General features: G+C 33.6%; 4 protein-coding genes across 10 annotated transcripts in view; all 4 read left to right on the forward strand.

Annotated features, from left to right (window-relative positions):
• Positions 1 to 27,318: 27,318 nt before the first annotated feature.
• On the forward strand, positions 27,319 to 41,838 carry LOC142631094 (uncharacterized). Of its 3 annotated transcripts, none has more exons than XM_075805170.1 (13): positions 27,319 to 27,488; positions 27,591 to 27,642; positions 27,844 to 28,063; positions 30,821 to 30,900; positions 34,117 to 34,164; positions 37,898 to 38,016; positions 38,115 to 38,347; positions 38,424 to 38,627; positions 38,723 to 38,815; positions 39,251 to 39,352; positions 39,430 to 39,868; positions 40,983 to 41,050; positions 41,615 to 41,838. In XM_075805170.1, exons 6-11 carry the CDS (start codon positions 37,941 to 37,943, stop codon positions 39,865 to 39,867), a joined length of 1,146 nt encoding a protein of 381 aa, XP_075661285.1. In that variant the 5' UTR covers positions 27,319 to 27,488; positions 27,591 to 27,642; positions 27,844 to 28,063; positions 30,821 to 30,900; positions 34,117 to 34,164; positions 37,898 to 37,940; the 3' UTR covers position 39,868; positions 40,983 to 41,050; positions 41,615 to 41,838. The 3 variants fall into 3 exon arrangements, with proteins under 3 accessions (XP_075661285.1, XP_075661284.1, XP_075661286.1); XM_075805169.1 differs by having other exon boundaries at positions 37,925 to 38,016; XM_075805171.1 differs by having other exon boundaries at positions 37,925 to 38,016; positions 40,983 to 41,037.
• Positions 34,767 to 37,845, forward strand: LOC142631093 (uncharacterized). The gene is made up of 3 exons (XM_075805168.1): positions 34,767 to 36,778; positions 36,877 to 36,964; positions 37,061 to 37,845. The coding sequence occupies exons 1-3, from the start codon at positions 35,049 to 35,051 to the stop codon at positions 37,721 to 37,723; spliced, it is 2,481 nt and encodes an 826-aa protein (XP_075661283.1). The 5' UTR covers positions 34,767 to 35,048; the 3' UTR covers positions 37,724 to 37,845.
• Positions 41,839 to 54,041: 12,203 nt separating the features above from the next.
• Positions 54,042 to 59,011, forward strand: LOC142632431 (uncharacterized). Its single transcript, XM_075806834.1, has 2 exons — positions 54,042 to 54,132; positions 57,015 to 59,011. The coding sequence occupies exons 1-2, from the start codon at positions 54,042 to 54,044 to the stop codon at positions 59,009 to 59,011; spliced, it is 2,088 nt and encodes a 695-aa protein (XP_075662949.1).
• Positions 59,012 to 68,676: 9,665 nt separating this feature from the next.
• The window catches only part of LOC142630723 (uncharacterized), a 5,298-nt gene continuing 2,068 nt past the window's right edge, over positions 68,677 to 71,906 (forward strand). For 2 of the 5 annotated variants that reach the window (XM_075804756.1, XM_075804758.1), the window contains exons 1-4: positions 68,677 to 68,843; positions 70,423 to 70,533; positions 71,485 to 71,528; positions 71,641 to 71,906. The exon at positions 71,641 to 71,906 is cut by the window's right edge. Coding sequence is in view for 3 of the 5 variants with exons in the window: in XM_075804758.1 (XP_075660873.1) it covers positions 71,510 to 71,528; positions 71,641 to 71,906 (285 nt within the window). In the remaining 2 variants the exon portion in view is untranslated. Of the gene's footprint in view, positions 68,844 to 70,422; positions 70,534 to 71,484 lie in introns of all 5 variants that reach the window. The other 3 variants (XM_075804757.1, XM_075804759.1, XM_075804755.1) reach the window with 2 other exon arrangements.

Consider the following 71,906-nt stretch of genomic DNA (forward strand, 5'->3'; position numbering starts at 1 on the left):
GATATTTTTAATGCAAGAATAGATTCTCAATTATAGGAACTAAATCATCGGTTTAGTGAGCATGCCATGGAGTTACTTACGCTTAGCTCAGCTCTAGACCTTCGAGAGGCATATGAATCTTTTCGAGTCAATGATATTTGTTCATTGGTAGATAATTTTTATCCAATAGACTTCACAGATGATGAAAAGAATGATTTGAAAAAGGAACTTGATCTTTATATGTATGATGTAGTTCAGCATTCAGGGCTCAAGAACTAGAAAATCATAATACTATCTGCTTATTTATAGATTGGTCAAGCTTGTGCTTACTCTTTCCGTTTCTACTGCAACTACAGAGGGAGCATTTTTAGCTATGAATGTCATCATAATTGACCTTCGCAATAAATGGAAGATGAGTTTTTGTCAGAAGCTATAATGTTATTCATTGAAAGGGACATTGCTGCGGCAATTAGTATGAATTCAATCATAGATAATTTTGAAGATTTAAAAAGACGGCGAGTTCCATTTTCATAAATAATTGCATTGTAATATCTTAAAAAACAATAATTTTGTGTATTTTTCTTTGTTGATGGTTTATTAAATGAATGTTTATTTGGAGTTTCAATTTTTTTTTTTATACTTCTGCCCCCCCTAACTCTAAGTCTTGACTCCGTCCCTGCTCTAAAGCAAATACTAAGATATTGATTTTCTTGTCAAAATGCTTGAACGATAAGGTATGATTAATTTATTCCGTTGTGTATACTCCATATGGATTTTTTAATATGGACTAATAATTTTGATTTGTGTAGCCAAGATTTATATGATATTGTGACACTGTTCAACTACGTCCTCAAGGGAATCATCCCTCACTTGTTAAAAAGAGAGGAAAAAGGCTGCCTTGGTGTCTATGTGTTGAGCGTGAAAGTTAAGTTAGAAAGATGCATGTGACAATGTGAACATCAGAAATTTGGTTTATCACTCGGATAAATTTGCAATGTACGATTCTGCTGATTGCATTTACATGAACGAAGACCTTGTCAGAACTTAATAATAAGAGACTTTGAAGACTCAAGACATCAAGTTTCAGCGTCTGTAATGGTTCATTGTCTGGAATCTTGACTAAATTAATGAAGCTCTTCAATTTTTTTGGGAATCTCGACTAAATTTGTTACGTTGGTGTTGGCTTGCTTCTTGCTGTCTTCCCATTAATGGCGGTCTGGGTCTTCCCATTAAGAGCTATGTTGGTGCCACAACTCGAGTTGTGGCACTAGCATTAGTCTCCCATAAATGACGGTCTTGCTTCTTAGGTTGGTGTTAGCTTGCCTCTTGCTTAAAACTTTTTGTTAAAAATATTATAGTTAAAAATAAAAAGTAACTGAAATAGTACAGTGGAACCTATAAATAATATAAAAAAGTATAGTGAGACTTATGAATAATAATAAAAATAAGCTAAATAGTAATAAAAATAAATTAAATAGTAAAATAAACTAACTTTAAACTCACTTCCCAAATTATGCCATATTTAAAAGTGTGTTGGGAGACCTGGTTTTTGTAGGAAGAACTTGGTAGAATTTATTTACAGATGACCATGTTCGAAATTCATTTCACGAGTATTATGCACTAATTGTTCTTATCTAATATAACAATATAAAATGATAAACCAGTTGATCCTCAGAAGCACTGATGATGGTGCTATTGATACTGAGTGATGTCAGTATTGGGTGAGGTATATTGTGTGGGGGCGGATAAAGGAGTTAGAATTTTTAGCTTTTAGAAACTAAAATACAGTTATTTTATCTATTTTAGTACTTTATTTTATAATACATTCTATATTAAAATTTTTATTTGATCCTCAGAAGCACTGATGATGGTGCTGCTGATACTGAGTGGTGTCAGTATTGGGTGAGGTATATTGTGTGGGGGCGGATAAACGAGTTAAAATATTTAGCTCTTAGAAACTTAAAAATAGTTATTATACCTATTTTAACATCTTATTTTACAGTATATTCTATATTAAAATTTTTATTTTTTTCTTATAAAAAAATCTATTTTTTAAACCACTTCATTTAAAATAATGAAAACAACTTATTATAATAATAAAAAAATTTCACAAATATCAAAAGCAATCAGTCACTTCATCTACAGAATATAAAAATATTTTTTGTTATAAGTTTTGAGCTAATTTGCCCAAATTTTTAGGAAGAGAAACGCTGTTGTAGTGTGTGTGTTTTATTTTTTATTTTTGGAATGAGTTGTTAAAGTTGGAGTTTTTAGCTTTTCAGATCTTTATTGTGAATGCCCTTCTTTTTTAGTCATTGGCTTGTATAAGCAGGTTGTACTCTTTTGTTAAGTGCTGTTAATTTTGTTATTAGTTAGTAGTTACAATATTTAGTATTTTATTTTTATAGACAACATATAGAAAATAATAATAGTGTAGTGATATTTTTTTTTTTTAGAATACTAAGTATTTTTAACACACACACACGGAGAGAGGGGAGAAAATTTTTATAAAAAAAAAAAACTTATAGTGGTGTATATCCAAAAGGACCTAATTTTTGGATACATAGCACGGACTTTAAACCTCTTAAACTCACACTAAGTGAGCGTTTGGATTTAGATTATTTGAGCTGCGTTTGCAGTTTTTTTTTTTTTTTTTTTTTTAACCAACGCCTATTGCACTATTCATGGGACATGAACAGTGCAAATAGGCAAATGAACAGTAATCAGCGCATGAACAGTAACTTTATTATTGTTATTTTTTATTGTTTTCAGTTTTTAGTTTTCAGCAAAATAAGCGATATTCAATTGCATCCTAATTTTCCAATGTGGGATTAACCCACTGTTTTTTCTTTTGAGAATAGTCAGTATTTTTAAAATACATACACGGAGAGAGGGGAGAAGGTTTTTTAAAGAAACTTACAATGGTATATATCCAAAATAGCCTAACTTTTGGATACACATCAGACTTTAAACCTCTTAAACTCACATTCATTATTCTAATGTGTGTAGTGATTTGATCATACTTGCATGATATACTAACTAATATAGATAGACATGTTTCATGCCTACTTAAGAATGTAAATATCGTTTTAATAAATAAAAATGCAAATATCCTTTAATAATTTTTTTATCCTATTAATGCACCACTTAAAAGTGGAAAAATAGTTAAATAATTATTGCACCACTTAAAATATTTAACATAATAAATAAATGTATTTATCCTATTAGTAATCTTTTTAATTACATAGAATAATATTTTTAATATATAATTGTCATTTTCCAAATCAACTATTGTTAATACTAGTTTCTCAAAAAAAAAAACTATTGTTATTATTAAGTGGGTCCAGTTATCTCAATTGATAAAGTCTTAGATGGTTGAATAAGAGATCAGGGGTTTAATTTCCGTCTACATTAAAAACTAATTGGATCTTGGTCTGATAATAAAGAACTATCATCAAGAGCAGACACCATAAGTTGAAACTTTCTTTAAAAAAACTATTGTTATTACTAATATTATTATTATTCCAAATAAAAATAGTTTTTTAAATAAAATTTATAAATGTAATAAACATTTGCGAAATTTACTTGGAATTATAGAGCATCCAAATCTTAAGTTTAAATTTCATAATTCATAAATACTTTTCATAAAAAAAGCCACCAGCCCACCACCACCACCACCACCACCACCACTACAACCACCAAGAGGAAAATCTAGAATGTAAAAACATATAGTGCAAGATTTCTTTGAGGAAACGTAAAGATGTTGAGAATGATTAAGTTATTGTTTTGGGTTCGTTTATGAATACCTTTTTTTAAAAGAGGAAACCAATTTCGAAGCACTTAATGCTAACCTAAACACTAATATATAATTATGGTATATATTGATCACAAATTTATAAAATCATAATGCACTGTCAGTTTACATTACAAATCATAAATTGGACACTAAATTTCTAATTAGTATTCAAGCTATTAATGACTTCTTCTTATCAAAAAAAAAAAAAAAAGAAGAAGAAAGAAAAGTTATTAATGACGCCTATTAAAACCCAAAAAAAGTATTCAAATCTTAAAAATATTAAAAAACTTTTAGTACTTTCGCGCACACTTAGTGCGGTGGTCACTCCACAAATATAAGTGTTTGTGAGGTGTGGAGAGTAAGGGTCGGGGTTCAAGTATCTACGAGATAGTTTTACGTATATACACACTTAGATTAAATTAGAATAAAAATTCTATCTTATATTAAAAAATAAAATAAAAAACTTTCGGTTACTGAGAATATATTTTAGCCCCACTAGTCAGTATTGACTTGTCTTCTTACCCTGAGAAAGAAATTGGCCTACTTTTTTTATTTTTGTTTTTCTTGAACGAAAGCAATTGGCGTGATGGTTACTATTTTGTAATGACTAAAAAAAAAATTCATTGCTTGTTTTGTTGACTATATATGCGAAGATGGATTTCTTCATTCTTCACGGAAGATAAACAGAGACTGAGATCTTTTCTATTCTTCAATGATGACACCTATCTTCCTTTTTTCTCTCTCCTCTCAGCCATTTTCACAGTAGGGCAATCCATTGTGAAGCCAGGCTCAATTTTAACACCTACCACCAACTCTTTATAGCTATCACCTTCTGGTCTATACGCCTTTGGATTCTACAAGCAAGGCAATGGCTTTGCTGTAGGAGTTTTTATTGCAGGGATTCCGCAATGGCTTTGACTCCTTATGATGAATTAAGTTGACTAATTAGCCAAGTTATTAATTAATCAAATATCATGCAAAGCACGTGGTAGTACAAACAAATCACTAATTAAACTAAGTATGCAACAGAAATTAAAAGACACGGTGATTTGTTTACGAATGAAGAAAACCTACACAGCAAAAACCCCACCGGGTGATTTTAAGGTCAACACTCCCGAAATTCCACTATTATCACAACAAGCAGTTACAAGTAAAGGAATCCCAAGTGCCATACCAACCTACAATTGAACCCTTACCCCAATACCCAATTGGACTTGTTCTGTAGTGACAATTTCTCATTTCAATGCACGGCTCCTAAGTACGGGACTAACCAATTGCACAGATCCTAGTACATGACTTCAATCACCAATTAATGAAGATTGTTGGCTGCAAAGTTTTTCAATTCATCCACACGATGAAGATCAAGAAGATGCTTAGTTATAAAACCCTACGATGCATATTACACAGCAACTTCTTCACAAGAGAGATGAACTAGGGCAAGAACTTTTTCTCTAGTCACAACTTGCTTGAACAAGGATTTCTTAATGCCTGTGCAACTTGTGTCCACTTTGACGACCCTTAAAATAATCATTTTATATGTCTAGGGTTAGAAGAAAAGAAGGCTCAAAGGCACATCTACGAATTGGAATCAAAACAGAACTCAAAATCTATTTTTCTTAAACCTTGACAGATAGAGGTATCGAGATGCTGTCGAGCAGCTGTCAAGCCACGGGGCTAGAACAGCTCTTTAAATCTCGACAGATGCTAGCTGTCGAGCTTTAATGAACTTGCACTTTTCAGCTTATTTCTTGGTCAAACTTGATGACTTCAACACTTGATCTTGAATCACAGTTTCTTGAAGCATTAAACACATCCTAAATCTACCTAATTACAAGTAAAGTGCGTTTTGTCAAATGATTAGCCAATTACATAAAAGAATGACATATGTTCTTAACAAATGAAACACATATGTCCTAAAAATCTTCCCCTTTAGTAATCCGTGACAAAACCACAGCAAACAAATAAACATATGAGAGAAGTCATAAATCACTCAACTCATATTCACTTGTTGAATACAATAAAATCTACCCTAACACAAACTCTTGAAAAACTTTGCAAGAAAAGAGTTTATGGCAAGTAGACTTTGACAACCTATATTTCTGAAACACTTTAAACAAAACTCATCAAGGCATCTTAGTGTGAAACAGAAATAATAGATTGCATACAAATAATAAGAATCATGTGTATAAATATAGAAAAGAAACAACACATGTAAGGGTAGGTGAAAGAAACATACATCAACATATAAAGAGAATAAGTCCAATGTATGTCATATATGGTCATAAGACCTAGGTACAAGAGGAAAAATGTATCTAAAGTAGAGAAAAGAAAAAGATACAAATAATCCTCACTACATCCCTCAAAACAACAACACTCCCCCTATCAAAAATGTCCTATACAAGCTCTCCCCCTAAGTATAACTACTCTCATAACCCAAAACTACTCTCATAACCCAAAACTACTCTCCCTTCTTGTCACGAGTGACAAAGGATAGCGTATCAAGTAGACATTTCATCGATAGAGCTAGCATCTCCATCATCATCATCCGAAGCATCATCGTCATCACAATCATCATCCTTAGACACAGAAGCCACAGGAGGTGGAGGAGGAGAAACCTCAGGAGCAAAACCACCCATGGTCGCCTGTCGCCGAGCAATGCGACCAACACGAACATTCACCTGATACAACTCTATAGAGAGCGTATCTAGGCAAGCATTCATGCGTTAAAGCTGCGCCATGATATCTCCTAGTGACACATCGCTCGTAGAAAAGGAGGGAGCAGATGAGACTCGAGCAGATCTAGATGGAGTCGGACGGGAGGAAGGAGCTACTGAATCCATCTATTGCGACCTAAACTGTCCCTTACTACGTTTTATGGTAGCGGCATCTATGGCACACATGACATGAAATGGGTCGGACATGGGAAAAGGGACAAAAAAATGGCGTAAAATTCTCGTAATAGCGAAAGGAAAGATGAGTTTATCACGGGTAGCCTTATCCCTATAGACATCTATGATAGAAAGAATAAAATGTGAAGGAAAGTCTATAGTGAGATGCTCAAGAAGAGACAACAAAAACCGAGCACGAGGCTTTGTGATAGAGTTATAGTGAGATAGTGGGTACAACACAAAAGTCATCACAATGTTCAAGAAACAAGGACCTTTAGCAAAAGGCCGACATGGTGTAAACTGATGCTCACCCCAATCAGAAGGGCGCTCATAGAAAGCGGTGATCATCTCATCTTTGGACACAGTTGTCAGACGCTCACTACTTGGGTAGTTAGGATGCTCTATCCTAGGAACCCGAAGCACATCCGCTACAAGTTGCGGTGTGACAAAAAAGCGCATACCTCGAACGCGAGTGAAAAACAGAGGTACAGAAGAATCAAGTCCATGCATGTTGGAGTAAAACTCCTGAATTAGCACGAAAGGACAAGTGACCGGAACGTCACACAGTGACTCCCAACTGGGAAAGACATCGGATAGGTCAGTGTCGGCGAAGTCCGCCAGAATAACTTGGCGTTCCGAATGAACACCTCGTTTAGAAAAGTTCTCCGAGAAGTCCTGACGGGCTTTCTCATCATGGAACCGAACAGAAAGGGGAGTAGGATCAGAAGACGAAGAGGCCCTAGAACGAAGAGGGTTCTGGGACGGAACAGACTTACATTTTGGTGCCATAGACACTACTAACGTAAACAGAAAGAGAGGGGGAAAGAAAGAAACACTCAGAGAAGTCCTAAAGCAAAGCAAATATAACAAGTATAAGAAACGAGAGAACGTATGCATGGAAAATGCATGAACATGTGACATGCAATATAAAAAGCATCATGGGCTCAACCCAATCCAAACCTACCAGCACATAAACAGTTTGCACATATCTAAATGCATGAGGATACTGTTAAAATGCGAATGTGATGCAATGCATGGAGTTTTTAAGATCAAATCAACAAAATCCATCCTAAAGATTGCAACAATGCTCATCAATTTTGAAAAACCCCAAAATTTTTCAAGAACCCCAAAAACTAGGTTTCAAAACATGAAATGCATGTAAATGAAGAAGATTAGACGCTTACCAAGTGAAGAAAAACTTGAACAAGCTTGAGGAAACCTTAGGTAGAGGTTTGGAGTGAGAAAGAGAGGTTTGGGAGGTGAAGAAACAGAGCTATCAAGAGAGAGATCGAGAGAAATGAGAAACCAGATCGCACAGAACCTTTAAATAGAGGTTCAGTAAATCTTGACAGATATAGGTGTCGAGAGGTGTCAAGCCATCTGTCAAGGAAGGTGTCGAGAAAAACATCGTCAATAGATAAAGTTATCAAGAAGGCGTCGAGAACAAAGCACAGACACGAGAACAGAAGCTCGATCGATCCACCAACTGTCAAGAAGCTATCGAGAGGACAGAAGATTTCTCGATCGATCCACCAGGTGTCGAGAAGCTATCGAGATTGTGATAAGAAAAAGCTAGGAAGCTCGACAAACAGCCAGGTATCGAGGAGGTGTCAAGGATGTGTCAAGCCAGCTTTTAAAAGCAGTTTTTCGAGAAGGGAAAAACCCAGACATGAATGCAATCACACATGCAACTCAACCAATGATCCAATCAACATATTAGACTCTCAAAATCATCTCTCAACAATAATTTTAAGCACATGGATCTCAAAACGCACACACACACACTAAACAAGTCTAACCGATTTTATATTTCAAAAGTAAGTTAAGACAGTTTAGTGAGCATACATCAACACATGTAAGCCTTGTGATGGCCAAATCACATTGTACCTGCACATGTATCAAAAGTAGCAAAGAATATTGCGTATTGTGTGTGAAAATATCGCAAGAATGCATAAGTGTCTCTAAGTTATGACGATTTGAGATATGAGAAAGTCACTTTAACTCACACACAATTATAACTATTTGATGGGGACTATCACCTTTAAGGTACATCCTATAACTCCCACATCTCCTAGAAAACACGCTTGCAATCATATTTAAAGCATTTTGTTCTTTTAACTTTTATTTTCTTTGCATATTTTCTTTTATTAAGCAAACCATGCATGGGTATGCAAAGGAGAGAAAAGAAATACCCAATTATGTTAAGCTTTTGACATTGCATTTTTGCTATGCCGAAGCATACAAATGTCATTGACATTGCACTTTTGCTATGCCGAAACATACAGATGTCATATTATGATTGGCGAGTAACAATGGTAAGATGGTTATTTATGCCATTCTCTTAGGATTTTCTAGTCATACCCGTCAAAAAGAGTGATACGAGTGTTAAGTACAGGAGATTTCTTAACCTTACTCATCACAAACAAAGAGCCACAAAGCTCACTTGCTTAGTTGTGCATTAGAATGCTCATCTAAGCTACAAGAGATACAAGATTTAGAAAACTCTGTTTCAAAGGCCATTTTAAGGTTCACAAGAACTGATGTACACAAACACACACTATTTTTGTATTTTTCAATTTTTTTTTAATCTGAAAAACAAAATAAAACAAAAACTGAAAGTAAGCAAACAAAAACATGTTCATCAAAGCAAAATAATGCATAAAACTAGACTGACTCAAAAACAGTAAAGCAAAACACACAAGTAATGCAAAAACAAAAACAAAAACAAGAAGGGGAGAGAGAGAAAAAAAATGAATAAATCACTTGGAACCATTTTCCTTCCACACCTTGGAAGAACCTTTCCTTTTTGCAAACCCTTGAACCGGTGATGAGGGGGAAGGATTGAAACCGTTCAAGTTCGAAAGGAACATGAGGGCTTTGAAAAGATCTTCGAGGGAAGTAAGAGAGGTTTGAAGCTGATTCTGGTTCCCAGATGCTATCATACCATTGCTCTGTTGAGTGGCTAACCACTTATAGCAATTTGGTCGAGTCTGACCGGTAATACCACAATGATGACAGAGATGCTGCTTCCTCTGTTTAGGCTTTTGAGAGTTAGCCTTCTTAGTCCTAGGGATTTTAGTTTCCTTCTTCTCAAGCTTAGGGGGTGCTCCTAAGATGGATTTACCCTTATCTAGGTTCTCACTGGCTAATTCAGTTTTAACATCATTGTTCTCAAAATTAAGGTTATTAGCAGGAGGAACAAAAACAGTAGTACTAGCAGAAGCAATATTAGAGGAAGTGAATTCATACCCCAAACCGGTTCGATCTGAAGCAGATTTTTGAATGTTGAGCATCTTATCCAGCTTCACACTTGATGTCCTCTCCAATTGAGCTCTAACTTGAAACAGGTCCGCTTCAAGCTTCTTGGTCTTCTCAGCCAAGAAATTGTTCTTGAATCTCAGTGCCCTAATAGTCTGATTGGCTTCATCAAACTTAGTGGAAAGCTCCTTACGGTCAAGTTCCACATCACTGAGCTTCTTGGTGGCCAGCCTATAGAGATTCTCATGCTTCTCAAAAAGCTTGTACAGTTTCTCACAGGCTGTATGGATATCATCTTGATCATCCATCTTTTCAACCTTGGATTCCACCAGTTCCTCTTCTTCATTCACATCTTCAACAATCCCTTCAGTAGGATTGACAGTGGCAGTGAAGGCATTCAAAATTCCGTCATCCTCATTGTCGGAATCATCCTCAGGCTCAGTGTCGCTCAAAGTATCAGCTAGTGCCTTGCTCTTCCCAATGCTTTTGAGATATGTGGGACACTCTTGTTTCATGTGACCGAAGCCTTGACACTTGAAGCACTTAGGTCTTGCGGGAACAGTGTATTGACTGTCATCCCTAGCATCCTTCTTCCTTTTATCTTGGCTCTTGAACTAAGAAGAACTGGATTGCCTATGGTCCTTGTCGAAGCCCTTTTCATTGGCATTTTTCATGAATTTCTTGAATTTTCTAGTGATGTAGGACTTCATCTTGGAGTCTTCATTGTCTGATGACCCATCTGTCCCACTGCTCTTGGCCTTCAGTACCATGCTCTTGCCTTTACCCGACTTGCCAATTCTTGTCAACCCTAGCTCGTAGGTTTGCAAATTACCAACCAACTTAGTTAGAGGAATCTTGTCGATATCCTTTGATTCCTTTATCGTCATGATCTTGGCATGGAATCTCTTGGGCAAAGATCTGGACACTTTTCTCACAATCTTGGGTTCAGGAATGGTTTCCCCAAGATTGAAAGCTGAGTTCACTATATCCTTGAGCTTGGCATAGAACTCATTGAACGACTCATCCTCCTCCATCTTAATTTCTTCAAAGCTTGTAGTGAGCCTTTGTAGCTTCGAATCTTTGACAGCCTTTGTTCCCTCATAGGTTTTCTGGAGGATGGTCCATGCTTCCTTAGCAGTTTCAATGGAGAACATCTTTTTGAACTCCTTATTGGTGACCAAATTGAATAAGGCATTCAATACTCTGCTGCTGAAATTTGCCGCCTTGATCTTAGCATCATCCCAATCGGTCGGCGCTTCTTTAGGCTTGGTCTAGCCTATCTCCATAGCTTGCCACACCTTCTCATGTAGAGATTGCAAGAAAGCTCTCATGCGTACTTTCCAGTATGCATAGTTAGTACCATCAAAAAATGGAAGTATAATAAGAAACTGACATTTATCCGTGACAAACAAGGGTCAATGAATCACACACAAAGATTAACCCTAATCAAAGTGTATCTGCTCTGATACCACTTGATAGGCCAAAAACATATTGACCTCTTGTGATGAATTAAGTTGATTAATTAGCCAAGTTATTAATTAATCAAATTATCATGCAAAGCATGTGATGGCACAAACAAATCACCAATTAAACTAAGTATGCAGTGGAAATTAAATGACACGGTGATTTGTTTACGAATGGGGAAAACCTACACGGCAAAAACCCCATCGGGTGATTTTAAGGTCACCACTCCCGAAATTCCACTATTATCACAACAAGCGGTTACAAGTAAAGGAATCTCAAGTACCTTACCAACCTACAGTTGAACCCTTACCCTAATAACCAATTGGACTTATTCTGTAGTGACAATTTTTCAAAGCAATGCACGTCTCCTAAGTACGTGACTAACCAATTGCGCGGATCCCAGTACGTGATTTCAATCACCAACTAGAGAAGATTGTTAGCTGCAAAGTTTTTCAATTCATCCACACGATGAAGATCAAGAAGATGCTTAGTTACAAAACCCTACGATGCATATTACATAGCAACTTCTTCACAAGAGAGATGAACTAGGGCAAGAACTTTTTCTCTGGTCACAACTTGCTTGAACAAGGATTTCTCAATGCTTGTGCAACTTGTGTCCACTTTGACGGCCCTTAAAATAATCCTTTTATATGTCTAAGGTTAGAAGAAAAGAAGGCCCAAAGACACATCCACGGATTGGAATCAAAACAGAACTCAAAATTTGTTTTTCTTAAACCTCGACAGATAGAGGTATCGAGATGCTGTCGAGCAGCTGTCGAGCCACGGGGCTGGAACAACTCTTTAAACCTCGACACATGCTAGCTGTCGAGCTTTAATGAACTTGCACTTTTTAGCTTGTTTCTTGGTTAAACTTGATGACTTCAACACTTGATCCTGAAACACAGTTTCTTGAATCATTAAACACATCCTAAATCTACCCAATGACAAGTAAAGTGTGTTTTGTCAAAGGATTAGCCAATTACATAAAAGAATGACATATATTCTTAACAAGTGAAACACATATGTCCTAACAGAACCAATTTAACAATGAAATATGGCTATTGGTCAACAAGCAGTGGTATACCTAATGGTACTCTAAACCTTGATGATCATGGTTTTCTTTACGTGACCAACAACAGTTTCAATTTAACTATATCTCCATTAAGAAATTCTTCAAAGGGTACTGTACTCTACCTTCTGAGAATGGAGGATGATGGATTCTTACGGCTATACTCACACAATCTGCAGGAACAAAATGGTAGTTGGTCAATTATATGGTCACCTTTAACTGACCTAGGCATTAACATATGTTTTCCTAGGGTTTATGCGGCGTCAATGCATTTTGTGACCCAGGTGGTAATGATATAAATTGCACGTCTTCCTAGTTTTGTATTTATTGATGAGAGCAAAAGAACTTTAGGCTGTGAAAGGAATTCCTCCATAGAAAATTGCAATGAAAAAGGCATGAATACCACCATGGAAGAAGTGTCTGGTATCATATGGGAGAATGTTACTTATTCTCAGTCATTATTGTCAACCAAATAGGATTGCGATGATGCATGTTTGCAGGACTGTAGCTGTGAAGCTGCGCTATTCAATGATAGGGTATGCAGAAAACAAAAGCTTCCTTTGAGATTTGTGAACATCAAAATCCCTGATGACTCAAACGCAACCTTAGCCTTCATCAAAGTACGTACACCTTAGCCTTTTGGTTTTGCGTTCATTGTGTTGGCCAATTCTGGAATTGTTATTTACAGATCCCGTCTTTTTGTTGGAAGTGGTAAACCAAAAGGTGTCTCTTGATATTTTATAACAGTTTGTGTCTTTTGTTTTTTCATAACTGTTTGTGTCTATTGTCATTCCATAACGTTTATGTCTTTGAGTTTTCTACAGTTTAGAATTTTCTGTTATGAAATAAAGAGTAATGACAATAATGACAGCTCTTGTAACTTCACCCTATAAAATGGGATGGATGTATGATGTGAAAGTGTGTGTGAGAGAAAAAGTTGTAGTGAGCTCTCAAGGCAGTAGCCTAGTCTCTTTGATTGTGAGTTTGAAGTACTTTAATAAAATTTTCATTCCTCTCTTTCTTGTGAGTACTTTATTGAATTTTAAGTCTGTTGAAAAATTTAGACATCGGTTGATAGAATTAACAAGTTTTAAACTCAAGTTGTTAATTAGATTTATTATGAATAAACCTTGTTAAAACAAACTAACATCAATATCATGTCAATATCATGCACAACAAAATAGTAAATAAGACAAGATATGATGACCTAGAAAAAACCAATTAAACAAACTAGTTTCGCAGTAAAAAAAAACCTGGGCGAAACCTTCTCGAAAAGAAATCCACTATAATAAAGAGAAGTTTCAGATCTAATATAAAACTTTTGTTCCTAAACTCTACAATCCTTGTAGATGAACTTACAGCAGAAACCTTCTACCGCTTCAGAACCTATGAACTCTTCAATATATGAATGCCACCCTTTTGCACGGATTCCAGTACGTGACTAATCAATGATACATGGCTCCCAGTATGTGACTAACTCCAGCAACTTAAAGATGTTGTTGGCTGCAAAGTTCTTCATTTCGTCAACAATGAAGATCAAGAAGCACTTCGTTACAAAACCCTAAGGCGCAAAAACGCAATAGCTTCTTTTAGAGAGAACAAGGCACTCGGCCACTTTTTGCATGTGTTCCTCTCGTATTCTCTTATGTGACGACCTTTAAAATAAGTCTTTTATATGTCTAGGGTTGTGAGAAAAGAAACCCTACAAAAGCTCGGATTTGTGTCAAACACACAAGAGCTATTCAGACCCCAAATTAAAAGATTACGGCTCGGTTGATTTTACTCTAACTTAACTAAGTAAGGAATAGAGTAAATGCGAGCGAATAAACAATAAAACTACTCTAAGACATATTCATCATATAACAACAGTAAAATGAAAGCTAAAAGAGTAAGGAAGAAATATGCAAACACAAGATAATACGGCGATGTGTTATCGAAGAAGAAACCAAAAAACTGAGTGAAAAACCTCTCTGCCGTCCTCCAAGCGATAAATCGATCCACTAGACATTAAGTTAGGATACACGAATAGCAAGAGACCATCTAAGCCTAATCTACCCAATGCACCTAAGCCCTCCAAGCTCCTATTCCAACAAGGCTTTTCAAAACCGTGTCTTGTCTAGCTTTACAGATCCCGCAATATGCCCGATTGCATTCACCAAAGGTTGGCTTCTTCCAATGCTTCCCAGCAGCACCAAAACCTCATTTGACACTCAGAATGGGTGTGGTAAGTGTTTGGGTTATCAACCTTTCAAGAATATGGATATGGAAAGGTAGGAGTATGAGGAAAACCACAAAGAATTGTGTAAAGGATTGTGAGTATAACTATCTCTAACTCTTAAGTGTGTATGCTAGGGTTTTTTCTCTGACAAGCACTCCTCACAATATGTGAGTATTGTGGGTATATATAGTATAGGTGAAGACATGGTGGAGTAGATAAGCCAAAATAGCAAAATAGAATGTGAAAGTTCAAAATGTGTGTAAAACACCTATGAACGTTTAGACCCACAAATGATAAATTACCAATTCAAGCTTAATATCAAACAAAGTATGTGCGGAAAATGAACATAAGCTTATAACAGAATTGATAAACAATTTAAACCAAATAAAATCACATCCACGGTAGAAATTAAATGGCAAAGATTAAGGGAAGAGAGATGCAAACAAAATGACAACATAACGATGTGTTATCGAAGAGGAAACCGAAGTCCTTAGCGTAAAACCTCTCCGCCGCCCTCCAAGCGGTCAATAATCCACTAAAGAATGTAGTTGGGATACATGGACAATAGAAGACCCTCCAAGCCTAATCTACCCAGTGTACCTAAGTTCTCCAAGCTCCTACTCCAATGAGGTTGCGCCGAACCTATTTCTTCTTTAGCTTACCAGATTCCGCTATAGCCCATAGCATCAACCAATATGAAATTGGTCCCTTCTTAACTGCTTCCCAAAGCACCAAACAGACTTCTCACAGATATGTGTATGGTGAGAAGAGGTTGTGGTAATGTACCTCTCAAGGATGTAACAATGGAGAGGAAGAGAGTAAAGGAATTTGAAGAGTCTCTATGTGAAGATTGTGGATGAGACAATCTTGGTTTTCTCTAGGGTTTTCCTTTCAAAATTCTCTCTAGAAGCTCTCTACATTTCGTGGGTATAAGAAGTATTTATACTGGAGAGAGAAAGGAATGCGAAGAGTCAGTTTTTCAAAACAGAGCTGAGTGGCGACTTGGCCTCGCGATTTGACTGAGTCGCGAGTTCAAGCCGCGAGCAAACAGAATTGCCAAACTGGACTTTTTGTCGTATAGTGCTCCAGCTAGCGTGACTGTTCATCTTCTCTACATGCTTCACTTGTGTGCATCATCTGGCGGCTTGCAAGTCGCGAGCCACCCTCAAGATCCACCCGCGAGTCCCTGCTTCACTGCACAATCTTGAGCATTTCTTCACACTTTCTCACACACTACCCTTACATGAATCCCACCTAAATACATGATTTCTAAGAGCTGAATTACAAGCAAATTGGCACGGAATAAAGCCAACAAAATGGTTGATAAATTTTAACCTTACAGAATGTTTCGCGAGTATTTCGCAAGAAGGCTTTCACCGCGAAGTAGTCGCAAAATACCCGCGAAATCCACTCTTTCTTCAATATAAACTTGAATCTTCATACTCTTTTTCACATACAACCAATACAAAGAAATCCCACGTACAATATAAGGTAAACATGATTGAACAAAATTACAATCAAATTTGGCACAGAATTAAAGCCAACACAAAATAGTTATAAATAACAACTTTACACCCTACACATACATGTCAACATGGGCCAAAAATTAAATCTAAAAATTCTAATTTCTTAGATCTCGATAGATTTTCTGTCAAGCTTGTGTCGAGCTTTAATGAATAGCTTTTCTTCATTTGTTTCTTGGTCCAATTTTCATGGCTTTAATACTTGGCTTGAACAACATGTTTTTTGAAATACTAAACCCATCTTAGATTTACCCAATTACAAGTAAAGTGCATTTTGTCAAAGGATTAGCCAATTTACATAACATATGTCTCTAACACGTCTTACATATGTCTTAACAATCTCTCCCTTTGGTAATCCGTGACAAAACCACAACAAACAAATGAATCATGAGAGAATTCTTAAATCACTAAACTCATAATCACTTGTTAAATACAATAAAATCTAACCCTAGCATAAACCCTAGAAAATCTTTGCAAGAAGATAGTTCATGGCATGATAGATTTTGACAACTTGTTTTTCTGAAACACTTTAAACAAAACTCATCAAGGCATCTTAGTGTGAAACAGAAATATAGATTGCATACATAAAGAAACATGTGTATAAAGAGAGAAGAAACAACACATGTAGAAGTAGGTGAAGAAAACATACATCATATATATATATATATATATATATATATATATATATATATATATATATATATATATCAAAGATAAGCACAATGTATGTAAAAATGATCACAAGACCGATGTACAAGAAGCTAAAAGAAGCTCCTAAATTAACAATGAGGTAAACACTCCCCCTAACAAGATGAAACACAACTCCCCCTTACAGAGACATGTATTTCTCTCCCTAATATATAAAACCTTAAAAAGAAACCACATTTTCTCCCCCTTTTTGTCATGATTGACAAATAGTACAAGAAGCTATAAAACTTCACCCAAGAAACAAGGATGATCAAAGATGATCAAGGGGGTAAAAGAAATCCATATAAATGCATGAATGTAATGAAACAAGATGCTATGGATGACAAGATAATAGAAAGACGGCGAGTTCCATTTTCATAAATAATTGCATTGTAATATCTTAAAAAACAATAATTTTGTGTATTTTCTTTGTTGATAGTTTATTAAATGAATGTTTATTTGAAGTTTCAAAAATTTTTTTTGTTTATACTTTTGCCTTCCCCCCCCCCCCCCTCCTAACTCTAAATCCTGGCTTTGTCCTTGGGCTTGCTCATGGACTTTCACCTTTTAGAAATGTTCCCAACACACTTTGTAAAGCCCAAGTTTAGGTTCATAAATAAGCCCAAATTGACTCACTATCTACCCTCCAAATCACATTCTTTCAATTCCCTAATAAAATACATGGGGCTTAGGCCATGCGTAAAAACAAAACGTCGCAAATAGAGCTATCGAGCACAAAAAGAATTTGGGGTTTGCTTCAAGCAGGCTTGTAGGATTTTTAACAAAAGTATTTATTTGCACTACACGTTTCTTGTCCTACATAGCTAGCAAGTACTTGCAGTGCACGAATTCTAGAACTAACTGGAACTTGGTTTCCTAATACCACAAGAATAAGACAAACCACCGACTTTGGCCCTCCAAAGTTAAGCCTTGTTAACATTTCACCTTGGCTTGAATATGGTCAATCCTCACCAACAAAATTCTTCTAGCGCCTCCACCATAGTCCCTGAGGGCTAACTATCACAAACTTTAAACACCAATCAAGTACATGCAATACTTGAATCTTTTCATAGAAACTGGCTTTGTCATCATATCAGCTGCATTATTTAAAGTGTGAATCTTTTTAAGAACAATCTCTCCTTTTGCAATAAGCTCTCTTGTCTTGCAGGAGAAGATTGTTGGGCACACACATGTGAGTAAAGTCACATATTAAATAATAATAAGAAGAGTTAGTGGCTAATATAACATAATTGAGTTCAAACTCATAGATTTAGCCTTCGCTTGAGAGTTCATAAAGGAATAGAATGGAATGGCATTGAATGATTATAAAGGAATGAAAATAAATGAAATGGAATGTATTTAAATAAGGGAAAGTAATTGAAAAAAATGGAATGGAATTAAATAATTTTGTTTGGATGTTTTAAAATAAAAGAATGGGAAGGAAAGGAAGGTAAGTAACATTGTTTGGAAGTAACATAGAGGGGAATGAATGAAATCGTTTTATGTCAATATTACCATTAAACCTCATTTTTAATATAAAGGGTTGAATATATAGAGGAATTCTAGGGTTTTAATAAAAAAATTATTAAAGTTAATTTCATTACCTCCAATTCTTCCCAATTTTGAGGGGAATGAAAAATTAAGAGAATAATGAGAAATCAGTATTCACTCTTACCCATTCATTCTCTCTCACTTAAACTCCCAAACAAGATAATAGACTTTTCATTTCTTCCATTAAAACTACTAAACAGGAAAATTCTAAAGGAGTTTCCCCAAGGTATTATCTCCCGAGTAAGTGTTATTAAAGCACATGATGGCATGCAGCAAGGTGGCAAGATTTCAGAGTCTCTTTTGCAATTAAAGCAGGGACAAGTAAGGGTGTGCATGGGTCTGGTTGGGTTGGGTTAATGGGTTTTTTCAACCCAACCCAACCCATCACAGCGGTTTAACCTAACCTACATGGATCGGGTTGGACCAATGGGTTGGAAATTTTTTTTTAATTGCTATTATTATTATTATTAAATTGAGTATTAGAATAACCCTACCACAAACAAGAGCAAATTTACAACCAAATAATCCTGAGCATAGCAACAAACCAATAAAAACTATAAGAGGAGTACTTTGGATTTGGTTTTTATTTAGGAAGAGGGGCAAAAAAGTAAATAATAAAATTGCATAATATATTTTTAAAATTTTAAATGTATATTAAATATAAGCATGTTACTCGAGTTAGGTGGATTTGTGAATATTATGACCAAACCCCAACCCGACCCACTGTAAAGAATTAAAAAAAAAAAATTTAAAAAAACTCACAACCCAACCCAACCCACCAACCCCTAAAAACCAATCCAACCTAACTAGTTGAGTTGGATCGGGTTGGTTTTGGCGGATTGGCTACACACCCTTAGGGATGAGGTGCATGTACTTTTGGAGACCACAAAATTACGTATCACACTAGTTAATTACTCCACAAGTATAAGTGCTTGTGTGGTGTGAAGGGGGCAAAGATCGAGATTCAACTCTCCAAGAGGAAGCTTTATGCATATATACACTTAGATTAGGTTAAAGTATGATTTCTATCTTGTAAAAAAAAAAATTATAAAAAAAACCCACATAGGGATGATCTCGAAAAAAAGGCAAACAAAAGAGTATTTTCAATTATGCTGGATCAAGAAGAAACAATGCAATATGAGATTCCCAATGGACATGGAAGTGTGGGTCAATTTCCCATAGATGAGCATGCAAGATTGACACTAGGTTCCGATATATGACGTACGACAGTCCCACGGGTGACACTCTAATGAATGGAAAAATCTATAAGTAAGGGAAAGCTAGTAGAACGTGTTTGTGGCCTATAGAGAGATCCTAAAGTCCACTGAGAGTCAATGACTCATATGTGAAGGGGAAATTATTGGGTATACACATGTGAGTGAAATCCCAAATTAAATAATAATAAGAAGAAGAGTGAGAAGTTAATATAACATAGTTGGGTCTAAACTCGTAAGTTTAATGTTAAGTAGTGTCCCATGTTATATTAACTACTCAATTAGAGTCTCCTTAATGAGTTATCTCCCCAACACAAACAAAGGGTCAAGTGTGTGGAATACACATCAATATATGGTAACAGTTATGTTATCCCTCATCACTCACATAGAAATGGTGTTTAATTTTATAAAAAAAATAATATTAGTGAGACTGAATCGGTTTAGGTAAATGACCATTTTCATATTTTTAATAAAAAAATAGCAACATTGAAGATTATATGAAGTTGTAAACACCCCATTATGTTATGACCTATGCTAGCGGAAATCAATCGTCCCAATGTCGAGAAATATGAATCACTATCAAAATAATCAACACTGTGTGAAGTCTAGCAACTAGGGGTGTACAAAAGCTTACTGTCACTAAGGAAACTGACCGGCACCGATCATTCCAATTCGTGGCTACAACCAACCGACAGTACCGATGCCGGCAAGCAGAGCGCGAAGGGATTTTTTGATGCCGGTGTGGTGCAAACGCCAGAGTAGAATGTTTGAAACTGAGGATGAGCCAAACCAAACCAATACATAGGAATATATTTCAATTGAATTAATACGGCGTCGTTTCACTAAGATTTCTTTAATATATATATATATATATATATAATAATAATAATAAAAAATAAAAACTTCATTGTTTCACTTGTTATTAAAAATAAAAAAGAGTAAAACGGCGTCATTTTATGCTAGGTTTTCTAAGTTCTGCCTAGTATAAATTCATTCTATTCTCTCTCCATTGGCCTGAACTCTCTCTCTCTCTCTCTCTCGGCTTTGCTGGCCCTTACCCTCTCAAGTCTCATCATCAAACGCCTCACTAGTCAAGCAGTTGCCGCTAGTCACTCCGCCCAATCTACAGCAAGCCACCAATAATCCCCTCTCCTCTCTCACCTCTTGCCCTTAAAGCTTAAGTTCTTAAGAATCTCTTTCTCTATCTATCTGATTCCAAACTAAGTTTATAGTGTTACATTGTTAATTCAAGTTCAAGTCCCACTCCCACCTCCATCATGTATTCATGTCTAGTTGCCTGCCAACTAAAATTTAAATAACATCTACAGCAAATTTTTTTTTTTTTGGTGTTACACTGTTGGAATTTTCTTTAAATAACTAAAATTTTAATAGCATCCATAGTTCTGCCTAGTATAAAGTTTATAGTGTTACACTGCTTGAAAGTCCAATTTTTTTTATTAAAAATTTTTTTTTTTAATATTTCAAACCGACCAAACCAATTAAACCAACAACAAAAAATCACACCACTATAGGTCGAAAAACCAACTCTAAGCGGTATGCATTGGCTTTAATTATGAGAAAACTAATACCCATTGGTTCAATGATAAATTTGAGGAAAAATTGAGCCGACCGAACCACGCACACCCCTACAGTAACAACCCAAAAACACAAGCCTGGTTTACACAGCTTACTTGAAAGTGTACACCAGTGTTCGAGGTGCATACTCCACTCTAGGACAGAACCCTAAAATCACTCAATTTTCATTTTGGTAAGATTTTCTAGTCAATCAACTTGATCAACTAGCTGGTCAAAACATATCACCAACCTTAGAGCCTCAAAAACTCTATATATACCCCCCCCCATTCACCACCATTTGAAGGATCTTAAAAGTCACATAAAGAACCTCTACCTAAATTTCACCGGATACAATTTTTCTTCAAATCCTAGCTAATTCATGAGGGAAAATTTTGAGAGAGTTTGATTAAGTTTTTTGGTTTTGAAGTACTAGTAAGCTAATTTCTCACTCACATTCTCCAATTTCAACCCTATCCCTTCATCCATCCCATTAGCTTTTAGGGTTCCAAATAAAAATATAAAATCTCATCCAAAATAGTTTTGTGTTGTTTCATCTAAATACACATACTTGTGGTAGTTGATTTCACCCAAGGAACCAATTTTCTACTTCTCAAAGATGCATATTCTCTCCTTTATGATTTTCAAGATGCTGTTGTGTTCCTTTTAAATTCCTAAGTTGATTTCATGTATAATGTTTGATAACATGCTATTAATATGCTCATTGACAATGCTTTTACTTAATTTTATGGAATTTTAATGAATTTGAGAATTTTCCATAGACTTGCGTGCACCTATCATAGACGTACACATCTCTTTTAGTGGAGTACACCATTCTATACAGTGTCATGTTTTTGAATGTTCTTCATTTGGTGCTTACTGGGAAACTGATTAGAGCTTAGTGGTGTACGTTGCTTCCTAAGTGGCGTATGTCATTCTGAGCAAAAATCAAAAAATTCATTTCTTTACATTTTTAATTCATAATAAATGCTATACAACGAAAAAATGGCTAAAAACCCTAAGGGCTTGTTTAGTTTCAAAAAGTGGTGTATTCATTTTTCATTTTCTTTATTTTTTATTCAAATGTTGAATTTGAATATAGAAAAAAAAACACATATTTTCACATGTAATAGTGTTTGGTAAGTTGTTTTGAATACATAATTTGAGTATTGAATACATCATACCCAGGCTTGGTCAATGTTTTCTATTTGTTTTCTAAAGTAACTTTTTTCACTCACACACATCTCATCACTAAAAAAAAAGAGTAACTTCGTGTTTTCACAATACTTATGAATATGCCATTGTATTGGTAGTTGTTGAAAACAAAAACATTGAAAAGTTGTATTTATTTTTTGTATTCAAATCCAATTTTTAGAATACTAAAAATGAAAACTGAATACAAATACTGAAATCAAGCCAGTTTTTTTAGTAGTGGGACCCACTAAAAACTTATAATGAAAACAAAAAACAGTGCATTTTTCAACTAACCAAACAAGCCCTTAATTTTTAAACCATGTAACCAAACTGCTCTCTTTTTAAACTAACAAAATGCCACTTTTTTGGAACTCGACATTGCTGATGTTGAATTCTATGCATATTTTAGGTAAAACTCAACATTCCTAATGTCGAGTTCTATGCAAAATTTTCACAAAATTTTAAGTGGTAAAATACACATAAAACTCGACATTGCTAATGTCAAATTTTTCTTGGAACTTAACATTAGCAATATTGAGTTCTAAAACAATGGTATTTTGCTACATAGTTTTGTAGGGATAAGATAGATTGACCCTGGTTAATTAATTCAATTACCCAAGTTAATTAATTAAATCAAATTACATGCAAATCGTGGAGACACTCACAAATCACCAAATAAACTAATTGCAATGGAAATTAAATTGACACTGTGATTTGTTGACAAATGAGAAAAATCTCTCGCAATGCAAAAACTCCATCGGATGAATTTAAGGTCACCACTCTCAAGAATCCACTAATCAATAATCAAGCGGATACAAGTATAAGGAATTTTACCACTACCTGGTCTATCCCAAAATACCAACCTACAGATGAACATTCACTTTAATACCCAATTGGACTTGATCTTGCAGTAGTCCTCTTTCCTTTGTTGCACAAATCTCCACTCTGTGACTAACTCCTTTGCACAGATCCTAGTACCTAACTAACTCCAGCAACTTGAATGATTGCTGTTAGCTACAAAGTTCTTCACTTCATAAACGATGAAGATTAAGAAGTACTTGGTTACAAAACCCTATGGCGTACAAAAGCAATAGCTTCTCACAAAGAGAATTAAACTCTAGGTTTCTACATCCTTGTGTAATGGCTCTTAAAATTAGTTTTATATATGTTTAGGGTTGTGAAAAAAGAAACCTTAAACAAATACATCAACCTGGGCCGAATCTCAGATCTGGAATTCTAAAATCGTAATTCTCAATAGATCGAGCTTGTGTCGAGCTTCTTCATTTAACCTCAATAGCAGTATCTATCGAGCTTCTGTCAAAACTAATGAATCAGTTTTTTTCACTTGTTTCTTGAATCGATCTTCATGACTTTAAATATACCACTTGATATATTTAAGCAACATACTTCTCGATATATTAAACCCACCTTCGATCAACCCAGTTGAAAGTAAAGTGCGTTTTGTTAAAAGATTTGCTAATTATATAGAAAATATAACCCTAACAAGTTTGAACAAGTGATTGTTTAGCTACATAGTTAAAAAAACAATTAAACCTATTTAGCCATTTTTGCCCCTATATAGCTTTCTTTCCTTCAATAATTTTTTTAATTTCTGCACTTTTCCTTTGTATATTCATTCGAATTAATAAAACCAAAAAATATCAAAAACATTTTAAGGGCTGATTGATAGGAGGATATTTGTTTTTCTTTTTAAAACAATATAAAAACAATTTCCAAAAAATTGAACTTGACACTAGCTTTCAGATAATAATTTTTATACTTTATGTGTTTGGCTTCCACTTTTAAGAATAAAATTCAATATACTAAAAAGAAAAAAATAATTATTTAGGAGACCATTTCTATTTTTAAGATTTAAAAAATATATATTTACAAAAAGAAATGCGTTGAATCTGTAGACTACTTTTTTTTTTTGTGGATAATGATAAGGGAATAGAGCTCATCATGTACTTTTTTTTAATAATGATAAGTTTTAAATTTGAAGGGTGAGAAATTTTTTTGTGATAAAGATAAGCTCCTTAATTTAAGAAATTAAAAGAGTTTGGATAAATATGTGGAATCCACTATTTTCAATTTATTTACAACTTTGTCATTAAAAACATTTTTTGTATAAACCAAATAACAACTGAACAAATTATTCAAAAAAAAAACTATTCGAAAACAAAAATAAAAATAAAAAATCCTAATTATTCAAATTTGTAACTCGTTCAACTCATTCCATAAAAATAATTTCTAATTTCATTTTTCCTTAAAACAGGTACTAAAAGAAATACTGTAGTCTTGAGTTCTCCTCGTCAGTGTAACTCTCTCTCTCTCTCTCTCTCTCTCTCTCAATTTTTCTCTTCTCTACTATCATTTCAGACTCTTTCTCAATTTATTACTTTTATCTTAACATTCTCACTTCTTACTTTATCTCTTATTAGTCATTTTTTTCTTCTCTTTGTTAGTGGAAAAAAAATTGTAATACTTTATGTGTTTTTATATTAAAGTTATTTCTTTATTAAATTTTGTATTATTTAAATTTCTTAATGATCGCCTTAAAAAAATTCCGAGAGTTGCCACACATGTACTTGAAGAACAAGAAACTTAATTAACATTGGGTTAGTCTAGGGTTAGTCAAGTTATCTATAGTATATAAACTCTACATTGAGTTTATTATAACATAAGTGCTTAGTAGAATATGTAACTGTTTAAGGGTGTTTTCACCATGGATGTAGGCTATGAAGCCACACCTCGTAAACCTTGGTATATGTTCTCTTTTTCATACTTTTGCTCATCATTCAACATTACACATTCACACAATAACTTAATAATTTTGATGCTTCTATTTCAATTGAAGTACCTCATTCATATGAAAAAGATTTAAAAAAAAATTAATAAATATCGATATAGGCTATATTAATGTAATATATATTGTTTGTTTAATTTAGAAACACTTCTTCTATCAAAAACTTTTTATCTTTTCTGTTCTATATTTGGTCTCCTTGATGAATTCTATGCTAACTAAAGCTTAGTTATGTCTTGCCAAAATATAATAATATGTTTTGGTTTAAATCCTGGTGAAGTTTTGAATAGTTGGATTTTCCTGGAAACGGAGCATTTTCAAGTGGTTCCAGAGTTATTGCAGAAAGTGTGGAATAATTGGGAGCTATAAGTGCTGGTCTTTCTCAGTCTCACCTTACAACTGTCTCTCTTTCACTTTGGCAGACAAAGAAGATATAATGTTAAAATGCGGATCCATATCTTTCTCTGGTTTTGCTACCTCATGGCTCATTCAGTGGCAACTGTTGCACTAGGTGTCATCTCCAATAAAAGCAGAAATTTTGGCAATGAGCTCATGGCATTCTGGGCACCATTTATGTTGTTGTACCTTGGCGGTCAGGACACAATCACAGCTTTCGCAATACAAGATAATGAATTGTGGTTAAGGCACTTGCTCGAACTAGTTGTTCAATCATGTGTGACACTCAACATTTTTTACACATCTTTGAAGGCCAACTGGCTTTCACTTCTTACTATTCCAATGATTCTTGCTGGGTTCATCATGTATGTAGAAAGGATATGGGTCATGCGATCAGCAAATAGACCTCCAGTAGACACTGACATACCTCCAGTAGATGCTGGCATCAGCAATGGTAGTACAACAACAGACCCACTTATTACTTTTGCCAAACTCAGAGATCTCTTTCTATATAAGAAGACGCCAATTGTATTCCGACATCCGTGGCCAATTTGAAAGTCATGATTTTCAAACGGCATTCAAAAGGATTGAAATTGAACTCGGACATGCATATGATTATTTTACACCAAGGCTCCTTTATTTTATAGGAATTGGGGTTGCATATTTCGCTGCATCACTTGTTGTTTCATCTTTTCTGTGTTTGTATTCTTCATCGTAAAAGAGAGGCACAAACATCTGCAAGTGGATTTGGTTATTACTTACATATTACTGGGTGGAGCTCTAATTATAGAGATATATGCTGTGATTTTACAGATTTCCTCTAATAAGGGACTTCAATGCCGATGGTTAAAAAAGCTTAATCAGTTTTGCTCATTATTTGTCAGTAGTGATCAATTGTGGTCAAACACAACAGGTCAATTCAATATGCTTAGCTTTTGCTCAAAAAATCCTGGAATTGCCCTACATGGAACCCCAAAATTCTTTGTTGACTTAAGAGTGTTGTTCTTCAGTCATATATTGCCAAGGATAAGTAGGGAACTAGAGATGCTTTTCTATAGGACCAACAAGCAGGTCTCTGATGAGCTGAAAAGCTTGGTCTGGGACAAGATTAAGGAAAACTCAGATTTTTATAGATCAGGGTTTTCCGAAGACTATAATCACCTGTACATAACTCAGGATAGAAGAGTATTTGTAGACCCTGATGAAAGCATTATCATCTGACACCTTGCCACAGAACTCTGCTGATAAAGATAGCAATGCAGGAGTGGATAAACGACGTGCGATTAAGGAGATACCAGATTATATAATGTACACACTTGACTTTTGTCCTTTCATGTTTTCAACGGGCACTACAACAAAGTGTAGTTATTTCAACCCTTTTTTATCGAGGGTTTACTAAAATTTGTCGATACAACCTATAAATAAAAATGTAAAGAGCTTTATTACTAAACTTTATTTCAAATGTTATTTGGTCCCTCAAAATAAGTTAAAGCACCCATGAAATAAATGGGAAAAAAAAAAACTCACCAGTTTTTTCAGCCAACAACCATTGATAAAATATTACAAATTTTTCAGCCCTTGAAAAAAGCCCACAACAAAATTTTCATCCCTTGTAAAAAGTCCACAACTAAATTTAAAACTATAGCCGTATTATATAAATTTAAAACAAATTAACTAACAAAACTATAGCCGTATATATTTTTCAATGTGAAGACCACCTAACAAATATAACTACTCTCACTCTCAGAGCATAGAAATCACAGAGCATGGAGATCTCATAGCTCGTCGATCATGGAGATCTCATAGTTCATCTCCATTTTGTGACTCTTCATCTCTCTGCCGATTTAGACGATCACCGTTTCTCAGCTCCGATTAGGTACGAATCACAAACCCTAATTTCGTCTTTGATTTTTTTGTTTTTTTGGTTTACCCACACTTTTTCATCAATTTCCCCATGATTTCGTTTCACATTTCTCAGAAAACGGAGCTCATCATCGATTTCCCTATAGAAAGCTGTGCAGCACCATCAGGTAATGATATTCCAGCAAACTCACTGTGCACTGTGCACTGTTTCTCACTCTCTGCCGCTTTTGCTTTTCGAAATTCACTTTCCATTTCCAAACAATCCGTGTTTTACTTGTAATGTGATTGGTCTAGGGTTTCATTTCTCACTAAAAATTTTTGTGTGTGATGATGTGTAATGCGTAATCTGTTTAAATAATGGCGTATAGTTCTCGTTGGGGCTAAAACAAAAGGCTGCGGTGCGTTTTTGCTCTTTCCTCATCCGCCTTGATTGTATCGGCCAGTCACGATGGGAGCTGTAAGATTTGGGATTCCTCTAAGGGTACGCTTTTGAAAACGCTTATTGACGATAAGCTTCCTTCTGTTTCCTTTGCTAAGTTCTCTCCAAACGGCAAGTTCATCCTCCTTGCCACGCTAAACGACACCCTCGTAAGTTTCTTTTTCAATTTTACAAGATGTAAGTTCTGCTTTCCTTGATTTGATTTTTTTTTCTTCAAAAAATTGTGCGGTAAGCATTGCAGTTGATTTATTTTGCATAAGACTTAAATTAAGGGGAAACAAAATTGTGGGTCTCCCTTTTTTTGGTTTGTGATTTTTGCTTGATTTTGTATTGTAAGCATCCTGAAATTGCTTTTATTATCCTTTTTTAAGGTGAAATGTTTGGGTTTTTTTTTTTTTGTGGTCATGGCATAGGGCACACTGCAGTGGAATGGGTTTGCATTATTGGATTATATTATATTAGGCACTTTTGTAAGCACGACCATGTAAATTTAAGAGAAATGGATCTGTTATGATTGGTAATTCAACCTTGGTGCCATCAAGTTAGTGTTGTGTTAGAAACATGAGGAGGACACTTTTATGTGTGGCTAAATGTATTAGATTTTTTTTTTTTTTATTGACTTAATAGCTGGTTTTGTAACATTAAGGATAAAGGTAGGTAATCATAAATCCAGTGTGTGCAGAGTATTCACTAGAACTAGATGTTTCTGATAGCACAATGAATAAATAGTGCTGAGATTTCAGTTTTGTATTGATAGAGTTTCAGATTGTAAACAGTAGAGCAGATTTTGTTTGTTTGGTTACTTATCTGTTTCTGGTGTATTCAGTTGAGTGGATTTTGTTTTGAACAGTGTTTCTTCAGGCACTTTAAGGCTGTATAGTGTACATGTTCTGATTGGTTTTTCAGTCAATAAATATCATCTCATTCATCACAAAGAGAGATCCCCAGAAAATCAATCCAAAATATCACTAAGAACTGAACTTTATTTCTGTTTGAACCAGTACAAACCCGATTCACAGAAAGAAAACCCCTGAAACAGATTAACCCCAAAACCAAAACATAACTGCAAGTCAAAGTTTTGGTCTTTGATAGGAGCAGCAGTTAAAACTTCCAAGCACAATATTGAATCCCTAGAAAAATGCATCATAAAAGGCAAAACCCAGAAACAGATCAATGCCCAAAACCAATGCTATACCCCCCCTAAAATCCAATCCACAAAATCCAAAACCCAGAAACACATCAACCTCAAAAACCAAACTTTCAAAATGAGTCAAAACTTTTTTTCCTAAATTGTTGCAGCACCCAACATTTCCAAGCACAATACCAAAACCCCACTAAAATTCAATCCATAAAAAGCAAAACCCAGAAACAGATCAGCCCCAAAACCAAAATTTTAATAAGAGTCAAACTGTTGGTCTTACATTGAGCATGTGTATGTAATTTACTAATTTCTGAATGCAGATATGTATTATTGATTTGAAACTTTATATATGTTCTAGATCAGGTTCCTGAAAGTATATTTTTTTGAAATTTAATGGTCAAGGAGTAAGCTCCAAGGTTGTGAAATGGGTATTTGTTTATTTAATGTGGTGGTTCCATTGTTGGACCAAATGTGGTTGAATCATGAATGGTGTTTTTTTATAGTTATATTTATGCATAGCTGGTCTGTCCACTTTGACTTGCTTGGTTGACTGGGCGACTAATCGATGGAGATGGGGTAATGGGTAGAGTGAGATAAAGGTAAGGAATCATGAAAAATAAAAGTAAAGAGAAAGTCTCAATTATTTTGGCAAGACTCTGGGTGCCACTAATCTGTTGGTTCTTATATGGTAATATAAAACAAATGGTCAGATTCTGTTTCATGGAAAAATCAGCACTCGAATTAGCAATTATGTAATTTGTAGGACTTGAAAAACCTGAAAGGCCAAAGAAACTAAAACGCCGTGGGCTTAAGGGTTTTATTAATGATTTTTTGATTCCCCTTTTTCTCTGAAGAGCAATGGAGCACCAACATCAAGAAATTTTGAGCATAAATATCAGTGGTAGTCTAAACTATGAATGCTTAGTTGGCCTGACTGTCTCCTTTAGCATTTATATAATTGAACAGTTGAACTAAGTGTTTACTTGGTCTGATCAATGTTAGAACTTAGAAATTGCGAGGAGAGATCTCTAGTGCTAATCTAATGTTGTGTCGCCTGAATTGTAAATTAAATGAATGAGCAAAAGTCGAACTGTAAGATTGTTTTACTAAATACCAGTGACCTTCTTAGTGGCCACTTATTGACAGGTATTTCATAAATCAAGCTATTAAATTTATTTACTAAAAGTTAAATGAAACTTTGACAATGTAAAATGTGGTATCTATGAGAATCAGAAATATCAGTTTAAACTTTGACAATGTAAAATGTGGCTAAATTAATGCGTTTGATTTTGCAGTCTGGTGATGGTTGAGCTTGTTTTGTTTACTATAGCTATCATTGTGATATTTTAGATTGTATTGAAACCTTTGATTCCATGCTAGTTGAAATACTATTGGCTACATTTCTCTTCCAATTTGCTGAAACCTTTTATATATTGCTAATTGTTACAAATAGAGTCCAATTTAGTAACGATCGGAAAAATGTGTGTGTGTGTGTATTATTTTCATGGTGAGAACCCTGTTTTCTCTAAGCCTCATGAGCATAGGTCTCTAACACTGTTTTCATTTTTTTGTGTTTTTACTATTCATGGCTTTGAGCTTCGCTAGCTAGCTAAGCTGAGCTAATTCCTCCTGAAAATTAGGGTTCTTAGCTATTCATTTTTTATCTGTACTAGGGTTTTTGTTTCTGAGCTGATTTGTTAGTTTCTTGCACTCTAGTTTTGTTTTTGTTTTTTTTTTTTTGATTCCAATTTGTCTAATTCTGCAGGTCTTCCATTGTTACCTTCTTCTCAGCTCTCAGCTCGATCAGACGCCAAATCTGAGTTTTTCAATCTGTGTCTAATTCAGGTAATTTTTTTTTTTTTCATTTTGATACCCTTTTGGTGGAATTGGATTTGTAAAATGCTAAAATGATATATTGGGCAATTTATATTGAGAGTTTGGATCTTTGAACTTGTTAACTTCTTTGTTTGTATTATATGATCTTATATAAATCAGAGTGCAATTCACTTTTTTCTGACTTCATTTATTGTGTAATTAAAGATGGGAGTTTAGTTTGTTTAATAAAATTGAATTCTAATAAGGAGTATGTTGGTTTTTTTTTCATGATTTTTGAAGATGGGTTTGTTTTTCTTTTGCAGTTTGTGATGCCATCATTGATTCGTATTAGAATTGTTAGCTTAATTACTCATGATGAATGCTTGCTGAGTTGTTAATCTGCATTAGTTTTTAATGTTGCTGTTATGGCCTTCTCTTTGCCAAAGAATGGGAGTTTGGGTTGTTGAACAAAATTGACTTCTACTAAGGGGTATGTTGGTTTTTTTCAATATTTTTGGAGATGGGTTTGTTTTTGTTTTAGGTTTTACAGATTTAAAAAAAAAATTTATTATTATTTTAATTTTTTGTGGTTCATGATGCCATCATTGATTCAATAATAGAATCTTAACTTTAATTACTCAGAATGAATGCTTGTTGAGTTATTACTCTGCATTAGTCTTTAATGTTACTGTTTTGACTTTCTCTTTGCCAAAAAAATGGGAATTTAGGTTGTTGAACAAAATTGACTTCATGCAGATGTTAAAAAATATATAAATATATCTATCAGAAAAAGGAATTTTGCTTTGTGAGAAAAGGGAAAGGTGGCGAAGAGTAAGGCGAAAGTCTGAGTCTAAACTGTAAACTAATGTGCCCTCCCACAATGTCACCAACGAGATTTTTCAAATCTCATTGCAGAGAGAGAGAGAGAGAGAGATGGGTCGGTGACCATAACGTGGGAACGGGACAGTGAAAAATACAGTGGAAGGAGCAAAGAGTAGTGCAGAGGAGAGGCACCTAACCAATTGTTTTTGAACTAATTAACTATTGGGGTACTTGCTATTTGAAATTTGATAGCAATATCTTGAAAAGAAACGAGTTTCATGTCTTTTAGGGAGAAAATTGTGATTTTTTTTTTATTAAAAACTTAATGAAGTAATATCTAAAAACAGGTACTTTTCTTCACTTCTTTTACCTGTGATTTATCAACTTTCTTCCTACCATTATAAATCACTTTTCTTTTCTTTTTTGTGCTGCATATGTAATGCTCTATTTTTTTTTTTGCTAAGCATATGTAATACTCTGTTAAACTTCTACTAATATTCAAATGCATATTGAGTCTGTGGTTCTACTAAGCATATGTAATGCTCTGTTTTTTCTTTTTTCCTTACCGGCATTTGGGTCTGTGATTCTGCTTAAGGACTTATGCAGTGTTAAGATCTAGATATAATTAAAATTTGCCTATAACCTTGGATGTTTTATTTCTGCCCAAAGAACAGGTTGTACTTTAGTAATTGTTGCTTGAAAGTTGTGACTCAACAAAGTTGGTGATCTGAGATAGGTCATGTATTAGCCAATGGCAGAGATAGTCTTATATAATGCTGCTGCTGCTACTGCTTTTGCTATTGGTAGATTTTAAGTTCTATTGATACATGAATTTCAAATGATTAGGTGCATGATACGTGTTTTTGTTAAAATCAAATCCTCAAAACTGAAATCCATGATGTGTATGTATTAATTCATTAAATCCTTTGACTTTAGATTCTTATGTCTAGATACAACCTTTACTAATTCTTGTTTCTTCTCTTATACCATACCAATGTCTATGAACTGATTGTCATGTTTTTTTTTTTGGTATATGAATATTTTCTTGTTTCTCAGCTGTCCATGATTAGAATTTGACCTTCTTTTATGTTTTGTTTTGAAAAATAAACTCCAACCCAACTAAGCCCTCATACAACTAGTTGTGTTACTGTGCGTGTGTGTTACTGTGAGCATATATATGATGATATAGGTTTCGCTCTTACTTTCCTTTCTACCAAAAAATAATAATATTATATTGGTCGTAATGTCAAGACTAAAACATGGTCTCAAGATCGAGTCCAAAAGGTGATCTTAGAAATAAAATCGAGGCCATTAAAAAATAGATGGATGGACAAAAAGGCATATAAAATTGAAAGAAATTGGTGTATGGAGAATTGTGATGAGTGAGATCCACACAGATAGAGAGAGAATAGGACAAATTAAATTGCACAGGATACATAAATTTATTAACCGGTGATGGCTTGGCCAATAGTGGTCATGTGGGATTGGAATAGGAGCAACACTAGGTGGGTGGGTGGGTTGATGGTGTTGTTCAGAGACATATTTACACCTCAATGTGTTTTTTTTTACCCAAATTTCTTGGCAAAATTTTTTTTGTAGATAGAATCAAATGGGATTTTTTTTTTGTGTTGTAGTAACAGAATAGTCCAAGTTTGTAACGAGAAATGTATTCCTAGTTGGTAGGAAAAAACTATGTACACTGGCATTTTAAACCTGCAGCAACAGGGTGTGTTGCAAAGCCCTTTTTGTTCCCAGGGCTATCCTAGGTTCTGTTTGCAACTATGCTGAGATTGCAACTAGAGTACCTGGTTCATGTAGCTGGGTGCATCCAGCATTGGTGTAGGTCTTGCATCCTCCTTTCATTGGTATTAAAAAAAAGAAAAAAAAAAAGGAAGGCCTTTATTTTTTATTTTGGATAATCTTCAATTCTCATTCAACCAAGAAGAGGCAAGATGAAGTCTTGTTCACTTTATGTATGCCTAAAGATAGTCATAAATATTTATATTATTTTAAGAATAGTGCAGAGGAGAGAGAGAGAGTTAATTAGGTTGCTTTCTTTAATTAGCTAAAGGCATTAGTTCATTAAAGTGGAATGTAATGCAAATTATATTGTTTTTCCTTTTCTCAGCTCAAGCTGGATGTGGGAACTGAATCCTGAATTTTGTTAGAGTCCTTCCATAGTATCCCATATGCCTTTTGGGATATGATTTTACAAATTCTCTTTTGTAACACACAACTGAAATTATAACCTTTTTTATTTCAAAATCGTAGAAACAGTCACTTGCACCTTGCTTCATTTATAGTGAGGACATTTTGTTTATACAAATGAATATGAATTGGATGCCTCCTCTAGTTGACAATAATCTTTTATCTATTGTATTATATAATGTCTCAAACTCTACATTGAAATATTCTTTTATGCAGGCTTTTCCATTGGATTTAGTACTCTTTTCCGGTTGAGGACAACTTAAGGTGTGTCTCTCATTGAAGATTTTTAAAAACTTTTAATTCAACTTTAGATGGAACGGAATTGGGTAAAGCTCAGGAATAGAGCTCTTCCCAAGTATAGACAAGGAATTAAAGACTTCCTTGATTTTGCATTTGAGCATACAACAATGGGGGATAAAATTTATTGTCCATGTAAAAAATGCAATAACTACTTTGCAAAGACCAAAGATGATGTTAAGGCTGATTTGCTTACTATTGGTATTCTCCCAAGTTATACTCGTTGGTTTAGACATGGTGAGGAGAGACATTTTCAAACATTTGATAGTTTAGATAGTGATGATGAGTCAGATGGGGATGGCTTGAGTGAGATGGTAGAAGATTATTGTGCAGCCTTTAATGCAGCCAGTAATGTAGTTGGAGATTCTAGTGGCAATGGTACTCCTGAAGAGCCTAATGATGATGCAGCTAAATTTTTTCTAAAACTAGGGGATAACGAGCAGAAACTTTTTCAAGATTGCAAGTATACAAAACTGTCTTTCATTGTGAATTTACTTCATATTAAATGCCTTAGTGGTTGGACAAACAAATCGTTTACTCTATTGCTTCAATTGTTGAATGATGCACTTTCTAAAGTTATTGTAGAGTTGCCAAATTCATTATATGAGGCAAAGAAGATGATTCGGGATTTAGGTCTTGATTATGTGAAGATAGATGCTTGTGAAAGTAATTGTATATTGTATTGGAAGGAAAATTCCAACAGAAGTGAGTGTTAAGTTTGTGGCCTCTCAAGATGGAAATCAAGTGAAGGGAGCATAAGGGGTAAAAAAGTCCCTCACAAGGTATTGCGTTATTTCCCAATAACACCAAGGCTCAAGAGGCTTTTCTTGTCAAAAAAGACAGCCTCCTACATGACTTGGCATCATGATAAGCGTGTTGATGATGGTCTATTAAGACATCCAGCTGACTCTAAGGCATGGAAAAATTTTGATGAGATACACGAGTCATTTTCTTCTGAGAAGCGCAATGTTAGGTTGGGTTTAGCAAGTGATGGGTTTAATCCATATGGAAACATGAGAACCACTCATAGCACATGGCCCATTGTCCTTGTTCCGTATAATTTACCACCATGGATGTGTATGAAGCAATCTTATTTTATGCTAGCATTGCTCATTCCAGGACCGACAGGTCCGGGAATTAAAATTGATATTTATTTGCAACCATTAATTGATGAGCTGAACAAATTATGGGAAGTTGGTGTTACTACTTTTGACTTCTCTAGAAATCAAAATTTCAATATGCGTGCAGCAGTTTTATGGACAATTAATGACTTCCCAGCATATAGGATTCTTTTTGGTTGGAATACAATGGGTGCTTTGGCATGTCCTTCTTGTCATAATGAAACAAGTTCTTCCTATTTGCAAAATGGAAGAAAGTTTTGTTTCATGGGGCATCGACGCTTCTTGCCAATCAAGCATAGATGGAGATTGGAATCTAAGAAATTTTATGGTAAGAAAGAGATTGGTTTATCCCCTAAACAACTATCTGGAGATGATGTGCTTAGTCAATTATGTGATCTTGAATTCTTGATATTTAGGAACGGTGTGAAGAAGAGAAAACATGATGAGTTAAATGAAAAAGATAATTGGTTGAAGAAGAGTATATTTTTCAAATTACCATATTGGAGAACTTTATTATTGAGAAATAATTTAGATGTTATGCACATTGAGAAGAATGTGTGTGATAGTATAATCGGGACATTGATGAGTACTAAGAAAAAAACAAAAGATAACTTGAATTCTCGTCTTGATCTAAAAGCCATGGGCATTAGGGAGGAACTACATCCAATATCGTGTGGGGAATATTTAAAGCTCCCATCTGCATGTTATACTTTATCTGTCGACGAGCAAAGAGATTTTTGTGGATTCTTAAAGGAGGTAAAGTTTCCTGATGGTTATTCCTCAAACATTGCTAGATGTGTGAATCTAAAAGACCGGAAGATATCTGGACTTAAGAGCCAGGATTGCCATATCTTATTAGAGACCTTACTTCCTTTAGCAATTGATGGATTGCTGCCAGAAGAAGTGTCTGTAAAAGTGTCTAAACCACTAATTATGCTGAGTAATTTCTTTAAAGCACTTTGCTCAAAGGTGCTAAGTGTGGATGACTTGGAGAAAATGGAATCTCAAATTTCAATAGCACTTTGTCAGTTGGAAATGATATTCCCACCATCATTTTTTGATGTTATGATGCATTTACCTATTCACCTAGCTGGTGAAGCTATGATTGTTGGACCTGTCCAATATAGGTGGATGTACCCGATAGAAAGATACTTGCAAACACTAAAGAATTATGTTCGTAATCCTGCCTATCCAGAGGGTTCTATTGCAGAAGGGTATTTGATAGATGAATGCTTGACATTTTGCTCAAGATACTTTCATGGTATTGAGACTCAATTTAATCGAGTTGAACGAAATTGGGATGGAAATCGTTTACAGCCATATGAAGGATTGCCCATTTTTTCTCCAAGTGGTCGTGCTTTAGGTAGGGGATATGTCTCACGTCAACTTAGTCAAGAAGAGTGGATGCAAGCACATTTATATGTCTTGAAAAACTACGATGAAGTGCTCCCATATATTGAGTAAGTTGAAATGTAGTTCATATTAATTTCTCATAGAGTTCACTTTCTTCTTAAACTTCTAAGTTGTTTACAATGTAATTCAATCTTTTGTTATCTAGGGAGCACAAGTACATGATTCAACAAGCAAGTGTTAAGAATGTAGAGAATCGACATAAAAAACAGTTTCGAGAGTGGTTTGAAAGTCACGTAAGTTCTATCTATATGGAAATTATTATAATTGGTTTATATGCTTAATTTGAGTCAATTATAATGATGTATTGATTTTGAACTTGTTTTGAATAGATTACTCAATTATATGATGAAAGGAAAGTGAGCAAGCAACTCTTTGATTTGGCTCGTGGACCATTAGAAAAAGCTGTATGTTATAATGGGTATATTGTCAATGGTTTTAGATTTCGAAAAAATGAAGTCGATTGTAGCAGAAGAACTCAAAGTTATGGAGTCTTGGTAAAAGGAGATGCAAGTACGGGCAATCGTGATTATTACGGTGTTTTAATTGATATCATTGAGTTACACTACATGGGAGGCAATAAGATTGCAATGTTTAAATGTGAATGGAGGGATGTTGACCATTGTGGTAGAGGAATTATGGTTGACAAGTATGGCCGAACTCTTATGAATGTAACACGTTCATTAAAGAGTAATGAACCTTTTGTGTTAGCATGCCAAGCCGAGCAAGTATTTTATGTGAAAAGCATAAGGAATCCTCAGTGGCATTTTGTTATAAAAACAGAACCTCGAAATTATTACAATATGCCATCTCCAAAGGAGGAAAATGATGATGATGAAGAAGATGATGATCAAGAGCCATACCAACAGAATGATTCACATGGGCATCAAATGGGTTTCACAAGTACTGATGATCAAGATGATGCTATTATTTCATTAGATAGGGTGGACATACCTAGCAGACTTGTGGATATGGATGATGTTGATATGAATTAATGAGATTAAACATTTCAAAATGATTGTAATTTATTTACTTGAAAGTTATGTTCTTGACTTATATAGATAGCTACATGTTCATTTGTTTTATATCGTGTATTTATATATATGTTTCATTTATATGGTAATATGCGTGTATTGACTAAACTAATTAAATATGCATATGATAAATAGTGCTAACATATATTGGATTGATCAAAGTAAGGGGATTCTATTAATGGCAAATGAAGGTAGCAAAGGAGGAGTTGGCACAAGTGGTGCTAATGGAAGTAGAAATAATCTGACTCATCAAGGTAAGTTTTAAATTATGCTTTCAAGTTCTTTAATACTGTATTGAAGATACTATTCTAGTAAGTTGAGATGATCTTTATTTTTATTTTTCTCCCCATAGGGAAGAAGAAAGGGCGTGGGCCTACTCGAAATCTTAAACTGGCCAAAGAGTTCAAGGGAGGGGAAAGATATGAGATTGGTTGGTTGAATGGAAGACCTGTAGGGCCTCATTCTCATGATTTAATAAATGAATGTACAACACTTGTTAGGGCACAACAAAATGTACCTCTAAAGTTCACAGATTGGAAAAAAGTACCATACATCAACAAGAGGAAGCTTTTTGATAAAGTATTGGTAAGTAGTATAATAAAATCTAGTAGCAGCTTCTATGATTTTTTTATTTGTGTATTTATGTTTAATTCTATTGTAGGAGTATTTCAAAGTTGAGGGTCGAGAGCAAGAGGTTTGGCGACAAATGGGTAGCTCTTACTCAAATTATCGTGACTCCCTAAAAAAAAAGTGGTTTAAGCCATATGGTGAAGCAATTGAAGAGGCACGAGCAAATGTTCCACCCGGACTCGAGAAGGATGATTGGAATTGTCTCGTGGATTTGTGGAACCAGAAAGATTATATGGTACTATTACAAAGAATTTTTTATCGAATTTATTCTTAACTATTGTCTTGTGGATTTGTTGGTTTATGGGACTGACTTATCATTCTTAAATGTAGGACTTGTGTTTGAAAAACAAGGAAAATCGGGACAAAAACGATATTATTCACACTTCTGGTTCAAAAAGTTTCCAACAACGTAGAGCTGAAGAGGTATATCTAAGCAAAATGCTTACTATCCACAATTCAAAATATAATTGTTAGTTTCATATATGGGGTGTGATTGTTGTTACTTTCATTAGTTAGCAAAGCCATTTTTATATAGTTATATTTAGTTTTTCTAGATTCTGTTGCGTTGAATGTGAATGGGTTGTCGGATGGGCGGTACATATAAAAGTATGTTTCATAGGCTCGATCGATTCTTAAAGGGTAAATTTATTTTAGTATCGGATCATGTTTTTGATGTAATGTTTGAGAGTATATTTTTCTTGGTAGCTTTTGATTGAAATGAAATATTTTTTATGGTTAATGTTATATTTGCTTCATCTTCAAATTATTGTATGATGCCTTGGCGTTTGTTATCTTATTAAGCTTCAACCTTTATCCGGTTTTATTTCTCACTATTCTATTTGTTTTTTCAAATGGTAGAAAGAGAAGACAGGTCATAGCCCTAATAGAATTGAATTATTTGACATCACTCATGTGCAAGCTAATGGGCAAGCAGTGAATGAATCAACACAAGATGCATTGGTATGAAATCTTCTAATTATATTAATATAGATACTATATTTTTATGTGGCTTTGTTGCAAGTTACTTTTCTTTTTAGGTGGCATTGAGGAATCTTACTACTCAAGTGAATGAGGGGGCATTGCAAATATCTCAAGATCAAATGTTTGTGGAGGTGTTTGGACCTGAGCGTCATGGACGAGTTCGTGGCTATGGGGCTGGAGTCACTCCTACCATGTTATGGGGTTCCTCCTCATCTAGAATGTATGATCTTGAGAAGCGACTCCAAGAATCTGAACAAAAACGCTTAAAATCTGAACACAAACGAATAGAGGCTGATGCAGAGTTGAAAGGAGAAGTAAAGCACCTCAAAAGCATGCTCGAACAACAAGCTATTCAAATGGTAGAACAAAGAAGACATTTTGAGGAACAACAAGCTAGTCAAATGGCTGAACAAAGAGCACATTATGACAATATGATGATGCGGATGTTCAGTTATATCACCTCGCAATCAGCCCAATCTAGTAGTGATCACTAAGGTATGAAGATTAACTCAAGCTAGTGACTATTTTAGTACTATTGGATAAATTTGGATTGACTTGTTGAGTTGTTTACACTGAGTTGTTATCTTTGTCGAAAAAATATTTGGAGTTTGAATTTGAAATTCCATTTTTGTACATAATATCTACGTCTTCATTTTTTGAGACACAATTTAGGGGTCTCACTAAAATATTTATATTTATATTTAAATTAATCACCTTTTTTTATCCAAGCTCCAATGAGTGCTCAAATTATTATCGGTTCCCTCTATTGGGTCCAGTAAATCCTTGTTGAAATGGAGCGGTTGGTTAAGGCTATGCCAGGACACCATCATATTTAACCTTCTAATTTTCCAGGCATGTGTTTATATTTATATACAGTTGAAAAAACATTCCATTGGAGATAGTAAAATTTACTAGAATGCTATTTCAACATTACCCAAATTGCTGAAGGCTGAAAGGAAAGTAACAGGTGTGAGCTTTATCTAGTAATGCGGGATTTAAGTTTCAGTTGGGAGGCCCTTGATCTCTAGCTCCAATGACACCTCCTCTTCCTAGAAGAATGAGGTAGAGACTGAGGTTATAAGTTAAAGAACCACTGTGTGTTTTTGTGTTAATTTCCAAAGAAAAAAATTCAGGTTAGAAGAATAATTTTTTTTCGAAGTTTCTGGGCTTGGTTTAAATGTTTTGCGTAAAATATTTCTTCTGCCTATTCCAATCGCATAATTTTGTCTTCAATGGTGAAAAGTTTCCATGTAGCAGGTATACAGTATCTATCTAAAATTATCATGTAAGTTTTCACACAAACTTGACACAATTTTGCAGTCAATCTTATCTTACAGAGATGTGTGACTGCTCGAGCTACTTGTTACAAGGTCATTGTGTCATATATCTCATCTTTTGTGTCTTCTTTGTTTAATAAGTATCTTTGACACATTAATGTACTTAACCTGCCCTTAGTCTGAGATCTTTTTGTCTTTCCTGGCCTTCTCAATCTTCCATCTCAGATTTTATTTTCATATAAGTGATCATTATGTTCTGTTAGATAATAGTTGCTCCACAAAAGAGTTCTGCTTGTACATACTCTAATACATCTTTTTTTTTGTGTTTTCAGTGCCTCAGATTGGAGATATGCGGGAGAGCAGTTTGTAAAGAAGCTCCCTGATAAAGTAATTGTGCACCGTGAGTTCTCCTTGTCACATGTGATTCCTGCTTGACCAGCACGTTAAAGCTTTCTTAATAATCTTATAGGATGCTAATTAGATATCTGAGTATTTTCAACTAATCATACGTAGTTGATAGAATGCTGAAGAGAATAGCTTTTCATTTCAATTTTGTTCTTTGGGATGACTTTTTACTTTCAGATTGACATAGATGCATTTATAATCTTCTACAAGCAGATGTGGCTGATTTTACTCCACTTTTTATCTGACTATGTTGATAAAGTTCTCCCTGTTTAACTGGAATTTGTTGAACAAGAGTTTCAAAATCATGGTGTATTTTTTAAATTCTCATTGTTTTCCTACTTTATAGAGTTATACGCAAATATATCTGCTTTTAGCAACTTTACCAAATGCTTTAGGATTGTGAATCGATTTGCATATACATGTAGTGACCTGGCATCATCAAGGCTTCCCTGCTGCACTTATATGTTGTACTATGCATTATGCCACAAAATTTGCATGGGATACAATTTAGGGGTCTCATTTTCAAGGCCATACTTATGATATTGCATTTGCCTTTCAGGTTCCCAGTTCCCAGTGATGATTTCTTGTGGTTCTCCATTGTTGCTGCATAGTGGACTTTCAAATCATTGAGGGATTTGTGTTGTTTTTGATTTTGCTAAACTGATAAGTGATAGGCCTAGACCTGTGTGTTTGCTAAACTGATAATTCACCACCACTTGCTACCATGTCTAACTTTTCTTCCCGTTGTTCTATTATCTTTTACTATGATTTATGCTTTTTCAATATGGTAGTTTCAACATGAATGTACATATATAGTGCATGATTGTGGTTTTTTTTAAAAATAAAATAAAATCTTATTTTGAGGGTCAAGAGACCCCTTAAATAACCTTATTTATCAAGGGTTGTAAGTATAAATCTTTTAAACCTTGGTAAAATGTTATTTAAGGGTCTCTTGACCCTCAAAATAAGATTAGAGCACTTGTTTTGAGGGGCACGAAGGCTCTCAAAATTTCTTTTTCGACGGTATATGTTTCAAAGGTTATCAAGGGTCGGTTGGACTCTTAAAATAACTTCTTTCAAGGTTTTTTAATACTTTTTTTAGGGGTTTTGACCCTTGAAAAAAGTCTAATTTGTTGTAGTGGGGATGTGCAAAAGTCAACTTCCAGTCGTCATGTAGACACATTGGGGATCTTCTCAAAGATTGCAAAGGATCACCGATGTCCCGTGCTTTCGAAGAATTAACGTCACATCTATTTGACGGGAAGATTTACCTCAAAAGGGAACCTGGACATGTTGATTTTATAAAGGAGTATTTATTAGATACCAATTTGCTAGCATGTGCAGATCTGGTTGCACGAAAATTGAGAGAAAAGGAAGAACAAAAATGGGAGTTCTTGACTAAGTTTTGGGTTGAGACCCTAGCTCATGTTGCAGCAGTTTGTAAAGGAAATAGCCACGCTCAACAGCTACGAAAAGGTGGGAACATCCAAGCACGTGAGCATGTGGATATACGAGCATATAAGCATGAAAACATACAAGCATGTGAGCATGTGGGCATATGAACATCTGATCGAGTGAGCAAGTGAGCATATGATTATCAAAGCAAGTGAGCATATGATTATCAAAGCATATGAGCATGTAAGCATTCTTACACATGGATATGCAAGTATATGAGCATCTAAGCACGTATCTCTTACTATCCAATCACCTTAGCATTTAAGCATAATTGTCAAAGTGCATGAGCGCAAGAACATCCAACTACATGATTACCTACACATCCAACTATATAGACATATCATCATCCAAGTGTGTGCACATGTGAATACCAAACAAAAAGGATTGAACTTAATTCTTCTTCTTTCTTTTTCTTTTTGTTCCCCCTTTCTTTTTCTGAAGAATAATACTTTCACTTATAAATGTCATTGCTTTGGAACAAACCATTGGGCAAGGTAAAGGATTCATAATTTGATTTTTTAAATGTACATCATTGCTTTTGATTTATAAAATTTTTAACATTGACAAATTGTTGAACGACATGTAGAATAAGAAGAACTAGAGTATAACATGTTTCCAACCAATTTAAATCCAATTTGACGCATTTATTGTTGGAATAATCATGGTTTGTATCTCATACAAAACATACGCAGCGAAAAATAAACGGATCTACTTTATTCACAATTGATAACATGCACGATGTAAATTTTAGAATTCAAGAACAAGAGAGTGTACCTTGGTGTGATGAATTTCAAAACAAAGATCGGAAGCACTTGAGAATACTTTTAATCTTCACTCCAATTCTACTTTACACCCAAGAAGTGTGGTCTCTCAATCAGTTTTTAAGGGAGAATGATAAAATGTCTCACAGTCACATACATACTATTTCACAATAGTGTCTCTTACACACATAAATTTTGTATATCACTACAACAAAATGTATTTTCAGTGACGAAAAAATTCGTCACTAAAAGTCCAGTTTTTCATCGCTAAGGACTTTTAGCGATGAAATCTACTAATTAGCGATGAAACTCATTTCGTCGCTGAAACCCCGTCGCTAAAAGTGCTGGTGACGAAAAATTTCATCACTAAAAGTCCGATTTGTTTAAAAAAAAAACTTTTAGTGACAAAAACGTTTCGTCGCTAAATGTTTTCCTCACTAAAAACACTATTTAGTGACGAAAATATTTCGTCACTAAAAACATTTTAGTTTATTAAATCATATTTAGTGACAAACAATTTCGTCACTAAAACTATTTTTTTTAAAAATCCAGCATATATAGGGACGAAAATTTTCGTCACTAAAACCATTTCTTACAAAATTCTCCTACATTTAGCAACGAAATATGTTGTCACTAAAACAATTTTTGGTTGCTATATTTGTGACGAAAAAATTCGTTGCTAAAACTTATTTTCTGTTTTTATTTTTTTCATGGCTTTGATATTAACCTGTAACCTGTTATTATATTATTAAAACCTCACATTTGAATAACACATTTATTTCAACAATACATTTACAAATAAAGATCCATACATTCTACAAGTAAAAAGTAAAACAAGTATCCAATTCAAACTTCTTCCATACAATAATTATTTGCAACACATACAATAATTCAAGATGTTTTATAACAATACAAAAAGTGTAGCATAATATAATTAGAACCAACAGAAAATGTCCTCATATGTCTTCAACTAATGCCAAAAGTAAATCCCCTAAAAGCCACCAATAAGAAATCTGCACAAATATAAATAAAAAAATAATAAAAAAAAAAAAAACTTGACGGAGGGGCTGAACAACGGCAGCGGCAGCTTAGGTACTTGACGGAGAACGGCAGAGAGACAGAGAGAGTGAGGGTGAACAACGAAGAGAGAGAAAGAGTGAGAGTGAAAGGCTGAGGAAAAAAGCTAGGGTCAGACTAAAAAAATTGAAGTGGTATATTTATAGTCACATCTTTAGCGATGAAATATTTTCGTCACTATTGCCTACTTATTGGTTGCAAAAGATATCAGGATTTTTTACACTTTTAGTGATGAAGTTCAATTTCGTCACTAAAGAACCCAGATTTTGTTAAGATTTTTAGGGACGAAATTCAAATTTTGTCGCTATAGCATACTTTTAGCGACGAATTGTAATTTTGTCGCTAAAACAATGAAATGAAAAACCATGATTATTTTTAGCGACAATTATCTTTCGTCGCTAATTCTTCCTTATAGCGACGAAATGATTTTCGTCGCTAATACTATCCAAAGCAATACCTACAGTAACAAAATATTTTGTCACTAAAAATTTTAACTTTTAGCAACAAAATATTTCGTCAATATAGATTAATGTAGTTCCTGCCAAAGTTTCCCTTGCTGGCGCCTATTTTTCAAATCACAATAGCGACGAAAATTATTTTTCGTCGCTAAATGTTATAATTTTTTTTCATTATTAGTGACAAAATTCATATTTCGTCGCTAAATTCGTATTTTTAGAGACGAAAAATATTTCTCCACTAATTTTCGTCGCTAAAAATACCTTTTGTTGTAGTGTGTTTCTCCCTTAATATCTACTTGATTATCTAATTGGGCTGGCCTTTTGGGCATTTCCAATTGGGCTTAAGTGTGTGGCTTGGAGTGGGACTAAAAGGGACCAATAAGACACTAGCTCCAATGGGCCTTGGACTTTTCTGTAACTCTTGACAAGTACAAATTTACCATTAACTATATTTAATACCACTATATAAATATAGTTGCACTCTAGGCCTTATTTATAAATTATATCCCAAGACTTTATTATACATGCAACCCCTTCATAAAATATTCATAGTAATACAAAATCATGAATATAGACTGACACTTTATAAATTATTACATTTTAATTCCTTGAGTACCCGGTTTAATCATTTCAGTTATTCATCATATATTTATGAAATCCAATTCCATAAATATATACTTTAGTAACTCTTTACTAAAGTGGTTAGGCTTAACACTCTGAATAACCAAACCCATTAAACTTATCTTAAGGGAATATTTTATATCTCCGTTAAAAGATTATGAATTCCTCTCAAGAATATATGTTCCATCATCACTAAATGTGGCTGCCCAACATACTGAGGTTTTGATCGTGACTTTAGATCTTACTCCTTATATATCAAAGTAACCTACACTTCATGATCAGGTCCATTATCCTCTCAGGATTAAGAGTTCGCGTAAATAGAAGTCGTGAGTTTATTATTCATTTGACAGTCGTTAGGAGAATAATAAATCTCACAGTGGTCCAATTCAATATGTCTTAACTCTTAAAACATATCAAATACCAACTAGAAATCTTCATTTTCATGATCAAGACAAATCATCTTAATTGATATGTTATAATCTTCGCAGATAAAATACCCAACTTCATCACCTACTACAAACTAAAATTCTAAGTTTACAAAGAACTTGTGATCTATATCTTCTGTGACTAAATCACATAAATCACATACTATGCATCTCCTGGACTATATGATAATGTCTCAATATTCATGTTACCATTATTTTTAGATAATAATAAAATAACTTTATTAATCACAACACAAAGTCATACATAATGTCATACATAGTATCATACAATAGGATTTAAGAGCACACATCCTAACATTTATGAGTATATTATGTGGTAGCTAGACGATCGTTGACTAGATAGTAGCTGATGGGTTTTTATCATTCAGATTTGAATGGTGTGTTCTGTAGCAGGTTTTGTTCTGAAACTTCGTTGGTTCTCTAGGTTTTTATCATTCGGATTTGAATGGTGTGTTTTGTAGCAGGTTTTGTTCTAAATCTCCTTTGGTTATCTAGTTTTGAATGAATCTCCTTTTTACAAATAAATAACGGAAATTAATTTAGAATTTAAAAAATGGGAGTTAGCCCCCAATTGGGTAATTGGCCTAAGGAAATACAAGAGATGAAAATGACCATTTGGGTTGGACTTGGAGGGAGGGGGAGCAGGAAAATCTTCCCCCACCCCCCAAACCCTCACCCTCCTATATTTTTTTTAATAAGAAATAAAAAAAATTATTAATTAAATTTAACTAGTGTTTCATAATTTAAAAAAAAATTGTAATATATTGATATAAATGACTAATACATCCTCTCTCTTTTTTTCTTTGTTTTTTTGAGAAACCATACTGGAATTCCAGCCACCTTTTCTTTTCTCTATTACTATAATGCAATTTGTATCTCATTAAATCAAAATATGTTCAAGGTATATATTTCTTTTAAAAAAAGAGGATAACTAAATATCTCTTTAATAGAATTCTTTTATTTTTTTTCAAAAACAGAATCCCTTTTTTTAACATTAGGAGAATTAGAAATAAGGACACTACCCTTGTATCTTTTATTTTAAGAAAAAATAAAGGATAATAGTGGTTTTTCTTGTTAGGAGTTAGAGGTCTTTATTGTTCTTTTCATTAAAAAAAAATGTTCTCTTAGTTATATTGACTTGTAAATGTTGTGCTAGGCATGTAAAATGACTTATTACTTAAAATATTTAAATTCATTAAATTTTTATATGGTTCAAAAATTTTTAAATTATTCCCTAAAGGTAAAATTTCTAATTTATTGAACAAAAATATTAATCTAAAATATTTTTGAAAATATTAATTGTGATCAATCTTATTTAAAAGATAGTTCATAATTTATAAATTGGCTTGATGGGGAAAAAATAGTTTTTTTGAGTTATGTATAGAATGACTTGATGTAGTTTTTTTAATATATAAGAAATTAATTCATATATATACTAAGAGTCTTGCAGCTCAACTAGCAATCTAGCACCTCATTGTGTTTCCAATAAAAAAAATTAGAATTCAAATCTCCTCTCCCCCACTTTAACTGTCAATTCAAAAAATAAAAGACAAAAAGGTAGATTATTTATATGAATTTAAAATTTTTAAAAATATTTAACTAAACATTAAGACCGGTGCCTCAGAAGATCAAGGAGAAGGCAACATATAGTCTACAATAACTGCTTATAATTGTTGAAGCCCAAGTACAAACAAGACTAAAATCTAAGGATACATGCAATGCGTAAATTCAAATTATTTATTATTGTAATTATTCAATATAGTAACAAATTAATAATTAATCTCATTTGTAGGTTCCAGTTAGCTTAACTGCTAAAGTCTCTTATGGTTAAATAAGAGATCTGAAGTTCAATTCCTGCCTACACCAAAAACTGATTGGTGTCTTAATCTAATGATAAAGAGTTATCTTCAGAAGTAGACGTCATAAGTTGAAACTCTCTCAAAAAAAAAGTCTCATTTAGTTTAAGACAGTAACCAATTTACTTTTCTATTCTTTTATTTTATTATAACTAGCATTTAACCTACGCAATGCACGGAAACATTTTACATATTTAAAATACTATCAACTTGACATAACAATACAGTACATATTTAAAATACCATCCACTTGACATAACAATACAATAAAATACTCATCTAGGTTTTCTCAAAAATAAAATAAAATCATCCAAGTAATGTAGTATATCCATTTTGTTTTATAGAACAACTAAAATTTTGTATCTCAATTATAGTTATACTATCTTAAGAACAATAATTCTGACAACATTGATTTATTTATTCATATTTAAAATACTATCAACTTGACATAATAATAGAATACATATTTAAAATATCATCAACTTGACATAACTATACAATAAATACTCATCCAGGTAGTTATACTATCTAAAGAACAATAATATTTACAACATTTATTTATTTATTTACAATGTAACAAAGGATAGTATAAAGGACAAAACTAAGTTTAAAAGTAAATATATTTTAAATTTTAAAATTAGAAAGAATCTTCTAAAAGAACATAAACAATGTTCACACTTGTGGAAAAGGGGTATTTAATCCAAACCTAATCCATAGTGTATATTGTGGGTTCTTGGATAGGCAGTACTGGCATGCAAATCTAAAAAATCACGTCCACAAAAACAAAAAATGAGAGTATTTAAAATAAATGATTATGTAGTAATCATAATTATTCAGTTTAGATGGAAAGGAATTTTAAATGCAGTTAACATCCTACTTTAAGTCTATAAAAATTACAAACTCATAAGACTCACCAAGAAGTGGATAATAACGGTAAACTCACTGCAAAGCACTGCAATAATCACCATATACTATAACAACGTCAGAATTTTCTTTTTTTGAAATTTTAAAGGGCTTGCTTGAGTTGATCATTTTGATTTATTGAGAAATTAATCAATCCCTTTAGGCAATAAAAATTTGTCGTAAGTAGCAGAATTGGTCTAGAATACTGCAAGATAGATTGGTAAACAGCCTATTGGGAAGATTTTAGGGACAACCACCCAAGTAGCACCATAACTGATGACTCTATGGAACAATAATAGAGAATTAGGAATCAATAATAATAGAAAGTCATTTTGCAAGGAAAAAAAATGAATTTAATTTGTTTACTAAAAAAAAAACTTACTGTAACAACATCCTTTATTGCTTGGAAAATTTCTAGAACCATGTGTCTAATGTACTCAATTGTTTTTCCTTGAAGCAATGCATAGTTATAATCATTCCCTCCAATTTCTCCAACCATTAACAGCTTTTTTCAAGCTTTTTAGCGCAATTTATCAAACATTAAAAGAAACCCCCCAAAAAAAAACATAGATAATAAATTTAACTTTGTATTATATGCTTATTTCAAATGACCTGTCCCTACGAAATTCTTCCTAAGTCCACCAAAAACCAATGCGGCTTGATCCAAGTAGGATGAGAAAATGAACTCTTCTGTTAGAGCTGTGAAATTATAGAACATAACAAAAAACTTTCATTATAATATAACTTTGTCAATAATATTGGTTAATAAGGTGGGTCAGAGGATTTGAATTATAATATATGTAATCAAGTCAAACAAAGAAACTAAATTAACTTGCATTGTGTACATAACTAACAAAAAATTCATCTCTTCCCAAAAAAAAAAAAACTAATAAAAAATTCAAACAGAACAACAAATCATGCATAGTCCTAAAACACAAAACAAAGGATAAGGGTTTTTCTAGACTTAAACATGCATGTGGTATAAAATTATAGTAAGAAATCAGCAAAGAAGAAGCAGCACAATTTAACCCCCACCCCACTCATATTTTATATGATAATGATATAAATCAAACAATAGATACATTCAAACTAGGATTGGTAGGGTAAAAATTCATCAGTTATAGATGTTTCATTCAAACATGGTTTTTTCATGAGGGCTTAGTACCAACTAAAGAAGGAAACCATTTAGGCAATAAACATAAATATTTTTTAAAAAAAAGTAGGAAAACTATGAACATTAATCTCATGAGCTATTCCTTTCTGCAAACACCAAGGTACTATAACCCAGGTCCAGCCCTAGGCCTAGGCCAATTAGGCCATTGCCTAGGGCCCCCTACTAGAGAAAGACCCCAAATTCGGGAGGCAAAAATTGTTTTTTTGTTTTTGCTTTTGTTTTTTTTTTATATATAAATATTTTTGGGAGATATTAAAAGAATTTTGGTTAACATTTTTTTTTCATTATTAAAAAGGCCAAAAGAATTAAGTAATGCTAGAGAAAAAGATAAGACAAATTTAAATAAATAGGTCTTACAAATAAACATGTTACTAATCACAAGTAATTCAAATAAGAAAATGTTAAAAATACTATAAAATTTACTACATAAATTTTAACTATTCATTTATATTTATACAAGATAAAAATTATGTTCTAGCCTATTTAAGTGTATATGTATGCGAAACTCCCTCCTAGAAATTTAAACCCCGAACCTTGGCCTCACACCCCACAAGTACTTATACTTGTGGAATGACCATTGCGCCAACCTTCAAGGGCACACAGTGGTCTATATAACTTTTATAATTTGATATGACAATGACTATGATATGTAGACTTCAACAAACTATTGAATACATTTTTGAATGAAATTTTGTGATTGTTGATATATCTATGCAATTCTCATGTTGTAAATTTTATAATATCTCTAGCATTTTTGTGAGCCTCATGTCACTGATCACATCCATTACAACATCAATTTGTAATAAAATTTGTTATAACCTTAGCGTTTTCTTTAAAAAATCATATTAAAAAGTAAAAAAGAATGGATTTTTCTCTTAAAAAATATTATATAAAATGCTAGTTAACTACTATTTAAGAAATAACATAAAGGCCCTATTTGAAGATTTCGCCTTGAGCCTCCAAAACGTTTGGGCCGGCCCTGCTATAACCTAATATACACTATACAAATCACATGCATGAACTAATTGAAGTATCCCTGTCCGTCCTTAGCAAAGATAGAAAAAAACCATGGCAGTATCATTCTTAATGAACAAAACATGCAACCCACAGGATTTTTTAAAAAATTGTGGTGAGAATTTATAAAGAATAAAATATTTTAGCCACGCAAGTTCTTCAACACCACATTAACTTAAAAGTGAAGCTTAAGAAACTATTTGATTCTGACCAAGAGACTTTAGTTCAAACAGATTCTAACCCAAATTCTAGATTTTATAAAGCCAATTTGTCATTTTTCTTTAAAAGCTTTACCTGCCAATGGGTGGGAATGCTCTGTTTCCTCTTTCTCGTTGTCTGTCTCTTCGTCTCTATGTGTGACTTATAGTTATTGACTTTCTCTTAATGTTGATTCTAAATGTTTTGGTTTCTTTATATGTAAATAGCGAAAGGTTGTCAGTCATAAGGTTTAAGCAAAAGCAATCAAACTAAAATAATCAAAATACCTTAATGTACGTCAGCCAAATACGTATAGCAAGTACAATCCCAAGCCTAAATAATATTTAACACCAATTTCTTTCTCTAAAAGTATAAAATGCTTTAAAAAATCAAAACTTACTGATAGCAAGTTAGCAAGAGACCCAAAGATCGCGGAAGGCTAGAATGGCAGTTCTCAATTGCAAGGCCGGCCCTTCCCTTAGGTGAGTTAGGCAATTGTCTAAGGCCCCCCAGTGGAAGGGAGGCCCCCAAATTTTAAAAAATAATGGGTAGTAGGGGGAAAAATTTAGTATCAGACTTAAACCAAAAAAAAAAAAAAATTAGTATCATATTTAAACCAAAAAAAAAAAGTATCAAATGAATTACAAAAATCTGGTACATCTTTTTAACCAAAAAACAAAAATTTTGGTAAATCTGGTTAAACATTGTTATCCTCTGGACAAACCAAAAATCATCCAGATAAACTACAATCCAGTCTAAGAGATTAAGCACAAAACAATTACAAATCAAAACAAATAAAACAATTCAAACCCTAAAAATTTTACCTTTCTCTCTGCTCTTCGCCTCTCTCTATCTCTGATTCTCTCAATTCCACTGTTCACTTAAATCACTCCTCATTTGCTCAACAGGCAATAGCTCAAGCAACTGAAGCAAGGCAGCAAGCCTGGATCGCCTCGGCGCCTCCCTCATCAGTCCGCCTCACCACCTCAACGCCTCTCTCATTCTTTCTCTGAATCTGCTCTCCGCCTCCCTCATCAGTCAACTGCTCACCACTCACCAGCCGTTCACTTCATCTTCAGGTATAAATTATAAATATTTGGGGCCCGGTTTGGGCACTTTCACTTTGACTTGTATTCTTGTAATAAGATTGAGATTAGGCCCTAGTTTTGTAATAGTTTTGGGCCTTCAAGTTTTTGTTTTCTTTAACGATTCGGCCATTTTTTTTCAATGATTCAGCCGTATTTGTAATGATTCAGCCCTTTTTTTTGGGGTTATAGATAGGATTTGTTTTGTGTTTTTTTGTGGATGGGTATTATAAATTAATAAGCCTAGTGTTATAGTTGTGCTTAAATTTTTGTTATGCTTGTGCTTTTTTTTTTTAATTTTAATCTTGTGTTTATATATATATTAGTTAGTGGTAATATATTAAATAAGTCTTTATTTATGCAAGTTGAGATTGCTAAAAACTTGTTATTGTTCGGTGAAACTACAACAATACTTTCTATATAAATCAGGTTTTATTTCTCATTTGCTCTACACTTGAAAGTTATTTTTTATTTTAGTCTTTATAAATATATTGTTTGATTAGAAATGTCTACTAGAAAATATGCATCTGGATATGAAAAACTTTATAAAAAAAAATTAATTGAGTCTCAAAAGGGATTAATGGATAAATTTGTTATTAGTAATAAAAAAAATATAACACAAAATTTAGATGAAATAGATTTTGTTAATTAGTCAATTTGCATCTCAAAAGGCAAGAAAAATAGATTTTAAATGAAATATATTATAATATAAAAATATTAAATAAACATTAATTTAATTAATATATAGGTATAAAAAAGACCCCATTTTTAGTTCTCGCCTTAGGCCCTAAAATGTCTAGGGCCGGCCCTTCTCAAATGTTTCTCTCTTTGCCTTATGATCTCTCTATCAATCGCTATTTTTCGTAAAATAGGAAGTGAAATGGTGTTTTAAATAGCCAGTTAGTTTTTGTTATAAACATTGAGTAAAGCAATGGGTTAAGGGTCTGTTTGGGATCCATTTATATTGCTGAAATTGAAAATTTTTTGCTGAAAGTACTGTAGATAAAGGTAAAAATTAGCTGAAATAGTACAGTAGAACTATGAATAGTACCAAAAAGTATAGTGGGCCTATGAATAGTAGTAAAAAAAATAAACTGAATAATAAAATAAGCTAACTTTTTTTAATTTGGAGCCAAGCGCACACTAAGTGGTGTGTTTTAAACTGTTTCTTAAGAATTACTAATTGCATTGTTTTTTGGACAATTGATTGTGTCATACAATATGACACTGCACAATTAAACTCTACACATGGCAGAATTTTAAATGGCATTTTTTCTAACATGTCACAACATCTTTAATTGCAAAGAAATGATTCTGCTTTTATATATAATATTAGATTTGATAGTTACAATGGGGAAATGAGGATTTGATAGTATTAGCAGGTACTAATCAATTGAATTACAAGAATTTTGACTACTTTTCAACACTTATTTAAGTAGTTTTATATCCATTTAAAAAAAATGGGTTGTTTTCCGTCAAAATAGCTTCCAATGAGATAGTTCAGTCTCGACTGGCCATATCTTACGTTTTACACTTTACCACAATTAACTTATTAGTCATTAAATCGGAATTTCATCATGTCTTAGACCGTCAATATTGAGACGTTATGAAATCCTTAACCCTTCAAACACAAATTCAAGTGAAGGGCTCAACATAACCAAGAAACAGGAACACACGTTAAGTCTCAAAGTCATCTCAAGATAATTTTCATATCAAACAAACACTTTTGGAATAAACCCGTAAGCAAGGTAAAGGATCATACTTTTATAAATGTTTTCTTCCTTTTTTCAACATGCAAGGTAGGAATTTGTTTTTATCTTCTGTTTTTTTTCAACATGCAAGGCAAGAATATGTTTTTATCTTCTTTTTTTATGAATAATACTTTTACTTTTGTCCTATTTTAATATATATATATATATAAACAATCGAGCATGGCAAATGATTCACGCTTCACCCTCTCAAAAGAACTCTGACCCAAGTGGCATCAAGAAGATCTCAAAGGCTGAACAAAGGATAATGCTTATTACAGGTATGTTACTAAAATATTAGATATAATATAGTTTAAGGTTAATTAGTTTACATTCGTGTAGTTTGAGTCTTTTTAACATTGTCTACCCATGTTTTGAAAAGTTTCATTTTACACATTTGAGATTAGCTCCTTTATGTAGCACTAAGTCACCTCATCATTTTCACTCTTAAAAATATAAGATAAATAGAGAAAATCAAGATTTGTATGGAAAGTAAATTTTGTTAGGTTTGTGTTTGTTTAGACTCCTTAAAAAAGATTGTTTAGCCAAGTGATTATTTAGGTTAATTATGAAATCTAGTGTATAAACATTTGTGTGTACTCTCTTTTTCATACTTCGGCTCAACGTTCAATCTTCAAACAGATTTACAGAACAACTTTAATGACCTATGGATTCAGAGCCAAAATTCGATTTTGGCAAAACCGCTGTACACAAGCACAGAAACCCAAACAATCGTGTTCACTCACAAACTCCTTTGTCGCCGCCAAAAACATGCTTGAAATCCACGTGTATTGGTGCAAGTTGTTCAGACCCAGATCGAAGGTTTGAGATTCATCTACACTAACCACCTTTCATGGGTTGAAATTCACACCATTCCTGATTCACCATGGGGGTGTCATTTAACAAATCACTCTTAACCGAGCTCCAAGAACTGTCCATGGAGTACACAACCATTGCTCAAAACACAGCCGAGTTTATCGCCTTGACACCCTCATGAAGTCCTCATGCAAGCGAACCATGATCATTTGATCAAGTGGCAAAGCAATCATGATTTTCACCCAAGGTGTGCATCAGTGATCTCTATTGAAGTAGGAACTTCAAACACTTGAGGTTTAAGAAAGGATCAACTTAGCCGCTTTTGGAACTGGTCCTATATCACCAAGACATCAAGGATGACAAAGAAGTGAGCATCATCCGAGATTTGATTTGGTTTTTCCGCAAAATATAGTTAACCCTTGAGATTTTGGCTAATGTTAGTATGTTCTAAGACTATATAATCAATTTAGTTTCTAAGTATTATAAGAAAGAGGAGAAAAATAAGTAATAGTTTAGAGACCAAGATCGGTTTAAAGACCAAACTGGTCGGTTTTAAAAACTCTAAAATTTGGTTAATATTAGTCCAAACCTCAAAAAGTTTAACACATGGGTTCATAAACACGGCAACCCAGAAAAAATAAATAAATAAATAAAAAAGTCACGTGGTATTGTAAGGTTTTTTCATGTAAGCCCTAGGCACATAGTTGGTCTTCTATGTAAGGTCATGACATAGGATCGAACTCAGTCATTCTAGCCAGACATCAAGGTAATAATGACATAGGATCAATGTCTGTCATGCCAACCAGATGTCAACTCTGTAATTACTTATTAGTGTAACGTTGGCGATATACAATATTTTACCATTTAGCAACATAGGTACCACATCAAGCTATATATCCAAGATATTCAATACTCAAGCTTTCCCCTTTAATTTGAGGGCAAGTGTTAAATGTATAATGACCCAATTAAGTGGCCATTGACGGCTTCACATTTATGTCAAGGTAGTCATAGGACATCCTAACTTGCAAATATATATATATACACTTGCTAAAAAAAATATTATTCACTAAACTAACCAATTTTGACCACCCTAATATAAACGTTGAAGACTCTAACTTAAAAATCACAAAAATTTCGGCTCAACAAAAATAAAAGTATTTCTATATCCACAACATTTTCATAATAATTTTACATTAAATTCTACATTGTAAGCTGTTACTAATTCTAATTTGAATACAATACTAACATTACTTTTTTACCCACCAATAACAAGTTGTTAAATAAGATTTGTTGTAAAAATGTTATAGACATAACATCATCCTAAAAATAATTCTGCCCCTCAAACATAATCCTTGAACCCTTAACCAAAAAAAAAAAAAGGCTTAAAGTTACAACTATAAAAATTAGCCCAAATAACAATAAGAGTAACCCAACCAAAAACAAGACTAGACCAAACATAATCCTTAACCCAAAAAAAAAAAAAAGGCTTAAAAATAACAACTATAAAAATCAGTCCAAATAACAATAAAAGTAACCCAAACAAAAACAAGAATATACCAAACAATAATAAATGAACAAATTCTTCAACAAAAAGCCTATTCGAGAACAAGAAATAAAAATTTCTAATTATTTAAAATTTTAACTCGTTCAACACATTATATAAAAATAATCTCTAATTTCAATTTTCCTTGTAAAACAATACCAAGAGAAATATTGTGGTCGTGAGCTCTCCTTGGCAGTGCTGGCAATTATTTTTTCTCTTTCCATTTTTTCTCTTCTGTATTATCGTTTCAAACTCTTTCTCAATTTACTATTTCCATCTCAACATTTTTAGTTCTCACTTTACCTCTTACTAGTTTTTTTTTTTTTTTCTCGTTGTTGGTAAAAAAATGTAATACTTTATGTATTTATATATTCAAGTTATTGACTTATTTTTATATAGAATATGTAGTCGTTCAAGGACATTTTCACCATGGACGTAGGGCATGAAGCCAAACCATATAAACTTTTGTGTATATTCTTTTTTTTTCATAATTCCGCTCATCATTCAACATTATACAATCACACAATAACCTTAACAATATTGATGTTCTTATTTCAATCGAAGTACCTCATTCATATGAAAAAGGGAAAAAACCGATATAGGCTATATTAATGTAACACATATTTTTTGTTTAATTTATAAAAACTTCTTCTATCAAGACTTTTTATCTTTTCTATTCCATTTTTGGTCTCCTTGATGAGTTCTATGCAAACTAAAATTTAGTTATGTCTTGCCAAAACATAATATTATCTTTTGGTTTAAATCCTGGTGAAGTTTTGAATATTTTGATTTTCCTGGAAACAGGAAAGCATTTTCAAGTGGTTCCAGAGTTACTGCAGAAAATATGGAATAATTGGGAGCTACGACTGCTGGTCCTTCTCAGTCTCACCTTGCAACTGTCTCTCTTTCACTTTGGCAGACAAAGAAGATGTAATGCTAAAATAAGGATCCATATCTTTCTGTGGTTTTGCTACCTCATGGCTGATTCAGTGGCAACAATTGCACTAGGTGTCATCTCCAGTAAAAAGCGTAATTTTGGCAATAATAATCCTATAGTACATAATGAGCTCACGGCATTCTGGGCACCATTTATGCTTTTACACCTTGGCGGTCAGGACACAATCACAGCTTTCGCGATACAAGACAATCAATTGTGGTTAAGGCACTTTCTTGCACTAGTTGTTCAATCATGTGTGACATTCTACATCTTTAACACATCTTTGAAGGGCAACTGGCTATCGCTTCTTACTATTCCCATGATTCTTGTTGGGTTCATCAGGTATGTAGAAAGGATATGGGTCATGCGATCAGCAAATAAACCTCCAGTAGACGCTGATGAGATACCTCCGGTAGACACTGGTATCAGCAATGGTGGTACAACAACAGACCCACTTATTACTTTTGGCAAATTCAGAGATCTCTTTCTATATCAGAAGATGCCAGTTGCGTTCCGACAAGGCATCCGTGGCCAATTTGAAAGTTACGATTTTCAAAGAGCATTCAAAAGGATTGAAATTGAACTCGGACATGCATATGATTATTTCTACACCAAGGCTCCTTTGTTTTATAGGAGTTGGGGTTGCATCTTTCGCAGCATCACTCATTGTTTCATCTTTTGCGTGTTTGTATTCTTCATCGTAAAAGAGAGACAAAGAGATCTGAAAGTGGATTTGATTATCACTTACATACTGCTGGGTGGAGCTCTATTTATAGAGACATATACTGTGATTTTACAGATTTCCTCTAATAAGGGACTTCAATGCCCATGGTTAGAAAAGCTTAATCCGTTTTTCTCATTATTTGTCAGTAATGATAAATTGTGGTCAAACACAATGGGTCAATTCAATATGCTTAGCTTTTGCTCCAAAAATCCTGGAATTGACCTACATGGAACCCCAAAATTCTTTGTTGACTTGAGAGTGTTGTTCTTCAGTCACATATTGCCAAGGATAAGTGGGGAACTAGAGATGCTTTACTATAGGACCAACAAGCAGGTCTCTGATGAGCTGAAAAGCTTAGTCTGGGACAAGATTAAGGAAAACCCAAATGTTTATAAATCAGTGCTTTCTGTAGACTATAATGTCCTGTACTTAACTCAGGATAGAACCATATTTGTAGAACTTGATGTGAGCATTATCATCTGGCACCTTGCCACGGAACTCTGCTTTTACACTGATCAGGGTAGCAACGCAGAAGCGGATAAACAACGACATGTGATTAAGGAGATATCAGAGTACATAATGTATATAGTTGCCTTTTGTCCTAACATGTTTTCAATGGGAAGTGTAAAAGTCAACTTTCAATCTTCATGTAGACACGTTGGGGATCTTCTCAAACATTGCAGAGGATCATCGATGTCCCGAGTTTTTGAAGAATTAACGTCACGTCTAACTGACGGAAGGGTTTACCTCAAAAGAGAACCTGGCCATGTTGAGTCTGTCAAGGGCTATTTATTAGATACAGATTTGCTAGCATGTGCAGATCTGGTTGCACGAAAATTGAGAGAGAAGGAAGAACAAAAATGGGAGCTCTTGGCTAAGTTTTGGGTTGAGATCCTAACTCATGTTGCTGCACTTTGTAATGGAACTAGTCACGCTCAACAGCTACGAAAAGGTGGGGAGTTTCTTACGCATATCTGGTTTTTGATAGAGCATTTGGACCTTAAAGAAAAATTTCAAATGCCACGAGCAGTTCCACATCTGGAAGAAGAAGAGACACCAGCGCCACGACGAGCAGTTCCACATTTGGAAGAAGAGACACAAGCAGAGTGGACTCAGGATCTACATATTTGTGCATTGTAAGTTATTGTCAACTTCTTGTAACCACGGATCTAAGTTGAAATGCCCTTACAACTACAATAACTTCTTCCGATTTCTTGTTTTCCGCTCTCTAAATAAATGCAAATGAAATAATTTTTTTTTTTTTTTGAAAATAGTTTTAACTTGTAACTTCTGCTTTTAATAATTGCTCAAATGAAATAAATTGTAATGTAAAATTTAACTAATCGTGGACCTGATAATTTTTTGAGAATAGTCTCATCAAATTTATTTTTTGCAATTTGAACTAATTTAAAATAACTTTCTCAATCACAATATTTTCACTCCTACGGTCCAAACTGAAAAAACATATCTCAAAAATTAATAAAACTCTACAAAACTACAATTCAAAATAAATTTAATAAAAGAAAAAAAAATAGAACTCACATGAATGAGAGAGAATCGATGTTCTTGGTTTGATTGGATAGTCATGCATGTCCAAAATTGGAGATTCATTCTCTATTTATAGTTAGGGGTGTCCATGAGTCGGGTTAAGGAGATTTTTTGACCCAACCCATCATGGTGGGTTAAAAAAAATTCAACCCAACTCAACCCATCACATAAGTCCAACCCAACCCAACCCACATGAGTCGGGTTAGGTCGGGTTAAACCCATGAGTTAGAAATTTTTTTTTTATTACTATATTATTAAATTGAACACAAAAATATAAATATAAATATATTTTAAAAAAAAACCCAAAAATTAGTATCAATGTAACTCTTTAGAGGCAAACAATACTAATGACTAACCAACAATAGTAAAAACAATAAGAAGAGGGCCAGACAGAGACAAACATGCAAAGTAAGATAGAAAGAAAAGGACACAACAAGTCGGCAAGAGAAAATATTGTAGAGTAAGAAATAGACTTGGAAGTTGAGACAAAACAAAAACATTTAAAAATCAGCCAAAAAAAAACTAAGAAATCAACAAAGTAAAAACTAAACATTGATCCACCACGGCAAGAGAGATAAGCAGATAAAGTGAGAGAGAGGAGAGAGAGAGGCCAGAAAAAGAGAAATAGAGTAAAAGAAAGAAACCCAAGTACCTGCACCTAACACCAGAAGAGAGAACCACCAGAGTAAGAAAGAAATTTATGGTTGAGACAGCGCAAAATCATTTAAAAATTAGTAAAAAGAAAACTAAGAAATCAACAAAGCAAAAAATAAATACTGATCCACCACAATAAGAGAGATAAACAGATAGAGTGAGTGAGAGAGAGAGAGAGAAGCGAGAGAAAGAGAAATAGAGCAAGAGAGAGAAAACATTGAGAAACTTTACCTAACATCGGAAGAGAGAGCTATCACCAGAAAGATAGAGGTGGTGATGATAGCTGATGGACGGTAGTGGCTCAACAGAGGAAGAGAGGGTTAGGGTTCAAAAGGGAGGGGGAGGCAGCACATTAAGAGAAAATGTTTTAGAGTTTGTGTGAATTAATTAGCTTTTATATAAATAGAAATAACTAGTTATTTAAAAAAAATTATTAATTATATAATATATTTTAAATATATAGGAGTCGGGTTAGATTTAGCAAATTTGAAATTTTATAGCCCGAACTCAACTCGCCCTGCTATCAAAAAAACCTTTGTAACCTAACTCAACCAACTAAGCCCTAAAACCTGACCCAATCCGACGGGTTGGGTCAAGTCGAATCGGTGTTGACGGGTGGGTGGATTGACTACACACCCCTTATTTATAGTTTTCTGTCAACGGTTACCATTTATAAGAGCAACTCCAACAAACTCTCAAAACTCAAAATCATCTTTAATTCGGAGAGTAAACCCACAAAAACACTACTCTAACAAACTCTTTAAGTTACTGTTAATAAGCCAAAAAAATTTGCTAATGTCTCTTGTTTTGAAGACTTACTGTACATCAGCAAAATAATTAAACTGAATAAAAAAATTTAACAAAACCCATTAAAACATATTCAAGCTTATCTCATTGGCTACAAGTTTCAATCTACCTCCTTTCTCTCAAATGTCTCTAAACTCAAGAGGGAGACACAATCAAAACACAAACAGGCAATACAGATCACAAAACAAAATCTTGTTCTCATAAACCTAATCAAATTAGGGAAAAAAAAAAAAAGACAGAGAAGCCGATCTGACCCATCTATGCTGCATGTTCTTGGTGGTGGTGAGAATGATAATGGAGCGGACAATGCGACTTTGCATGGTGGGGGCCAAGTGCTGGAAACAAGTTCTACAGAACTTGTGAAGGCTTGTGAAGAAATATCAAAGTGCCCTCTCTCTCTCCCTCTCTCTTGTTGAGGAACTAGTAAAAACTCTCTCTCTCTCTCTCTCTCTCTCTCTCTGCGTTTGAGGGCTGGTGGGAGTGAGATCTGAAATGTATGGTTCTCGGATATTAGAAAATTTAAAATAAAAACGTGTGGTAAGTTTTTTTTTTTTTGTCTTTTTTTGCTAAGAAAAATTAGAAAGTTATAAAGATAAAGGTAAGTTTTTTTTAGTCTGAATTGATAAAGATAAGTTAATTAATAATAATAATCCAAAATCACTAAAGAAAGAAAAGAATATATATATATATATATATATATATATATATATATATATATATATATATATAAACTGCTAAAAATTAATGAATAAATCCATTCTAATTTGTATATATTGATAAATTTCAAAACTAACATAGATTTGATTAATATCAAATCAAATTACATAGAATTTTTTAAGGACTTACACAAGACTAACATAGATTTGATAGATTCAAAATTACAATAAAGCCTACCATAAATAAATAATGCGAGCATGAAAGTTAAATTTAGATGCTCATACAACTTGCTATATCATTGTTGCAAGTGGCCCACAAGATCCAATTAAATGATTTTATGTCCGGTTTGAAAAATATGACCGCTAAAAAAAGGGGAAAAAAAAGACTATTGGAAAATATAATCGTTGGAAATTTTAAAAAATATATATAACTATTGGGCCATAATTATTATCTGTTGGCCTAACACATAGTTCTACTAAGCAAGATGGATACCAAGGAATCTAATTTTGAACATGTGTTTATATCCTAACATGTTTAGTGTACTAATGCATTAGACACAAATCTTGTTCGGATACCAAAACTTTGCTCATTTTTAAAGAATTTTAAGGTCTGTTTGGCACTATTGTAAACAACAATATACGTATTTTTACAATATTTTTTCATTTACACGTATTTTCACAATACTTAAACAATGTTACTAAAAATCTCTTACCAACGGTTCCTTAGAATTCATAAAAGCAAGTTTGCAAGTTATCACGGTCTCTGAAGCATTAAGTTAAGGTCATCATTAATGGACATAGACTGGCTATCCTAAATATCATAAAATCAATATACAAATTTCAAAAAGAAAAATTTGAGGGAAAATTTCAAATTGAAGCTTGTAGGAAACTTATCCAAGGATCATAAAAACAAAAGGATTTAGCAGGAATATTATTGGGGGTTTTGATCCAAATGGTTCTGTTATCCCACATAAATATCTATGTAAAGCCAATACCCAAAGGTCGGTTATGTGTTTATATATGTTAAGAGCATCCACATCAATGGATGTAAAACTTTGCAAAATACAAAAAGCAACCAATTTTACACATTTTGCCCCAAAAATCTTCTACATTAGTCTTTTTAAAAATGTGTATATTTACACATTTTCTACAGTAACTGTGCATATATTTACACATTTGCTACAGTAACCGTGCATATATGCATGGTTACTATAGATGTGTATCCTATTATTTTATTAATTTCACGTTCGCGCCTTTTTTTCTCTCTTTTCTCTGTGCACAACGAACTCAGTGACTTCTCCTCTTCTCATCTTCTTTTTCCTCAAATACACACAAACACACCCACACACAAACAAACCCACACAAACAAACCAACAGAGAGACAGATCGGTGCTTGACTGGAACGACAAGTGCTTGACTAGAACGATCGGTGCTTGATCGGTACTTAACTGGAACGATCGGTGCTTGTGGGTCAACAGGAATGGGTTTTGATGCTGGCGGCGGAGATCGATGCTTGATTGGAATGATTCTCTGCATGTGCATCTGTCGTTGTGGGTCGATGCTTGTGGCAGAGATGATGCTTAAGGCGGCTTAAAGGTCGAACACATGTAGAGGAGATCTGACCGAGAGGTGCTGGTGAGCTTTGATTCTTGTGGTTCTTATGGTGGAGATTGGTGCTTGTGGTGGATAAATGATTTGACCATGAGAGGAAAAAGAAGAAGAAGATGCTTGTGGAGGGAGGTGATTTGACCGTGAGGAAAGGAAGAAGGAGTTTTCCGTGAAAGGAAGAAGAAAGAAGTAGAAGAAGGACAAAGATTGGTCTGAGTCTCTGAGAAATGAGATAAGAACAAAGAAAAAAGGATAAGTACAAAAGAAAAGATAAAAAGATAGGGACAAAATAAAATAATAATTAAATTTTTAAAAAAAATTATTATTTAAAGAGGGGGGTTGTAAAATAGATAAACTAATGTGAATACTTTGGAAAAGTGGTAGTGTTAAATAGAAAAAGTAAGTTTTTAGTACAAAATAGACGGAAAGATTTAGCCAAACTGATGCAATTGCTCTAATACGCAGCATAGGTACTCAATGAATGCAAAACTACCTCTACTTGTCCATAAATTATTCATTCCCCCTTAAGGACTAGTTAAGTTGTCCTCCCACCCAATAATAAAATATCATATATACAAATTAATTGAGTCAAATCTCGATAACAATTCCGGTCACAATATCATTGTTACCATGAAACCAGTGCTATTAAATTTGGCCCGACCCGACCCAGCCAGTCAAACCAGTGACCTAGCGCACTGACCGGGCCGGTGATCAATTGGATTAGAAAAGTATATGACCCAGTCAAAATCGGTGCAACCCGATGGGTTTTAAGAAACTCATGTGATTCAATTGGGTTTTATTAACCTGGCTAGGTTTGTGAGTTGTGTAAAATTATATTAATAGATCCACTTTATTGACTCTTTTATTATTTAAATATGTAATAATATGGTAATGTAAACAAGAGAAAACCTAAAAATATCCACACACACAAAAAAAAAAAGCATTGTTTCACTTTTTAGTTTTCACAATTCTTAAAACCTACTGCTATGGGCTGCTGCTCTCCATAAATTTTTTTATGCTTTGAAGCCTGAATAGATGTATGTTGCCAACAATTAGCATGTAAGTATGACCATATAACTCTATGCCACTAACTATCTTCTTTTGTTTAGGTTTTTTTTCAATATACTTTATTTCTTGATTGCTTTTTAGTTTAAGTATCTTTTTTTTTTTTTGGTCGTGTACGGTGTGAATGTGTGAGAGACTGAGAGAATTACGCATTAGAGTTTGAGATTTTCCTTTTTATTTATTTAATATACAAAATTTTTAGACATGTAACAAGATTTTCTTTAGCAAAGACTTTGTTGCAATCTTATGACATTTGTTTATTTTCCTTGTGAATTTTAAAGAATTTCTAATTCTATTGCTTATGAAACATTGATTTTGAGTTATAATGGCAAGTTTAATTTAGGCATATGCATTTTTTTTTAATTTACATATTTATATTATGATTTCTCAAACTTAATTTTATATATAATTTTGAAAATCTTGTAATTTGATCTTGCGGTTCGATCGATGACCCACTGGTTGAATTAGTGACTCGGTGACTTAGCTCATAAACTGCGTCAATGTCTGGTCCGGGTTTAATAACTATGCATGAAACATTATAAAATAATAACTAAGGGAAATGTTAACCAGGTTTAGAAACTATTTTCAGAAATATTTTATTAGGAGAATGATACAACAATAAATGTTATTGACAACTTTTTATATTTTTCATAAAAGTTGTGTCAAAACTTTTTTAATATGGTTTATTAACAATTGCCTTAAGAGTATTTGTTAACATGACCCATAAACTAAACATGACATTGTGCAGATATAGATTCGTATAAAGGGATAGTGGATGGTGGTCAGCTCATCAGTGCTGTAAATTTTCTTCTTTTTCTTTTTTCGTGGTGTAGAGAATTTGTGGGCACCAAGGGAAGGTAGTGGTGATGGTGTCTCCGGGAAGGGTTCTATTATTCAAATATTAATTTTATATTCAATAATGTGATTTTGATTGTGATTTGGATCTTACTCAATTAATTTTACAAATGTTATTATATTTTTGGATAGGATGGTTCTTCTTCTTCTCTCTCTCTTTCTGAAAAAAAAAAAAAAAAAAAAAAAAAAAAAAAAAAAAAAAATGCTTTAACTTTTACATATCATTTCTTTTAGAACAAACCATTAAGCACGGCAAAATATTCATACTCAACAAATTTTTTTGTGTATATTTTTTATTTTTTTATAAATAAATTTAACATTGGCCAATCACTAAATGACACTTTGACATTAGAAGAGCACAATATATAGCCAGCTAATTAAGAACCAAATTGATGTATTTATCGTATGTAAATATATGTGGCAGCCAAACATTTGCTAACCAAATAATTACATAAATTTGTAAGTTCCAAATTTTTTTTATTGGTAAAGTCTTTTGTCATTGAATAAGATATTTGAGATTCAAACTTAGCCTACACCAAAAATCGCTTAGTGTCTAAAGAGAAATTAACATGAAGTAGACATGATATGTAAAACATCTATCATAACTACCCAAAAAATAAAAAATTTATAGATATCTAAAATATGTATGTAAGGGGTCAGAATCCAATTGGGTAACTGCCCAAAAAAAATCACAGAAAGAATGACAACATATTGAGACAAGTATCTCATAAAATCAAGGATAATGCAACATGTGGCCTACAACAACTGTCGATAACAATCAAGTCTTAACTCAAAAGTATTAGTAATTCTCATATTTTTGAATAAGGACACATTTAACAAGGATGACAATGTTTGATTCATCGGCAAACACAATGAAATTATTTTGCAAGTTAAGGTTAGCGTAAATGGATTCTTGTCTAAATGAGTCAATCTATTTTGACACGATAAATAAATGGGTAAATTCTATTTTAACTTACTTAATCAATATTTAACTGTAAATTACCTAGTTAATTATTCGTACAAAGATAGGTTGACTCATTTTAACATAAACCCATTTAAGCACCAAATTAACATATATGCTTCAAGTCACCATTATGTCTTGAACCAAGTCTTATTCTTTGGTGGGTTTCAGTTAGCTTAACTGGTAAAGTTTTTTATGGTTGAATAAGAGATCTAGGGTTTAATCCTGCCTACACCAAAAACCTATTGATGTCTTGGTCTGATGATAAAGAGTATTATCAAAAGTGGAAGCCATAAGTTGAAACTTTCTTTAAAAAAAAGTCTTTTTCTTTGAGCTATTACTGAACATCTGAACCCTTAGAGCATTAACATTGAATGTTCTAAAAAAAATGTCACATAAACACCCCTAAAAGTTATTCTATCTATTTTAGTATAACATTTGATAATACACTTTCATCACATCTTCTATTTTAACATCACAACACGTTAAAATAAAATAAAATAAATTCTAACTGAATAATAATATAATTTCAAAACCCAGTACCACCACCAAGTCTACCCCCTACACCCCAGCACCACCACGCCACTAGATCAATCCCCACCCCACCCCCCGAAAAAAAAAATCCACCACTATCATAAACCCACCACCCCAAATCAACCATCGCCCACCAACAACCAACGCAACCACCGCTGAAACCCAAAACCAAAGCAACCAACTATAGCAAAGCCTTCTCTTCCTCCTAAAAAATGCAGAAACAACAGCCACAACCATTAACAATAAACCAACCCAAAACCAATTCCACCTTCAAACTTAACTGCCGCCACACAACCAACTAAATTTGAAACTACCACCATCAAAACCTAGAACCAAATCAACTACCACCACAACCACGAACCCCACAAGAATTGATAGCCAGCAAACCCACAATGAAGACCCAAAACCAAAGCAACTACCACTGCAACCAACAATGGCCTACCACAACCAAGACCCAAAATCGACCCAAATTAAAAGATCAATAGCCACTAAACCCGCAAATCCATAGCCACCAACGACCACAAGAGTGAGAAGTACATCAACCCATAATTGGTGGAGCAAGATTGTTGCCCATCAACAAGAAGCATGTCACTACCGTGACACCATTGTGTGTGTGTGTGTGTGTGTGAGAGAGAGTATATTAAAAAATGGGTCTACCAAAAAATGCATTAGGGCATCTATTAAGAAATTTTTTTATGAGAAAATGAACAAGAAAAAATATTCTTTTAATGAATGTCTTTTACAGCATTTTCAGCTTCACATATTTCTAAAATGGTTGATTAGTAAATGTCTTAAGGGTAGCTATTAATCATCTCAAAAAAAAAAAATTTGAGCTACTTTATACTGTAGCATTTTTTTTTGGTGTTAATACTAAATTCTTTTAAATTTGGGACGTCCAACGAAACATGCTTTTTAATGTTTGGAATGCTAACTTTAGTTTTTAGCACATCCAGTACTCTTTAACTTTAACTCTCTTTAACTCTTAAGTCTTTACCTCTCAAACATGAAGCAAGGTAACCTCCACGAGCAACCTCGAGGCAGGACGAGACGTAATCTTGAAGCAACTCGAAACAGAATTTCACAAGATCACTTCAAATGCACTTTTCAAATAAACCATTGCGCAAGGCAAAGTGTAACACCCGGTTTATAAAAATCATAATAATAAATGGGTAATTTTGTAATTTTGACAGTGGGACTATTATATTTATACCCTAGCCACGGTAATAAGGTTCATTTGTGTTTCTATCTCACACACCAAAGAATTTCAGAAGAGGATGCCGCAGGTTTTCACTTTTCAAAGTAAGAACTCAACAAGTTTCAATTTTCATCTCCCATTTCCTTTTTTTTCCGTGTGCCTCACCTCTTTCTCTTTGTTTGGTTATTTTTTCAAAAATCCATGTAAAACACTATAGCTTGTGCCATAGTTATCCACGTGACAAATTGTGAGAATTGAAAAAAAAATAGTGGATTTATATAAAAGTGACAGACAACTAGTCACAGTTTGACACTAATGATAATTATTACAAAAATTGTGACATTTTATATGGTACTAAAATTATTCTTTTTTTTCTTCTTCTAATTTCTCATAACTCATTGTATCAAAAAAAAAAATTCTCATAACTCATCACTTAAAAATGTGAAAATGGGTAAGAAACTGAATAAAGTGGTTTAATTGTAATAAAATAGGGAAAAATTAATAAATATCCTATGCACATTTGTTATTAGACAAATTTCATAAACTTTTTATATTTTATAATTTTTATATATCCCGTAAAAGCAGTATTAAAATTTTACAAAAATAGTGAATAAAAAATATATGGGCGACCCACACGTTACTGTTGTCTGATTGTCTCCCTCAAGTCACTGGCCCTTTTTCTCTTTTTTTTTCTTTTTTTTTTTTTTTATAGAAAATGTTAACGAATATACTTAAAATATTAGTTAATAATCTATTTTAAAAAAATTTATAAAAAAAATTAATTAATATTTTGGTTCTTCTACTTATAAAAGTAGTTTCAAAATAAAAAATAAAAAAAGATGGTTAATTAATGCTGTGAGGCAGTCATTAACATGACTTTTTTTTCTTTTTGTTTTTGGGAGAAACTGTTTGGTCCCTGAACTAGGAATTCGCGTTTACTAAAACACAATGTTCTCTCTGAGCTCACAAAGACACTCATCTCTCTCTCTCTCTCTCTCTCTCTCTCCTCGATTCAAACACTAACGCTTTGCAATCACACAATCTCGGAGTTCCGGTTCAGAGCTTCAATGGAGTCCGCTCAACGTCACTGTAAGTTCAAACCTCATCTTGTGGGCAGCTTTCTCGCAGCTCGTATTGTAGTTTTCGCGTCTCTTTGTTGATTCAATCACTGCTTTTGAGTTCGAATTGCGGTGTTGTCTTCTCTATCTTGTGCTTTTCGGTTACAAGTGTGAGATTCTGAGGAAATTTTAAGGCTCTAATTTCTGTTTGGTTGCTTTGAAAATGGAGGAAAAGGAAAGGAATTGAATTTGAGTATTATGTATTTTTTTTTTTTTTGTCGTTTTTGTTTATTAGAAAATTAAACTTATAGTTTTGCCAGGCTTAGTTACACTTTTTGAAAGAGAAGAATGTTGTGTTGGTGGTTTTTCCTGTTCTGAATGTGGAGAAGTTTAGCATTATATTAATTTTTTGGCTTTTCGAGGTTCTTTCTCTATGGCATACAATCACTGAATAACCAAATGGAGAAGATGGGTTATCATTTTAGATTTGTTCTGCTGCATACATTTCTTATTTGCTTTTGTTTCTGGGTGTAAATTAAATCTGTATTCGTAGGTGTTGTGGGTCTTCTTTGAGGTTGTACACTTTTGTCTTGGAGATGAGAGTCTAGGTTTGCCATGGGCTCAGCCTTAGACTTTCGTTGTGGTTAGTTTAATTTAGATGGACAATGGAAATCTGATGGTTTATTTATATAGGGTAGTCTTTTACAATGAAATCAAGAATATCTGGGGGAACTTTAACGTAGAGGAATTTGCATCTCCAAGCATGGATGACTATTCCATGAGACATTAGAGGTAGTATTTTTGTTGTACAAGTTAGTAATTGAATCAATTATGGTGGGCTTAGGTTATGTTGGAGTGGTCTTGGAAAACTGCAGGAATTTTGAGTAGGCATGGAATTACTAAAAAAATTGTAATGTAAGTTCATCTACTTTATGTATGAATATGCTTGTTCCTGCTAGATAAGATTTTTGGTTACTTACTTATTGAGTTGTGTCAAACTCATCCCATGTTTCTCCTCCAATTTTAGATTATGAAGAATAGTAAGTTTCAGGACTTTTACTGATATGATGTGTGCATAAAAGGAGCTCAGTGATTTTGGATTGAGATGGTCTTGTAATAGTCATATTTCTTTTGGCGAATTAGCATTATTGAACATGAGGTTTGAAATTTGATTCCTATTTATACTGTGGAGATCTTGGAGAATTGAATTATTAGGGGTATTTTTTATATTTATTTTATGAACTTTTCTTTGAGGATATTTGGTTGTCTCTTGGAAGGCCTTGCACATTTGTAGGGTGAAAACTTTATAAGCACGTGGCCGTTGTCACGTGCCTAGCTTTTGCTCTAGTTGAGGGACACCATGTATCGGACATATGAGTCCTCCCTCTCGCACTCTTGTGGGGTTCACCCCATGTGAGAGGGAGGACTCATGCACCTGATGCATGATATACCTCCTCCTAGTTGAGGGTGTGACCCAAAGGATTGGTACTTTTTTTCCTTTTCCTTTTTTCCATTATTTTTCAACAAGCAAGGAATTGTATATGCTTTTATCATTTGTTTTCTTTATGTCCAATACTTTACTTTTATTGCTTTTTTATAAATAAAAACAGTTGAACAAGGTAAAGGATCCATGCTTCAAGCTTGCAGGAGAAACTCTTATCCAAGCAAGATAGGCATCTAGAAGATCTCAAAACCCATACGAAGGAGGATGTTAACTACAGGTATGTTACTATAAAAATTTTAAAAAATCAAAATTTTTAAGTAGCATATGTAATCAGATACTTCGCTTAATTTAGAAAAACTTCTTGTACCAAAATTTCGTATTTTTAATTTCCATATTTGGTTACCTTGACCAGTCCTATGCTAACTAAAATTTAGTTCGTGTCTTGTCAAAATATAATAAAATGCATGTTTTGGTTTAAATCCTGGTAAAGTTTTGAACAGTTAGATTTTCTTGGAGATGAGAAAGCATTTTGAAGTGGTTCCAGAGTCTGTGTAGAAATTATGGAATAATTGGGAGATACAAGTGCTGGTCCTTGTCAATCCCGCCATGCAACTATTTCCCCTTTCTTTTTCTTTTTCTTTTTTTTGAGGAAGGAATATATGGTTTAGTTTGTTGACATTGTTGTGTTTGATTTGTCTTTTAGTTTAGCATCTTTATAACTATATTAAGGCGACATGCTAGACATTAATCATTGATATGAACAACAGTCGTAACAACAAATTAGTATTTTAGATTAGCATTTTTTGTTTGTCTATTTGTGATTTTTCTTACATTTTTTTATTACTTTGGATTTTTTATTTCATGCATTATTTTTACCTATTAATAATAATTAGTATTTTTGTTTGAAGATTATTGGATATATAATGTCCTTCAAACTAAGTTTCGCAATAAAATGGAAGAAAATTTTTGACCGACTCTTTGATTTTATACATTGAAAGGAAATTGTCACAACATATAATATGAAAACAATAATTAATGATTCCCAAGATTTAAAAAATGGTCAACTTCTCTTTTGATACTTGCATTGCAATATATGAAGTTGTGTCTTTTCATTTGTTGATAGTTTGTTAATATTAAATTGACACTAAATCTGAATTTTCATCAATTTTTTTTTCTTGTTCATACTTTGGCCCCCTCACTCGAACTCTTGGCTCTGTCCCTATTCCAGAGTCTGTGCAAAAATTATGGAATAAATGGGAGATACGAGTTCTGGTCCTTATTAGTCTTGCCTTGCAACTCTTTCTTTTTCACTTTGGTAGACAAAGAAGATATAATGTTAAAGTGTGGATCCATATCTTCCTCTGGCTTTGCTACCTTGTGGCAGATTCAGTGGCAACTGTTGCGCTGGGTGTCATCTCCAGTAAACAAGGAAACTCTGGCAATGATTCTGAAGTCCATAATGACCTCATGGCATTCTGGGCACCATTTATGTTGTTGCACCTTGGTGGCCAAGACATAATCACAGCTTATGCAATACAAGACAACGAATTGTGGTTAAGGCATTTGCTTGGACTAATTGTTCAATCTAGTGTGGCATTTTACATCTTTATCACGTCTTTGAAGGTGTCTTTGAAGGACCATTGGCTTTCG

The sequence above is a fragment of the Castanea sativa genome, chromosome 4 (genome assembly GCF_040712315.1).
Source record: "Castanea sativa cultivar Marrone di Chiusa Pesio chromosome 4, ASM4071231v1".
NCBI classification, from domain to species: Eukaryota; Viridiplantae; Streptophyta; class Magnoliopsida; order Fagales; family Fagaceae; genus Castanea; species Castanea sativa.

Coding starts and splice junctions, on each gene's coding strand:
- LOC142631094 (XM_075805170.1), top strand. CDS start 37,941: ATGGCAAATGAAGGTAGCAAAGGAGGAGTTGGCACAAGTGGTGCTAAT. Junction 38,017..38,114: donor AAATAATCTGACTCATCAAG/GTAAGTTTTAAA, acceptor TTCTCCCCATAG/GGAAGAAGAAAGGGCGTGGG. Junction 39,353..39,429: donor AATCAACACAAGATGCATTG/GTATGAAATCTT, acceptor TTTTCTTTTTAG/GTGGCATTGAGGAATCTTAC.
- LOC142631093 (XM_075805168.1), top strand. CDS start 35,049: ATGACTTGGCATCATGATAAGCGTGTTGATGATGGTCTATTAAGACAT. Junction 36,779..36,876: donor GAAGTGCTCCCATATATTGA/GTAAGTTGAAAT, acceptor TTTGTTATCTAG/GGAGCACAAGTACATGATTC. Junction 36,965..37,060: donor GAGAGTGGTTTGAAAGTCAC/GTAAGTTCTATC, acceptor TGTTTTGAATAG/ATTACTCAATTATATGATGA.
- LOC142632431 (XM_075806834.1), top strand. CDS start 54,042: ATGATTCACGCTTCACCCTCTCAAAAGAACTCTGACCCAAGTGGCATC. Junction 54,133..57,014: donor AAGGATAATGCTTATTACAG/GTATGTTACTAA, acceptor TCCTGGAAACAG/GAAAGCATTTTCAAGTGGTT.